The following is a 72,089-nucleotide window of genomic DNA, read 5'->3' as shown; positions in this document are numbered from 1 at the left end:
TATGCAAATCAGCCTTCACCCTGTTCCTCATGGGAACAGTCCAGCCCGAACTGCTAGGCCAGGTTCTCCCTGGACCGGAAACAAGCATCCTGGGACCGGTTTCGTGGTTTCACCCCTCATCAGCCAGGCTAGCTTGAATCCAGTGGCACAGTGAGCCCGGGACCCACGTCTGGGCATACCCGGCGCACTTAGGGCAGCAAAAGCAAAGCAAAACACAAACGCTGTGGGATAGCGTAACTGGATGGACAAAATGCGCAACCAATCAAACATTCACCCCCAGTCACAGATCTGGGTTTAATCCATCCATTATTTTGCTCACCATGCCACCCCAGTTTGAACCCAGCCATATGCAAATCAGTCTTGACCCTGTTCCTCATGGGAACAGTCCAGCCCGAACTGCTAGGCCAGGTTCTCCCTGGACCGGAAACAAGCATCCTGGGACCGGTTTCAGGGTTTCACCCCTCATCAGCCAGGCTAGCTTGAATCCAGTGGCACAGTGAGCCCGGGACCCACGTCTGGGCATACCCGGTGCACTTAGGGCGGCAAAAGCAAAGCAAAACACAAACGCTGTGGGATAGCGTAACTGGATGGACGGAATGCAGAACCAATCAAACATTCACCCCAGTCACAGATCTGTGCTTAATCCATCCATTATTTTGCTCACCATGCCACCCCAGTTTGAACCCAGCCATATGCAAATCAGTCTTGACCCTGTTCCTCATGGGAACAGTCCAGCCCGAACTGCTAGGCCAGGTTCTCCCTGTACCGGAAACCAGCATCCTGGGACCGGTTTCGGGGTCTCACCCCTCATCAGCCAGGCTAGCTTGAATCCAGTGGCACAGTGAGCCCGGTACCTACGTCTGGGCATACCCGGCGCACTTAGGGCGGCAAAAGCAAAGCAAAACACAAACGCTGTGGAATAGCGTAACTGGATGGACGGAATGCGGAACCAATCAAACATTCACCCCCATTCACAGATCTGGGTTTAATCCATCCATTATTTTGCTCACCATGCCACCCCAGTTTGAACCCAGCCATATGCAAATCAGCCCTCACCCTGTTCCTCATGGGAACAGTCCAGCCCGAATTGCTAGGCCAGGTTCTCCCTGGACCGGAATAAGCATCCTGGGCCCGGTTTCGGGGTTTCACCCCTCATCAGCCAGGCTAGCTTGAATCCAGTGGCACAGTGAGCCCGTGACCCACGTCTGGGCATACCCGGCGCACTTAGGGCGTCAAAAGCAAAGCAAAACACAAACTCTGTGGGATAGCGTTCATGCCTGGCACTAACTAGTAGCTGGAAATGATTTCTGGGCATGTGCTAACCAATAGGGGAAACATTCCGAGGGCCAATTCTAGCCACTTTGGCCGCTTTCAAGATAGCAAATGTTTTTGTCTCTGCCAAAACAACCTAGGAGCAGTGAGTGTTAACAGGCAGGATAGGCTTAAAGAAGGCTAGACAAGCGGAAGTTCAAATGATCTAGACAGAAGTGGTTGTCTAACATAAATACTATGCACTAATTATCGTTTACAAAAACATCATCTGCCTAAGTATAGAATTTCTATTAATAACTCCAATAGGGTTTTAGTTTTGTAACCCATATTAATGGCACAACGTTTTGGTAAGACTAAGTATTTATTTCTACAGCACAAGACCAGGGTTCATTGGGGCTCAGTGCTTGGCTTATGGGAATACAGTCTTCCATTGGAAAGATGGATTTGTGACCAGTTATGTTTAGCTCTGCGGAAAAAGCAGATTGTGGATTCTTAAATAACACGTCTGGTTGTATAAGTTGTTGTGACATCAAGGTAGATGCTGATAGTACTACTCTGGATGCTGGAGTCAGAGAGAGCTGTGGAAAGAAAGCAGTAGGGTCTATGAAGAGATAAAAGTGAAATACTAGTGCAGAACAGGAGCAAACTGTGAAACAAAGGATATCCCTGCGCGGAGCCGGTTACAGATTAAAACGCTGTGTTAAAAGAAGTGCTTCATGGGCTATCATACAGATTTCCCCACAGGGACCTTATTTCTTTCCATAGCTGCCAGTCCTCCTAATTAAGTGAGAACAAACAAAGAAACAGGGGGTATAAATTTCACTGGACTGTTTAACCTATTTTCACAGCATCCATCCTCCAAGGAGTAGATCTTTCAATACATCCTGATAAAGATTGGACAGGACTTCAACTTTGCACCTGATTACCCTCACGGGACTCTGAACCTCAATGATTCATAAAAATGTAGTCACAAGTCACACCTTTGATCATCAGACATGAGGCCTTGATAAAGTCTGAGAGCTAGGGTAATGTAATCTTTACAGAATCAACGCTATGGTTGTAACCTTGTAGAAATGTGCTGTTTTCCCCTCAACTCACACAAAAGGTTTTCACACTAAAAAAGGCAATTTTTGCCTACTTATTCTCTGCTATCATGCATCACTCTGTAGAGCAACCAAGCCTTCTGCCAGCCTCCTGCACTCGCATCCCACCCACTCCTTGTGTAATAAATGAGCTACCCTTGCATTGCCATGCTTTATAGGTCTGAAGTTACCCAAGACCTTTTGATTTGACTAAGATTAGGTTGATAATATACTTACATGGGCTTTCCACCACCACTCTCCATTCATTGGTTTGTTGTTGTATCATTCACATTTTACTTCCGCCCACCACAGCATGGGACAAAGTGTCAGCCTACATCAGCCACTGGCTAATTTCACTTTGAGTGATGATGGCTTTCCGCTCTTTCACAAGGAGATCACCCAGAAGATCCCTTCAGTAACCCGAGACAACTCTTCCATTTTTTGGCCCTAAAAATATTTCTGCTTTTACCTACTATTTTTTTTAATATTTGTGACAGTGCATCAACTCCCCCAACAATAAAGTTTTATATGAACCAAAACTATGACAAAAGAAACCATGCCCTGATTAAGTAGAAAGATGGAAATCAATGCCAGACATTATGGCTTTGCTGATGCTTGTTTGTATTGAGATGAACTAAGAGAACAGTCGTACTGTGATGAATTCCACTTCATCGCCCCAAGGACCATTTGCTAGAACCAGCAACAGTGTTGTGTTTGTGTTTGACAGCAATCTACAGTCTATTATCATACGTTAACACAATATTTGTATTGCTGGCTCGGTTGATTCATGCTGGCTGTCTCCTTTCAGATGTGCGTTCCTCGATAAGGCTTTTTCATCAAATAGTGTTTGAGGGAGTTTTCCTTTCGATTTGTTAGTTGAGCATCTTAAGCTACATTCCGGACAACTAACTGAAGCATGAAATTATGCTTGCAGGTGTTTCTTTATGAAATAAAGGAGAGTTTAATGTCCCTATAATGCCCAGTTAATCATTGTTGTGTTGCAAGTGTGTTGTGATGAATTGAAGGTGAGTTTAAAAACACATATGAGGAACAATTCTTCTGAATTGATGGTTTTAGTAGGAAAGCCAAGCACACAAAAAACTCACCTTTTGGTGGAAGATTACAATCAACAAATGTTTTGCGAGACAGTTTCTTCTCGAAATGTTGTCATTTGGTGGTGCAGAATTTAGGCAAAGATACGTGGCAAAGAAAACTTTTCAAACTGTATGAAGTACTTGCCAGCCTCTGCCAACTGGAGTCACAATGCACCAGAAAACATTATTTCACTAGACAACTGTAATGATACGTTACAAGTGAGTAGTACAGAAGAAGTTCAATTGGCATCCACCTGTGCTGCTGCACAAAGAGACCAGCAGTCCCAGGGAGAAAACTTAATATGGGGCCTGTGTTGGGTCGTCTTGCTGTTTCTTTCATTTTTGCCAGATGCAAAAAGCACCTGTACCCAATTATTATAGTAAATGTAGTCCAAAGAAAGAGGGAGCATGGCATCTGGCACCATCTAGTCAAGAGAGACCCTATAAAGCACAGGTTGTGGGGCACAACTCCCTCTGCCTTCCATCTCGTCTTCTGTTGTCCCTGGCTGAAGATCGCTGACACTAGTGAGGTGGACTTCCCTCTGTGGAAGCTGATGAAACGAAACTGTTTTTATTTTTGGTAGTTTCAGCCCAGCTTGTGATAGATATTGCAAACTTTAGTAGTTCTTAACAGGGGAATATCTATCATTAGTGCTGCAGGAGAAGTGGTACTGGTGTCTGGGGGTGTAGGAGGCCCTCTATAGCATATGTACAAGTGTTTTATTGTTAAATGCATGGGCAGAGGGGCCCAATTTCTTGCATTACAGTCCATGACACACTTTGTAAGCAGGAGTGTAGATTCAGAGGTAGTATTTGGGGCGCGAAACACCCTCCCCTCAAATAAGTACATTCTTGGTGGCTTGATAGGTGGGTCTTTGGGCCCTGAGTTGGGTCTGCTATGCCTGTGTCTGTGTTTCTTGCCATTCTGATTTCACTATAAGGTTTGAAATTGTTCATTTTTTGATCAGGAACTTAAATATATTTATAGGCCGGAGTTACAAAGATTTTGCAATGGGTTTGCATTCTTTTTTTGATGTAGTCTGAAGCAAAATATATATTTTTTTGGTGCATAATTATTGTATTGAAATCACAAATGCCAAGGGGAACAATGCCATGCACAGCCATCTGGGGCGCAGAAGAGGGTATACATCTGTCAATAGTAATACATGTATATTCAATGGGGGGGTGCAACCAATGCTATCATGAACGTCGTGAATCAATGACAGGGGGAGGGATAGTGGAGGGAAACGAGAATGCAAAGGCAAGTGAAAGAGAAGGAAAGACAGAAAAAGAAGAAAGAAGAGAGGGTAGGAGAAGAGGAGGAGGCAGGAACCAGAGGATGGAGGCGTAGCGTAGGTGGGCGGTGCATATGCACAATGTAGTAGAAAAGGGAGGGCTGGCGGGAAAAAATGGTGGAGGGCTGAAGGGAGAAGACACTTCAGTGTGAAAGGAAAAGGGTCAGTTGTCCCACAGAAAAGGGGACCAAATAAGAAGAAACACTTCAGCTTCATCCAGCAAATTATAAATCACCTTCTCGTAGGAGCCAGTCTTGTACATGGCCGTGAGCCATTCTCGTGCATTGGAACCTGTGGCAGGCGGCAATGGCGTAGAATACAAATCTTGGGGCAAAATTATTTTTGCTATTTGCAAACCCTAGAAAAAGAAACAAAGCCAATTGTGCTGCCTTTGCTTTCAGGCAAGTAGCTATTGCATGGGTAATGTATAGTTATTTTCTGAATCTACCCATTGACTTTAACACAAAACCATTTTAAAAACAGTTGTAGACATGCATTTGCACCAGAATGGTGTGCCTGCCAGAGGCTGATAGAATGAGGAGAAATATCTTTATTTCTCCTTGTTATTTTCTCTTTTCAAGTGTACTGCATTCTGCAGCACACAAGCAAAGAGGAAAAAGTCTCCAAGGATAGTTTTTGTGCAGGACGGTACTCCTTCCTGCCAAACATAATCCTGACCATAATGCAGACATCCTTGCATGGATACAAAGGGAACACAATCCTATGATAAACCTGGCACCCAGTCTTTCGCACCATACACATTAACTAAGCGTGCAAATAACCAATGACCTCTTCCTACACAAAGGCGTACTTAGAGAAGAGAGAAGATGGCCATGCTTGTAGGTGCAATAGAATTGTGTTCTGTGGTTGTGAAGGGGTAACTGCAGTCAAATGATGGATATTTTTACCATTCACCTGGTCACAGTTAAGGCATTTTGGGCCATATGTACGAACACTTTTTCCCATAGACACAGAATGGGTAAAACCCTTTGCTACATCTGGCCCTTTCTCTTTTTGCTTCAGCCCCATTCTTTATCTGCTATGACAATGAGAAAAGGTAAGTGCATAGCTGGAATTTAAAGTGACCGTAGGATTAGAGTTGGGTCCAGTTGCATCTGAGCCACAGGTAGAAGGATCTCACAGGCTGGAGACCTACAGATCAGCCTCTGCCCCTCACATAAAGGGGCCACAGCAGCACTGATATCAGTGAAACAAGATAATAGGTCATAATCAAAATTAAAAGACTATCAAATCTTAATATATTACACGGTATCATCAGTTCCCTAGTATGATGTCACGCTGTCAGCACCCCACTTCTAGTTAGTCATTCATTGGCCTGCTAAACAATGATCCCCACACTCACCTTCCTAATTAAGCAAGAAAATCCTTCCTCGTAATGCAAAGTCAAGCATGATTGCAATGACATTCCTCCCAGAATTAATACGTGCAATGACATTCAGTGCAGGTCACAGCATATGTGTGTTTCAAAAATAGCTTCTTATTAATTCAAAAGACATGACATTAGCTTTATAAACGTATTTATACAATCAACAATTGCATTTAATACATGTATATTCAGCCTCCCAGGGGATCTCGAGTGATGCTGTAATCACTTGTCTAGAGGTTATTTGCAACTTTAGAGGTGATTTGTTTAGAAAGTGTTGCTCATATACCTGCTCCTTGGTAAAAGCGCACTGGGTCTTTTTCACACAAGTAACCTGGGAGGGGAACCCAAGGTTCTTGACTAATAATGAAGTGTTGGATTTCTAAAGCCTGCAGATCTTTAGTCCACTCTGCATTGGTGTCAGTGGAGACTGGTCTTAGAAAGTGGCAGGGCATAATAATTGCCAGGAGTTCACCCAATTTTTTCTCAAACTTTGCCCCATATGTAAAAAATTACCTTCATTGTGCCAGCATTTTGTTATCGGACCCTCCTTAAGTCTAAAAGTACATACTATGTCCAGTACCAGGCTTTTGCCATTGATAGTGCCCACATACCACAGGTGGTCTGTATGTAAAAAGATTACCTTCACTATATCAGTGCCAGCATTTTGTCATGGTTTGCTTCACCCAACCCACCCTCAAAGCCCTAATATGACATGGTTGTCCTCTATGGGGCCAATAACCACCTCCAGTGTGCCAGCATCTAGCATTTTGACTTGGGGACCATCCCCTATGCCCGAATTACCTCTAATGTCCCAGTGCCAGCATTTTGACATGGGTGCCACCATGCCAAGAGTTTCCTCCAGTATGCAAGTACCAGCATTTTTTCACTGGGACCACCATGCCAATAATTACTTCTAGTGCGTTTGGGCCTGCATTTTGCCACGGGTGCACTTATGCAAAGAATTATTTGAAATATGCCAGTGGCAGCATGTTACCTTGTGTGCTGCCATAAACCCAGAATTATTGTGAATTTTGTATGGACAGCAGCAGACTCACAATCATAAAACATCAAACAATCATTCACTTACTCACTCACAATTTCTCAGTCTCAGTTATACCCACTCCCCCTCACATTCACTCTCATCCACCTCACTCACTCTAAGTCACACTCTCAGTTAATCTTTCTCACTCATACACACTCCCCTCACTGTTACTCACACACAAGCATACTCAGTCTCCTGTTCTCATAAGCACACTTACACAAACACATTCTTTCACCCTCACTGACACTGGGTGCAGGTGCCACTGCTCTGTACGCACACTCCTGACCCATTTCCATTCCTTCTCACAATAATCACACACTTAGGCCCATATTTATACTTTTTTAGCGCCGCATTTGCGTAATATTTTTACGCAATAGCGCCACAAACCTACAAAATACATTTATTTTTTGTACATTTGTGCCGCCTTTGCGTCAAAAAATGCTGCAAATGTGGCGCTAAAAAAATCAAAAATATGGGCCTTATTATGTCATACTCATATCTCTTCACACTCACTTTCACTTATTCAAACACACTTTCAAACTCAGATTCTCACACCCTTTCACTGTAATTGACACTCACAAGCACACTCACAAACCTTCTCCTACTCAGTCTCATTCATTCACTCTCATCCACCTCACTCACTGTCACACTCTCAGTTAATCTTTCTCACTCATACACACTCCACTCACTGTTACTCACACACAAGCATACTCAGTCTCCTGTTATCACAAGCACACTTACACAAACACATTCTTTCACCCTCACTGACACTGGGTGCAGGTGCCACTGCTTTGTACGCTCACTCGTGACCCATTTCGATTCCTTCTCACAACAGACAATCAAACACTTATTCTATCATACGCATATCTCTTCACACTTACTTTCACTTATTCAAACACCCTCTCAAACTCAGATTCTCAGACCCTTTCACTGTAATTGACACTCACAAGCACACTCACAAACCTTCTCTTACTCAGTCTCATTCATTCACTCTCAATCACTGACAAACACACACATGTACAGAGAAGCAACACTCTTTTCTTTACTCCCCAAGCTTCCTTTTTTTTCAGCTCACAGGTTCCATGGCAGCGGCCAGGCAGGAATCTGATTCAAGGGCTTGGAACCAGAAAGACATGATTCTCAACGAGGAGTCAGGCAGAGTAGCAAGGTCTGGTTTGAAGAGGGGAACCCCGCCTCAATCCCTTTCCTGACTTCTTGCTAGGAGCCCCATAGGAAGCTGAGGCAGTGCAGGGGCCCCAGCCTCTGCTCCTCTGTGTGGCTTCTCTTTGGACTCAAGGATGCAATGATGTGCTCCCTGACAGCCACATCTTAGCAGGTGTAATGTGCTGTCTGAGGCATGCAGAGTATGCCTGCTAAATAAAATGGATTGTGTCTGTGTAAAGGGACCACAGTTGAACAACTACCATCAGCCATACACAATCTAGACATCCACTTATAGTGCTGTGTTTTTTAAAATGCTTTGTAGTGGGATAATTACTCAACTCCCTCAGCCATCAGGAGCCTGGAGACGAGGCAGAGTGGGGGGACCTGTGCACTGGCAGTGTTCAGTTCAACAATTAGCAGCTGTGATGACTCACAGGTTGCAGGGCCACACCCTGAGGCCCCCTATAAGGGGCCACCACTGCTTGCTCCTTCCGATGCTCAGAGCACTGTTAGCAAATAGTTTGTCTTTGCTTCTACTGTACAAGTGGATATAACATGCAAATGCTGTTTGAGGCTGTATGCTTGATTTGCAGTTAACACAAACAAAGTGTTTTGGACTATGCATTTAGGTTTGTTCAGTTTTTAAACTAGAGCACTACAGTAGTCTGGGACTGTGTCCAGTCTCCTGTCTTTTGTATGCAATACTAGAAGCAAATCTTGTTGTGAATCCTGCATATTGCAGGGATCTTCTTAAGCCTACAATGTGCTCAACAGGAAGCATACTGAAGGAAGTAATTTAATAATGGTCCACAAACCACTGCAAAATTACCAACCTGTGTGTTGTTGTTAGTGGCTGCCAAGACCCAATCAGAATACTTCTAACACATTACTCTATTCTGATTGGTCGAAAGAGAGCTCCTCATTTTAACCCTCAATAATTTCAGCATTCCACATCACAGAAGACCTCCATTTTGTGTTCCAGAGATGCACAATAGCTCAAACACAGACATTTTCTGATTTCAGGAACGTTTGCTAGTTATTTATTGAGTTCACCTGAGGGATAGATTTTAGTATTTTTTGCTATGCCAGCTTCACTTTGGAGGCAGACTAAAAAAATAGCAAGCACTGGCAGAGCAAAAAAGATTTGGCGTACAAAACAAGGTTCACCGAATTGTGAGTTTCCTTATGTGTGGCATTAGAATGCCAAGCAAGTGAATGTAAGAATATATCAATGGGTTGGTTAATGGATGCACGAGTACAAGATGCACAACAGAGAGCATGCATGAAGAGTTATATGTGCCAAAAGCACCAATCAATGAAAAGACACACTCAGTTATAAATCGAAACAGATTGGTTTTGTCAATGCTTGTTGCTACTTGTGAGCATGAGTGTGTGGCGCATTTGCAATTTCATCCATGGTTTGAGTCACGCAATGTGCATTTATGTCACCCTTTATACTGGGAGATGAACAGCAGAACTTGATGAGCATTTTATAGGTTTAAATGCAAAGATTTATTCTCATTTTTATATTTAATCCCTTTAGTGGATACAAATTACTGAAAAACTCTAGGAAATGTGTATTAAATTGTAAAACCTATTGGAACACATATGAAAAAGATATTGGGATGCCCAGTTCCAGTTACTCCAGAATTTATTCTATTAGATCTCCGCTTGGACACTCCTAAATATCCAGGGGCGGCTGTTGTCAGGGCAAAGCAGTGGGGCGGGGGGCACAAAACAAAGAAAACAAAAACGGAAATAAAAAAAAAAGAACTTACCTGACGCCTGCCACATCGCGCTATTCTGGCTCCACTCACTGCAGACACAGGCTCCCAGCCTCATGCGCTCCAAGGCAGACTGGGAGCCCGTGCCAGCTGTCTCCAACCCGGCACACAGCTCGGGTTGGAGAGAGCTCAGTGCGCTGTGGGTTTGCCCATCCTCAGACGGCCAGCCAAACACACATGCGCACTGAGGGGACTGCACACCACTCCCTCCCCCATGGCCTTCCCCCTTGAAAAATAAAACAATAATAAACATGGTTTCATTTTTAAGTCGAGTGAGCGCTTTTACCCGTTCTTAGTATTGTAGGCTTTTAACCACGCCCACCACAAGCCCATCACTATCAGGTGTTCATGGGCTTGCCTTTCCAAAATCCTTTGTTATCATTGGCAAATGCTTTACATGTGTACCTCCTTGGAGCGGTTTTGATTCCGCCTTGGACAACCACCTTTTTACATGGATAATTGCACGGTTGCCAACACGTTTGACTGCGAGCAAACTTCTTTTTCCTTTTGTGTCTCTCCTTCGTGCTCACCCTTATGGCGGCCATGACGCTTTACATCAGCTCACATATGTCAACTGTTTTACCTTTCATTTTCAATTTATGTGGCAAAAAAGTCCAGTTAGGAATTTACAACACTAATAGCTCTAACTTAAGAAAACGTGAGACCTATTGCATTGCAAATGCTTGTTCAAGTTTTGCAGCTGCTGCCGACGGGGTCTATGCTCTTCCGCCGCCACAGAGGAGCCTCCGCTGTATATATCGAACACGCTTGTCTGGTTTGTGAGAGGCTAAGATCACGCTTGCAACACTCTTGAGGAAAGGTGAGATTCCTCCAAAGTGTTTATGATTCTACAGACTGAAATACGCTGGCAATGCAGAGGCTCTCCTGTGTAATGGCTGACAAAAGGAAGGGTTCAAACCGAGTTAGATTCGATTGAAACAATACCCTCTCGAAAGTTGCCACTTTACTGACCTGCACCTATGAGCACTGGATCTATTCAGGTTTTAATAGTAAAATAGTTTGCTCTGATCCAATGTAATGATGTATTACATACAAAATGTGTACGTGACTCTTCACATTCAGGAACGGACTCATTGTATGGTGTGTAGTGTATACAATTTATTTCTCCTTATGAGCAGACTGGTTTGGTATTTTATTTTGGGGGGGCACATTTTCCACTTTCTAATGCATATATTGTGAACTGAAAGTCAATGTATACAATACTGCTAGCAACAATTGTACATCTCGTGTACTACAGCTGTGCTATTTTATCGTGTTTTTCAAACATATCAATAAAATGACTTAATACAAAAAAAATCGGGAAATGTAAAAAAAAAAAGATAGGAGTTACTATAACGTGCTCCTAATCCACAAAGATGCAAATAAACCCACAAATTAAATTTAAAGCAGTGGCCTTCAACATGTGCCCTTGGAAAGCCGTTTCTATGGATCTGTTGTGTTTTTTGTTGATGACATTTGCCCAGGAACACACGGTTGAAGCGGTCTGTCGGAAGGCCAAACGAGAGAGATTTTGCCCAATTGGCTGTTTTCTAATTTCTTCATCTACCCCTAATTGTAAGCAACTAGGCACCAAAAGATCTGGCCCTGCTCACTGCAATTATGGTGTGAAAGACATTAAATAAACTAGATAGATTCCTCCCATCTCATGACTCAACATTTTCCAGAATATTTACAGATTTAACAATAATCTGAGTTAGTTCCAAAGTTCTCACTAATTGTAATATTATTTACCGCAAAAACGGTACTAAGAAAATAAAAAGTAACATGATGGTTGTTGTGTGCAGAAATTGGGCAAGAAAGACCTTATGAATATAGAGTGTTGACGTAGGTGCTAAGTAGTTTATGTTTGGGTATATTTTGGGTATCACAAGTCATGCCTGCACAAAGAATCATCATGCTTTAATAGAAAATCTAATCTGGGAGCTCCCTGTAGAGGGGTTTAATTGATGAGTTCAGAGGTAAAGTAGTTTTCTTTTTTGGTTCCAACAGAAAATATAATCCAGACACATAAGGGCAGATTTACATGCCCCTAGCGCCTCCTGGTGCCCCATTAGCATTTTTTTTTTACACTAATGTGACATTAGGAAAGCGTTTTTGCCACGCCGGATTTACAAAGTGGCGCAATGCATGCATTGAGACACTTTGCACCCCCATGTCCCACATTATTCCTGCACAAGGCATAAAGTATGCAAGGAGGGCGTTCCGGCGTCAGGAGGCCCGCAAAAATGGCGCAGTGAAATCTACAAGATTTCACTGCACCATTTTTTGAGGCATTTTTAACACCTCCTCAGACCAGGCGTTAAAATAACACACCCATATTAACCTATGGGCCTTTTTACACTTTTCTCCACTTGGGTCAACATTTTTGATGTTAGTGGAGCAAAGGGCCACAATAGTGTCAAATTTTTTTACACTGTTGGCCTGAGGTGCTCCATGGGGCACGGTATTACACATACGGCGCACCCATGGTGTTCTTAGGTGGGGCAAGTGCGAAACGAGAAAACCGATGCATAAGTGCAGATGCGCCAGTTTCTTGTAAATCTGTCCCATAGTGTGTTTTAGGGATCAAATTTTCCATGGTCCTGCATGAAAAGCTTATGTAATCCTTCTCAGAGAGGGTTAATAAATAACTACACATTTAGAAAGATATGTATATTAATGTACGATGATCATATCTTGACATTTGTATCGGCACCACTCACCACATATTTACACATATCACCTCCAGAAATCTGACAATTTATGATGATAACAGTTTTTCGATAAATTTGTGATGTAAAGTCCAAATGGTTTAGGCAAAATATAGTCAAGTACAAGGAAAAATATGTTTAGCCTTGGATGTAAAAAAAATTGTGCATTATTTTTTTTTATATGCTCCCCCCAAAAAGTGTTCACCATTCAGTACAAGGATAAGCTCTAATCGTTGCAGCATTAACTGCATTTGGTTTAGGTTTTTTATTATGTCCCTGGCGGTCGTAAGACCGCCAGGGCCGTGGTGGCAGGTGAACTGCTGCCAATGTGGCAGTCTGACCACCACATTATGACCATGGCGGTTGCGCCACAGTCAGACCGCCAACACTGCCAGTTTTCCTCCACAGGAGGGGCTGGTGGCGCTGGCGGTCCTAATCTGCCACGTTAGCTCTGCTTGCAGCGCTGTCCTGGGGATTGCGAGTCCCTTCTCCACCGGCGATTACAGGGCGGTAGCCCCAGCATGTAAAGGCTGGCAGAGACGGGGTGCCAGGCCTCCCGGGGGGGCCCTGCACTGCCATGCACTTGGCATGGGCAGTGCGGGGTCCCCCCTTGCCAGCTCTGTTGTGACGTTCACTGTCTGCTTTGCAGACAGTGAACTTTGCGACGTGTGCTGGTGCACCCTACGCACAACAGCATTGCCGCCGGCTCTATTATGAGCCGGAGACAATGCTGTTGTGCATTTCCCACTGGGACAGCAGGCAGAAACATGGTTTCCGCCCGCTGTACCAGCGGTAATCTCTTAATGGGGTCGTGGGAAGGGGGCCTCACTGCCAGCAACCTGCCCGTCGGGATTTCGGCAGATGGGTTTTTCTATCCACCAAAGTCATATTGACCCCGATGGTCTGTTTGCAAGCTCTAAGGTGTCCTTTCTTTGTTTCCTTTTAAGTTAGAGGACTCTTAGATCATAAACAGCAGGCAGTGGCAATGGGGGAAAAGGATAGTGAAGTAATTGGATTATTTTCTGGAATGTCTATGAGATCATTGGGAAAAAAAAACAAAGTATATCTTTAGGTAGTTTCTGGATGCTGCAAACAACATGGAATTTGATCCACTGGAGCTTTACTTTTAAAAATTTTATTTTTGGTAGTCTCCCATGATACATGATGCATTGTGCTCTTACCTGACTAGGGCCACTTTTTATGAGTACCCAGCATGTAAGAATGCACGGGGATCTGAGGAAAAGGAATGCCACACCACCGACAGCTAAAATTGGTCACCTCCTGTGGCTGTTTTTCTAGCAGAGATTTAATCATATGAGTAGCATACTGCAATCCATGACAAGCTAGAAAAGTGACAGTCTTTTGCCTTTTTCCAACAAAGTCTTCAAACATAGGAATAGCTCTTGCCATCCAACCCGAACTGAAAAATTACAAAAGCCATTTACTACTCCAAGCACAGTATTACAGACTTGGATTGGTAAAATACCACCAAGCCATCCTGAGTAACCATAACTTATGCCCTGGCTATGCACAGTCTTGACATCAATTATGTCATTTCTGATACTGCAGTTGTGTTATCAATAAAGTCATAGATCATTTTATGTGCACTGTAATATTTGGGGGAACTAGCAGTGCATGGCGAGGGCACAAGTTATAGTTACTTCAGGGCATGAGTTATAGTTACTTGAGATAACTATAACAGGGGATTCCAGTGTTTTTGTTAGTTTAAAATGTTATGTTTTTAACTGACATTTTCACCTAAATATGTGTTAACATTAAGCTTTTTTTCAGTGAATTTCTAAGTTTCTTTAATGTAATGTAAGTTATAGCTACAGCTCCTAACTATGAGGAAATGGAGTGTATTATATGGTGTGGTAGTACAACCTCACAGTGTAATACACTTACCCACCCCCTATATGACCTTTGGGTTTCGCCAGTCAAACGCTCAGCTTAATGCTACAAAGCTGTGGCACTGAGCAGCAACGCTTACACAGAGGAACAGGTTTTAAGCATTAAAATGGCACCAAAACAATTGAAGAAGAAATCAACACAACACTCAAGAAATCTGACACAATTTACAAAAAATAGGTTGCGTTTCTATAAGAATTTAGACACTAGAACAAAAAAGATTCACCACGGGTTCTGGAGAATTAGATTTTACAAGAAATAATAAATCACTGCAAATTCATTCAACCACGAACAACCCTTGACATAGTCAACAAATTGTACACCTAGAAACTTTTTCAAACAAACCTTAGGAAAGTGTCTATGTGATGAGTAAGAAGTATTTGGGGTGACCAATTCCAGCAGGAAATTAGTCAGGGGGTCTAGCAGGGACCTCAAGAACAGTAACCTTCACATGAGAAGCAGTCCTTCAACAGTTCCAGGCACTTTATCAGTATTGCAATGGTTTCCTATGGAGTGGCTCAGATGTAAGGGATGAAGGATGGTGAAGATGCTCTAGGGCTTTGTGGATGCAATGCGGTTGGCAGGGGTCATCCTGCAGGGGTTTTTTGGTCCACAAAGATTGCAAGGGGGTCCTGGCTGCAGGGATGATGTCCCATGAAGTCTCCGGTCTGCCAAATTCCAGTCATCACTGGACTACCAGTTGCCCATTGTTGCTGTCACAGGTCAATCCTTCCTGAGTTGATAAATTGCCTTCTGAGGGTCCCAGCAACTCTCTGACAGCACCCCTGAACTCAGTCAACATGGACAACTCTTTTCATCAGGTCTTTGTCCTCTGTACTGCACAAAGGTGGTGGTAGCTGCTTGAAGTTTTTGGGCTACCCACTTCCTCCAGCAGACTTCTTCAACTGTTGTGTCCCTGTGCTGCGAAGAGTAGGCCTCTCACCTGGCCCCGGCAGTTCTTTTGGCTTGACTGGGCCCTTCTTCTGAGTCGGTCGAGATCCGAGGTCTGGGCACCTGGGGTGCCCCCTTTATGCTCAGAAGATGCCCTCTGGGCAGGATGTGGTAAGTGGCCAATGGACTATGAGGCTTCTTCACACCACTTGGAGTGTAGCATCTGGCAATCCCAGGAGGCACCATACTGCCCACTCCCAAGATGGTGAAAATTTTGTCCTGGTGTACAGACCTTCCTAGCCCCCCCCCTTGAGTGTGGCTACCTCAGGGCTACAGGCCCCTGTGGAAACCAGTTTGGCAACTGGTCTCCCCTCTCTGCTCCCTGTGCCTGTCTGTCTACCTCAATAATGGGGCAGCCTTCTCCCCTGGTGCCCCACATCTGCGCTTCAAAGGCAGCTTTGCCTTTGAAGTCTGTATTTTGGGGATAACAACTGAGTGGCTTCCTGCAGGATCTCCTTGGCCTGCAATCCCTCATTGTTCTCCCTCCTGAAAGTCATTAGCGTGTCTCTCCAGGACGGCAGAAGGTTGTCTCATGGGGCAGACTCCATGTGGGCCCTGGAAGCACAGGAATTTTAAAAGCAACAAAGTGGCGGCTCCGCTAAAGCTGCACAATGCAACACGTTACATTCATTTCAGCTTGAGATACAAGTCGGGTCTAATGTACCAAATTGTTTGATACCTTGGTGTGCCCACTTTGGTCGCACAGTGCAGAGGATAGCCCAGCTGATAAGTTCAGTGTGAAACCCTGTACTCGCCAATTGGGAAACCAAGGGCCAGATGTATCAAAGAATTTTGCATTCGCAAATGGTGCGAATTGCAAAATTCGTCCGTTTGCGAATGCAAAATCACCTTTCTGAATGTAAGAAAGGCATTCGCAGTGCAATTTTAAGGAATCGCAAAAATATTGATTCCTTAAAATTGCGACCCCCATTTAGAGAATCGCAATTTGCGATCCTCTAAATGCGGCATCGCAAATAAGGAATCCTTATTTGCGATTTTTTAAGCACATGTATGAAGCAATTTCTTAATGCGAATTGGGCATTAGGAAACGCTATTACCACCAAGTTGAACTTGGTGGTAACCATGTGCAAATTTTAAAAATGCATTAAAAATGCATTTTTAAAATTGACATGTAACGCACACATGCCCTTTTGGCATGTGTGCACCTTACATGTCTTCCAAAATTGTTTTGGGGTGCAGCAGAGGGGGCCTTAGGCCCCCAGCACCCTGGAGTTTGCATTTCCCAAATCGCAAATTCGAGTTAGGAATTCTCAATTTGGGAAATGCAGAAAATTCGCAAATAAAAGGCCCATAGATGCGAATGGGGGCTGTATCGCAATTTGCGATTCGGTAATAGCATTTACGATTTTTAAGAAATCGCTGTTACCAAATCGCAAATATGATACATAGCATTTTGCGACTCAGAAATAGCGATTTCTTAAAAATGTCTATTTCCGAATTGCAAAAGGCTTTTTTGATACACAAGTCTTTCCACAGTAAAATGGTTGTTTTGCGTGTTTTACTGTCAGGACATGCTAAGTACATGTCCTGCCTGTGTCATATGTTGCACCCTATCTTTAAGGGCTCAGTAGGCCTGCCAGAGTGGTGACTTGCACACATGCCCTGGTAAGTGGTGGCTTTGCCATTGTTCACAATGGCAAAGTCTGGCTAGCAGTGTTCGACTGCTCTACCAGTCTTCAGTGGCGAGCCGGGGAACTTTCTTTACTCTAGCTTAATGCTGTGGGTACCACGGTACCAGGTAACAGTTACTAGGGTCTTACAGGCAAGTTAGCCATTTGCAATTGGGTATATCCAATTCAACATACTCTTTACGGTCATGGCACAGGTACTGAGGTCTTATTAGCAGGACTCAGTGCACTCTAAGAGTCGAAAAACCAGCAGCATCAATTGAAAAACTTGGGAGTGACCATAAACAGGCATTTTCTTACACGAACTATAGCGTCAATTTAACCTTTGTTTTTTCAGTGAACTACTATAGGTTTGTTTAACGCAAATAAATATTTTATTACCATATGTAAAGCTAACTTCCTATGAGAAGTCAATACCCCACCACGCAAGGCCATTGGCCCTGCATGGTGTTGATTTGCCCAAAGGGACTGGCCACAGGCCAGTCCCTGTATCTGATCCCACGAGGGCAGCCAACCACGCTGCACATGGCATAGTATTGGTCCAGCAAGTTCTGGCCACAATCAGGCAGACTTACTGACTTTCTCAAAGAGTCACAACACCAAAACATAAAAGGTAGGCTTAATGGCTTTATTGAGGGGTGATCGTGTCAATATATAAATAAGCAGATCTGTCATCTTTCTCCAAAATTCATCATTTTTAATCAGATGTGTTTTTCAGTAATTCACACAATGCAATGCTTAATAATAGTGATTAGTATAAAAATCTTTAATAACATTTTAATTAACTATGTCAATTAAAAATTGCTTTTTATGATTGCATTTTGTGGGCTGAAAAATGTAAAAGTAAAAACTCAAACATGTTTCTTTTAAATAAAATCAACATGTCTCTGAGTCGTTTGTTTGACAATTTGCAGACCCCAACGTGCAATTATAAAAAATAAAAAAAACACAAGAAGACCTTGCATTCCAGCTGAGGAGCATAGAGCTCCAGTTCGGACTGCTTAAAAAAAATGGTATGTTCTTCTAGGTTGATGGATTTAATGAGAGAGGATACTTTTATGTTGTTGGGGGGCTGTTGCACTTCCTGCAGAACTCCACAACCTTAAACAAAAAGCTGGGATGTCCACCTATCTTTTCACAAGCTTTAGAAAATTATATTTTAAAATGCCCTAGAGCATTATGGGGCACTCATTTTTAGAATCAGGGAATAATGAATGAGGGACTCCAGTAGCTCATTCATAATTCATATTTTTTAAATGTAAATTTATTTTGGGTCCCCCTGTGCCTACCTGATACACCTAGACCTTTTTTACTGGTGGACACCCCCACTCCCCCACCCTCCTGGGGCAACACTAGCTCGCCTTCCTGCACCCATCATGGGTGACAGCAGGAGTCAGCAATTCTTTAAAAAAATATATATATATTAGAGATGGATGGATCACAACAACCCTCCCTGAGCCATCCCACAGGGCTGTTTTATTTAATTAGGGCATGGGGCATGCAGCCCCTACCTAAGCCTTTCCAGACCCAGTGGACCCCATCTCCCAAGGCCATTTTTTTTAAGGGAAAGGGGGGCAAACTGCTCCCCTCCCTTAGCCAATAATAGCTCCAGGGACGGGACCCCATCTCCTGGGTCCAAAACATATCTTTAAAAGGGAGGGGCACACCGCCCCCCCTCCCCGAGTGTATAGTGGCACTGGTGACCCTATCCCCATTGGACTTGCATAATAGGGTCCGTGCAGGAGGTCTGCCAGGGAACCTCTGCTGGCACTCTTGTGGCTAGGAAAACTACTCGGTTCCAGAGGTGGGCTCCTGCGACACAGTTGAAATGCTCTGAGCACTTCAAGAACCGGGCGAAGGGAGCTCTGTGCCCCTCCCCTTTTAAACTGAATTGCCCCAGAGGGATTGAGTCTCTGCTACATTCCTAGGAGCAGCCAGGGAGACAGTGCACTACCTCTCCTTTCTTTTAATGTTGGCCTTAGAGGATAAGGTCCTCAGAGACTTTTCAGGCTTGAAGAAGAGGGCCATGTGCCTCATCCCCTTTTTTAATGTTCGTCCCCAGGGGATGGGGTCCCTGGGCCTTTTTAGGCTCAGGAAGAGGGGGGCACAGGTCCCCTCCCTTTTCTAATTATTTTGGCCCTGGCAGATGGGGTCCCTGAGGCCTCTCAGAGACTAGGGGGTGAAGCACGTGCCCTTGAAGACAGCCAACCCCATGCCATGTAGGGTAAGAGGCTGTGTGTGCAGTGGGGTTAGCTGCAGAGCCAGGCTTGTGATCAGGCCCTGCGTCCAACCCCTCGCAGGCAGGCAAGCCCACACCATGCATGACCTTCAGCCATGCACAGCGTGGGGTTGGGCCCAGGCCAGACTGTGTGCCCAGGCCAGATCGTGTGCCCAACACCCTCCTGCTTCCCAACAACCCCCTCTGCACCTGAGCCATGGGCAGATGAGTTGAGTGCAGGCGATGGCTGTCATTTTAAGTATAGCAGACCTACTGATTTTGTGAAAGGATCAGAACACCAAAATATAAAAAGTGGCCCTATTGACGTTATGAAGGGGTAAGGATATCCAGATATATAAACCAAATTTATTATGTATGTTAAAAAATTACCAATAATTACAATCAGATGTATATTTCAACAACTCTCACAGTGAAATATTTGGGGACGTTAATTGCCATAGTTAATTAAATAAAGTTTATTTACAAATAAAACACCAACATGTCTTAGTGTCTTTTTGTAACATTTTGAAGCTGCAAAGTGCAGCCAGTCATAAAACCCACTACAAGGTGGCTCTGCATTTCAGCTGAGGAGCAAAGAGCATACAGCTCCCGGTCGGAGTACTTTAAAAAAATATAGTAAGCTCCTCTGGTGTCATGAATTTAATGACTCAAGGAACTTACAGTTCTTTTTTTCTTTGAATGTTGCTGTGGGACTACAGGACTCCCTGCAGCCTCATACAACATTAAAACAATCCTTTGTTATGTGTCTGCCCCTTGTAGGGACATCAACAAACTAAAAAGAAATGTTTATAGAGCCTTGCTTCTTAATTAATTTATTTTGTATTAATATTTTGGATGTCGCAGTGCCCACCAGCGACCCCTAGATTCTTTTTTTTTATTTTACTGGGAGACAGAGGAGAGCCCTACGGCCCCTATGCCCCACTTGCTCCCCTGCCAGCACTCATCATCGGTGCCAATAGAATCTGCTTTTTTTTTTTTTTTATTCTTTGGGAGGAGGCCATGTTGTCCTTGTCCCGGAGCCTTTGAAGGCCCTCCACGAGTGCCTACGGTTCCTGAGGAACCTATTACTTGGGGCCACTTTCTATTTTATGGGGAGGAGCTGGACAGCTCATTTTTAATTTATTTTTTATTAACTGGAGGTGGATGTTCAGTCCCCCTTCCCAAGCCACCACACACCCTCAGGCCTCATCATCCAAGGCCTTCTGTCATATTAAGGGTGTTGGGGTACACTGCTCCTCACCCGAAACCCACCCAGGACAAACAACATTGGGGGCTGTGAGGCGATTTCAAATGCCACTGCAGCCTGCGGCTCTCTGCATACACTCATCCTGAATGCACTGGGAGTCGACATTGCTCTTGTCTGGCAAGTCCAAGTATGTTCCACAGGTCACGCCGAGTGGGAGCAATCTGAGATTCCCTGCCTGCAAGAGCACGGGCAGAGAAACAAATGTCTGCTTCCATCTGCTGGTAGCATTTTTGAAGCTCCCACTGGGTGGGAGTAGACAAGTTTTCCTGTCTGCACTCTTGCCAGGAGGGAAACAGTGTCCTTGGGCAGGCTCCAACAGACACCACAGTGGAGCTGGCCCCTGAGGATTTGGAGCAGGGGCGTTTCAAAGTTTAGGGGGGCATGCACCACTCTCCCCTTTAAATGTATGCATCAACCCTGGAGGCCTTTCAAGGCTGGAGGACGAAGGCCATGCACCCCTTCCTCATTAAATATACGAGTTGATCTAGTGAGAATGAGCTCCTTGGGGCCGAGCAGGATCAGGAAGGGTGGCTGCATGCTCTTCAATCCTTTTAATATTTAATGGGTCCCCATGGCCTCAGTGTGGCTCAAGGAGGGGGTTGTGCACCTCCTCCCCTTTAATTTATGCACGGTCCCAAGGTTGGTGGTCCCTGGGACCTCTTAGAGCCTAGTGGATGATGACTGTATGACCCCCCTCATTTTAAAAAAAGTTTGCACTGCTTGCCCCAGGCCTGGCCCACACAGAGGCAGTATTTTTAAAATATGGGAGTCTGCACTTTTTTTTTGCCATGAATTTGCAGAATGAGGGAGAAATTGATGATGGCGAGAGAGCATCTCCGGAGAAAGGTTTGAAGAGCAGCAAGGTAAGATATAATTTTCAAAACAAGTAACTCTGAGAGTGATGAGGATGTCAGCGAGGTTTGCAAGCAACAGGTGTTTAAAAGATGCTCATGCTATTGTGCAGTGCAGAGGGATAGGTATCAGAAAACAATCAGCCTCGCTGATGTCAGGTCTTCTGCATGTTTTCATCGAAGAGGGCATTGCACTTCTCTGCAAAGTGTAAGACTTAAGGGCCAAGCAGGTGGCTGATACAGTCCTGAAATTGTCTTTAACAGTGTTTTGCTTCTCTTGGCAGCATAATTGATGCTGTTGGTATAGTACTGGGCTTTGGCTGATATTTTTTCTCAGACTCCAGACTCTTACTGCTATTTCCAAATATACCATCCCTCCAGCAGATTTTTATGGTCTGTCTAGACAGCATAGCTGCTGCCAGACAGTTATGCGAGAACCAATGGGAGAGGGGCTTTGGCTCCATCCAAATGTTTGGAATCCAGGATTACATGTTTTGATTGGGAAGATGTTGTGTGCTTCCACAAAAAAAGTGCGTTCACTACAGATAAATGTCATCATTTTGTTTATGTATCCAGCTGCCTGAGCTTGAAGTTTTTTATTTTTTATTTTTTTTATTGATTTTATCATATTGAACATACAAAAAAACAACAACAGTCCCTTCACAGCATCATAACGAAAGAAAAATAGCCATTATCCGCAGCATCAGCGTACATTTCGTATAGGAAAAAACAGATAGGTACACATTAATCACTACAATCCAAATTACCCTTTTAGATTTCCCATCCATTATTGGTGACAAAATCCGTACCAAATTACCACAGGGCAACTTTCTGGCAATGATGCATTGGCAATAGCGTACAGCAGAAGAAGGGGACATCAACAGATATAAACAAAAGAGGCAGGTGGTGCATACAGCCAGGCATCAGCAGCCATCAACATTTCCTGGCGTAGATGCCAACGGACAAAGGGGGGCAGCACCACAGTCCAGGCTTCTTTAGTTATATCACTCACTCGTCTTGGGCCGCTAAGAAGTTATTCAGCGGGCCCAAATATCTTTGGGTCTAGACCAGAGGTCTACAAACTGGGGGGCGGGCCACCCTAGGGGGGCCTGAAGTGATCCCAGGGGGGGCCCCCAGACTCTGGCCAAAATAAATATTATACAGATAACAGGCCTTTGTTTTAAGCAGAAGCATGTTATTGCAGTTTTAAAAAGGTAACAGTACTTAACTGCAATGTTTAAATATGTTTAAACATATTTAAACATTGCCATGTTTATAAAATAATTGTGAAAAATTCTGAGGGGGGGCCCAATGATTTTTATTTTTCAACTGGGGGGGCGCGGCATAAAAAAGTTTGGAGACCACTGGTCTAGACCCTTCAGGCATCAAGCTCCAGAAAACCATGAGCTAATCATGACAAAAAGCAGCATCGCTTAACCATTCAGAACAGCGCAGCACTCTCGTCCTACCCCAGCACATGGCAACTCTACGCTTGGCCAACAGCAATAGCAGGCCCACCAAGCGCCTATGCGTTGCCGGGATATCCTCCACGCACCCAAGCAGCGCAGTTCTAGGAGAGGCAGGTATCTCTATTTCGACCATTTCAGAGATTGCTTTAAAAACTGCCACCCAGAAAGCATATACATCTGCATTCTCCCATGCCAGATGTAAAAAACCTGCCCCCGGCGCCCGACAGCGTACACAGCATGCATCTTCACGCAACCCCAATGAGTGCAGCCACACTGGGGTATAATATAGTCTGTGCAGAAATTTAAAATGCAACAATCTAAACCTGTAATTTGGTGTCAACGCTCTCATATGCACACAGCAAGCACACCACAGGACCTCCGAGATGGGCTCTCCCAGGTCCGCCTCCCATGAAAGCCTAGACGATTCCTGGAGATTATTCCTCTGCTCCTGCATACAGTTATATAATTTGGTGACCAGCCTATTAGGCGACTGTGCACAGCAAAGAACCTCCAGTGCACGGAACTCCACAGGGGTCTCCGCCGAGCCACGCAGGCGGTTCCGCAAAAAAGAACGGACTCGGATAACATACATACGCTGAAGCGCTGTGCCCTCGCGACCAGCCAGTACCTCAGATACATCAAGCAAGCGGCCATCCACCATCCAATCTCTCATCTCGGTCAGACCAGCTTCTCAGAGAAACCCACGTACTCCACCGTCACGATACAACTGTCCATCGGCTATCGCCATGACTGGCAGAGAAGGAGCGCACGGGACCGTGACCCCGGACCGCCGCATCAACATACCCCACGCCTGCATCGTACATGCCACCGTATCAATCCCCTGCACTCGGGACGGAACATGTCTACCAAATGCCCGCGCCAGGTCATCTGGCCACACAGAGGTGGTCATTCTGACCTCGGCGGTAAAAGGCGCCTACCGCCGGTCAGAAATCCTCCATAATCCCGCCGAGGTCGCGGAAACCCGCCACGGTCATTCTGACCCGTAGAAGGCAAACCTCCGAAAATCCGACCGCCACAACAGACCGCCAGACCAGCGGTCGGCGGAAAGGTGGAGGTGACCAAACCTCCACCGCCACGCCAACAGAAATACGCCCATCCCATTACGACCCACGAATCCACGCGGCGGTCATTCAAACGCGGTATTCCATTGGCGGGACACACCGCCGCGGTCAGAATACACACAAACGAACAAAACTCAGCCACATTGGACGATTTGAATCCCACACACCTGATACACATACACACACCACTCCCACACACACAATACAATATAAAACACACACCCACATCACCCACAAACCCCTACGCTAAAAAATTCGTCAAGAAGGCAAGAGCGAGACACCAGCATCCAAAAAATAACAGCCACAGCCACTCAACACCATCACCCACACACTATCCACACACAAAACAACACACACCACCACACTCAACTCACTTAAATACACATACTCCACCCCACACATCATACACACCACCCCATGGCACCCCAAAGACAACCCCGCTTCACAGACGAAGAACTCAGGGTCATGGTGGAGGAAATCGTTCGGGTAGAGCCCCAGCTGTTCGGCACACAGATACAATACACCAGCATTGCCCGGAGGACGGAGCTATGGCAGAGGATTGTCGACAGGGTGAACGCAGTGGGACAGCACCCCAGAAATCGGGAAGACATCAGGAAGCGATGGAACGACCTACGGGGGAAGGTGCGTTCCATGGTATCCAGGCACAACATCGCCGTGCAGAAGACTGGCGGAGGACCCCCACCTCAACCCCCACAATTCACATCATTGGAGGAGGAAGTCTTGAACATCCTGCATCCTGACGGCCTCGCAGGAGTCGGCGGAGGAATGGATACTGGTAAGTTGAAGCTTCAATACTGCTTCCCCCCCACCTGCATGCCAAATCAGACCCCAACCCTCACCCCCATCCTCGAACCCCACCCTCACCCCCACCCCCATCCTCACCCCCACCCTCACCCCCACCACCATCCTCACCCCCACCACCATCCTCACCCCCACCACCAACCTCACCCCCACCCCCAGCACACCTATTCCCCGCCAATGTCTCACCATCACAACCCACACATCCCAAAACCTAGGCCTGCATGCGTCCACTAAGCATGGACACCCATCACCAAAGCATGCCCAATGCATATACACATCCCCCCCACAAGCCACCCTCACCAAAGCCCCCACACACGAATGCCAGCACTTGGGGACACGAGAACCCACAGATACACCCATATGCCACACATTGAAACTATAACCATACCTCTATACCCCTGCAGGACCCGACCGTCAACACACCGCGGCGGAGGGGCCAGAATTCTCCACACCCCCCACCCAAGAGGCCGTCAGCGATGACAGCAGCTCTGTCGACCTGGACACCGATGACCAGCCCGGACCATCGGGGACCTCTGGACAGTCGGTTCCCCTCACACAGGCCCAGGCCACTACAGACCCAAACCCCTCTGGGAACACCAGCACAGCTCCCACCCAGCGGGCCCATGCCTCTGTCTCCAGGGCGCGTCAATCTGCGGTGTGTCTACCACTACAGGGCACCCAGGATAACCCACCACCCCAACAACAACAGGGACCTGGGGGCAGTGGTAGTGGGCACACCGGCCAGGGGGCAGAGGCCCAGGGAAACAGGGGAACTCGGCGGGCAGCTGTGCGACAGGGGGGGGAGGAGAGGCCCAGGGAACCCACTCTCCACGAGGTCCTCACCACCATCATGGGAGCATACAACCGCTCCCAGGAGACGATGGCGACGGTACTGGCCCGGTTCCAGGAGATCCAGGTGCTGCAGGAGGAACACTATCGGGGGTACAGGGAGGACATCAGAGCCATCAACACCACCCTGGTTACCATGGTAGGGCTGCTGCAGGACCTCGTAAACAGCAGGGCGGACACTGAACAACACCCAAGGGCCCCTGCCACTAGCCTGGACCAAGAACAGCCAACCACCTCCGCCGGCGCTAGTGGACAGGAGGCCCCCGCACAGCAGCAGCCCACCAGACCCCCACCTCCTGCAGGAGAAGAACCACCCCGCAAGAGGGCCCTGAGATCTCGCAAGAAGACAGAGTAGGATGTCAAGACCCCCGCCAGCAAAGGATACCACCTGATGTCATCCCACTGTCCCACATTGTCACCCTGTCCATCCTTGAACTGCCCATGCTCCATCTCTCCACAGGCCTCTGGGCAATGCACCTGTGTGACTGTTACTCTGCACTCTGCCATGGACATTCCTTCACCATAGCCCCCACCCACTTGAAACCACCCATCCCATTTTGAGCACTTAAATAAACACCTATTTTGCACCAAAATATCAGGAGTCTGGCTGTGATTTCAATAGATTGTAATTGACATGACAGTGCAAATATGTCCTTGTACATGGTGAAGTCAACAAACAGCTGCCACAAAGCTGTAGTCCATGGGGAAACGAAGCACAGGACTCGTAGTGGGGACCCCAGATCTGAAATAGGGAGGGAAAAGCCAAAACTCAGTCATCACACACTGGGGCAAATAGACAGGCAGCAGAGATGCTGGAGAGTAGTTAACATTTACTAAATTATCTTTGAAATGTTACCTGTGTCCTATTGGAAGTACTGTTCAATGATTCTGTCCCTGTTGTCTGTTTCAGCCCCGTCGTCTTCCTCCTCGTCACTCTCCTCAGGTTCCACCGCTGCCACAACACCACCGTCTCGACCATCCTCCTGCAGGAAAGGCACCTGGCGGCGCAAAGCCAGGTTGTGAAGCATGCAGCAGGCCACGATGATGTGACACACCTTCTTAGGTGAGTACATTAGGGATCCACCTGTCATATGCAGGCAGCGAAACCTGGCCTTTAGGAGGCCAAAGGTGCGTTCGATCACCCTCCTAGTACGCCCATGGGCCTCATTGTACCGTTCCTCTGCCCTGGTCCGGGGATTCCTTACTGGGGTCAGTAGCCACGACAGCTTGGGGTACCCAGAGTCCCCCACTAGCCATACACGGTGTCTCTGTAGCTGTTCCATCACGTAAGGGATGCTGCTATTCCTCAGGATGTAGGCGTCATGCACTGACCCTGGGAATTTGGCATTTACATGCGAGATGTACTGGTCAGCCAAACACACCACCTGGATGTTCATTGAATGGTAATTTTTTCTGTTCCTGTACACCTGCTCCCTGTCTCTTGGGGGAACCAAAGCCACATGGGTCCCATCAATGGCACCAATTACGTTGGGAATATGTCCAAGGGCGTAGAAATCACCCTTCACTGTAGCCAATTCGCCCACCTCAGGGAAAATGATGTAGTTCCTCACGGATTTCATCAGGGCAGACAACACTCTGGATAACACCTTCGAAAACATGGGCTGAGACATCCCGGAAGCAATTCCCACGGTTGTCTGAAATGAGCCACTTGCCAAGAAATGTAGTACTGACATGACCTGCACCAGAGGGGGAATCCCTGTGGGTTGGCGGATGGGGGACATCAGGTCGGGCTCCAGCTGGGCACACAGTTCATGGATAGTGGCACGGTTAAGATGGTAGGTCAGGATAATGTGGCGTTCTTCCATTGTCGACAGGTCCACCAGCGGTCGGTACACGGGAGGATTCATCCGTCTCCTCGCCCAACCCAGCGGACGGTGCCTAGGAAGGACAACATGGAGCACACAGTCAAGCAACCCACAGGTACGTACTCACAGCTAGCACAGTATACGTTTCTCTATGCAGTGAATGGCGTGTCTGAGTGGCTATGCAAGGCCTAGGCCTGTGTGACGCAGTTGAAATTGAGCCATGTGGGCCCTGGAAATGGCGGCTGCCTGACCTGTGAAGTGTGACAATGGGATGTGAGGTCAATGCGCTGGCGTGGCACACCGCGGCGGGCGAAGACCGCGGCGCGAAGCCGCATTGGTTAACATTGAAGCCTATGGGTTTCAGGAGCCAATGGCGAAGGGCGCCGGCGGTGGCGGGACGCACCGCCGCGGTACGCACCGCCGCGGACGTGACCGCCATTTTCTATCTACTTATCCACTTGCGACTTGAACTTTCACAGGAGAGGACCTATACTGCAAGTGTTGCTGTGACCTCGGTCTGGAAGGGACAATGGCTGCTGCGACTGGGGAAAGGGCCCCTGCCTTCACTGGAGAGGAGTTGGAGAAACTTGTGGATGGGGTCCTCCCCCAGTATGCGCTACTCTACGGTCCTCCAGACCAACAAGTGAGTTTAATTCAATATGGATTTGGGGCCACTGGCTGGCTTGGGGGCCTGGCGGGGATGGGGGGCATGTTGGGGCTGGCGGGGGGCCTGGCGGGGGGCCTGGCGGGGATGGGGGGCATGTTGGGCCTGGCGGGGGGCCTGGCGGGGATGGGGGGCGTTGGGCCACTGGAAAGGAAAATGCTGAGAAACTTGAACGTGGTATTTCTCCCTCCCTGTACGTGTCACATAGGTCCGCGCCCATGAGAAGATCGGGATTTGGCGTGCCATCGCCAAGGAAGTCCGGGCCCTGGGGGTCCACCATCGACGGGGCACCCACTGCCGCAAGAGGTGGGAGGACATCCGCCGCGGGACCAAGAAGACCGCCGAGTCTCTGCTGGGGATGGCCTCCCAACGTAGGCGGGGTGCCTGCCGTCAACTGAGCCCCCTGATGTTCCGGATCCTGGCGGTGGCCTACCCTGAATTGGATGGGCGCGTGAGGGCAGCACAGCAGACACAAGGGGGTGAGTACAAGCATTATCTACTCTGTTGTCGCGCAGTGGAGGTGTCTGGGTGGGGGAGGAGGGCTGGGGGTCCCCCTAGGCCAGGGCGATATCTGTAGGCTGGGCACCCCCGTAAGCCCCTGTGTCCCCAGCCACCACCCTCAGTAGTTTGTCAGTACAGCCATCCCTGGGCCGTGTCATCCATGGGTGCAGTTGTCAACTCTAGGCGTGTAGGGCATGTTCCACGGAATGCGTAGCGGACCCCAAGTGCGCAACTTAGTGCAGGGGGCATCTGTGTCTGTCATGTCCGCTAACTGTACCGGAGATCCATGTACTCAATATCCCTTTATTTCTCTCTCCCCCCCCCCCTTTTTGTTTGTCTTTCTGTGCTTGTGTGCATCAGCATCATCAGGCGGAGGAGAAGTGGCATCGGGGCAGGAGGGAGCTGCATCTCACATGGCCCAGGAGGGCCATGCCACAGAGTCAGACTGGACCAGTGAGACGGAGGGCGAGGGGAGTTCCACGACGGGGACGACTGGACCCTGCAGCGACACGGACACGTCCTCGGAAGGGGGCTCCCTTGCGGGGGTGGCACCATCCGTGCCCCCCGCCATTACAGGTACAGCCGCCACCCAGCGCACCATCTCCGCCCTCCCAGCAGCCCCTCAGCGTTCGCCCCGTGCCCGCTCTGCCAGGAAGCCGGGCATCTCCTTCGCCCCAGGCACCTCAGGCCCTGCCCCTGTTACCCCCGCTGCCCTCAGTGAGGAGGTCATTGACCTCCTCCGAACGCTCATTGTTGGGCAGACTACCCTTTTGAATGCCATCCAGGGGGTGGAGAGGGAGGTTCATCGCAGCAATGCGTACCTGGAGGGCATTCATTCGGGTCAGGCTGCCCATCAGCGATCGTTCCAGGCTCTGGCCTCAGCACTGACGGAAGCCATTGTCCCTGTCTCCTGCCTGCCTCTACTAACTCCCTCCTCCCAGTCTCCTGTTCCTCTGCCTGTCCCACCCACACCATCAGACCAGCCTGCACACACCTCAACACCCAAGAGAAGCTCATCCAAACATAAGCACCACAGATCACGCAGACATTCACACACGCAACATTCCGATGCAGACATGCCAACAGTCACTACCACCTCTGTGACCCCCACCTCCTCGTCTCCCTCCTCCCTCCCTGTGACGTCTACACTCACACCTCCATTCACCTCACCATCAGCCAGTGTTTCCATCACCAGCACACCCTCCACTCCAGTCCGCACACGTGCAGTCACCACCCCCACTGCCATTTACACGTCCCCTGTGTCCTCTCCCACTGTGTCTGTCACCCCCTCTTCCACACCACACAAACGCAGCCACCCACCCACCCAACAGCCATCCACCTCACGACAGCCTATCCCTCCTGCACCTGCACCCAAAGACAGCAAACGTGACTCACCTACAACCACATCCTCTCCCTCCACTCCCATTCCCACTGTACCTACCACTCTCCATTGTCCCAAGAAGCTCTTCCTCGCCACTACTAACTTCTTTCCTGACCCTGAGCCCCCCCCTCCTTCTCGTCGGGGTAAGAAGAGCACCTCAGCCACCACCAGCCCTGCAGCCCCCTTGACAAGGGTGCAGGGGTATTGGAGCCCGCCAGCCCGCATGTCTGGATCTTCGCCCAGCAGCAAGGGGACAGCCAGCCCACCCCCTGGGAAGAGGAGCAGAAGGCGGAAGGGTCGCCGCAGGAGCCCGCCTTCTACATCCCCCCCGGACACCACCCAGAGACAGTCACCAGCCACAGCTCCAAAGGGAGGAAAGGGCCACAGGCCCACGACTAAGGAGGGCAAGGGCAGCAAGTCAGAGAGGTCAGGCAGCAGGCCTGCTGCCCAGGAGGAGCCCACAACCCCCATAGCCGCTGCCCCGGGAGGAACCGGCACAGCTGCCCCGGGAGAGCCCACCACCCCCATAGCCGCTGCCCAGGGAGGACCCAGCCCAGCTGGCCAGGAGGGCCCCACCACCCACAGCCCAGGTGGGCAGTGAAGGAGCACCATCCCCGCTGCCCAGGAGGGCACCACCAGGCAATTAGCAGTTGGCCATAGACCGGCCGCCGTCTCAAGAACCGCTGAACTGGGCCCCGCCGTCTCAAGAACCGCTGAACTGGGCCCTTCAGGGCAAGAACCGCTGAACTGGGCCCCGCCGTCTCAAGAACCCCTGAACTGGGCCCTTCAGGGCAAGAACCGCTGAACTGGGCCCTTCAAGGCAAGGACCGCTGAACTGGGCCCCGCCGTCTCAAGCACCGCTCCGCTGGGCCCCGCCGTCTCAAGAACCGCTGAACTGGGCCCTTCAAGGCAAGGAGCGCTGAACTGGGCCCCGCCGTCTCAAGAACCGCTGAACTGGGCCCTTCAGGGCAAGAACCGCTGAACTGGGCCCTTCAAGGCAAGGAGCGCTGAACTGGGCCCCGCCGTCTCAAGAACCGCTGAACTGGGCCCTTCAGGGCAAGAACCGCTGGCCCTTTGGCAGACGTGGCAGGGCAGGATCTATCTCGGGAAGGGCTGCAGGATGTCCTCTGGCCAACTTGCCTCCTCCAGTGGCAGTGGGGTCTGTTATGGACTGTATGGACTGTGGCTTTGCTCTCCCCAGGATGGCCCAGTGGGCAGGCCACCCACTGTATGGACTGTATGGACTGTGGCTTTGCTCTCCCCAGGATGGCCCAGTGGGCAGGCCACCCACTGTATGGACTGTATGGACTGTGGCTTTGCTCTCCCCAGGATGGCCCAGTGGGCAGGCCACCCACTGTATGGACTGTATGGACTGTGGCTTTGCTCTCCCCAGGATGGCCCAGTGGGCAGGCCACCCACTGTATGGACTGTATGGACTGTGGCTTTGCTCTCCCCAGGATGGCCCAGTGGGCAGGCCACCCACTGTATGGACTGTTTGGACTGTGGCTTTGCTCTCCCCAGGATGGGCCAGTGGTCATGGAGTCCCCTCGTGGATCTGGCGTCGTGTACTCAAGTGGCTGAGGTGCCCCCCCTTCCCTTCCCCCTGAGGTGCCTGTCCTATTTTCTTTCTGATGCCCCTGCAGTGTTCTCTCCGTGGAGTTCTTGTCGTGGGACTGGGCCTTGCCCCTTTGCACAGGAGCCCTGTGATCCACGGACAGTGGTTGGACTACATTTAGTAGCTGTATATATTTTGTACATAGTTTATTTATTTATTGGGATTACTGGTGTACATATTTCAATATATCTGCCCGTTTATGATCTCTTCTTTTGGTCTTTGCATTATTTCGGAGGGGGGTGGTTTGTGGGTTGTGACAGTGATCTGTGGGAATGCATTGATGTGTGTGTTGTAGTGGGTGTGGGTGGGTGGGTGTGTGCCGGTAATCTTTTCCCTCCCCTGTGTCGTAGGTGCCGTACTCACCGATGTCTTCAGCGCCGCCGGGCGTGCTCCTGGTATATGAGCAGGAATAGGAGTGCGGGGATGACCTGCAACTCTGGCTCCATACTGCCGGAATCTCGCGTGGAGTGCGTAGAGGTGAGCGTTTTCCCGTTCGTAGTCTGTTTCCGCCGTGTTCTTATCGGCGGTGCTCCCGCCCCGGAAAAGGTGGCAGATTGGTGGGTCGTAATAGGGTGGGCGGTACTTTGTCTGCCGCCGGGCTGTTGGCGGGAACCGCCGCGCTGTTTGTTTGTACCGCTGTGGCGGTCGGAGTGTTAAGTTGGCGGGCTGTGTTGGCGGTTCCCGCCAGGGTCAGAATTGCATATTTTAGACCGCCGGCCTGTTGGCGGCTTGGCCGCCGCTTTATCACCGACCGCCAGGGTCAGAATGAGGGCCAGAGTCACTCTCAGGCGCCATGTGCGGCAGATAACGGATAGGATTCAGCCAGTAATACGCAAAATGCGCCTGAGCACAAAGATAGTACAGCTCCATATCTGGTGCAGCGAGCCCACCTAATTCGAACGGCAGCGTCAACCTTTCTCAAGAAATACGCGCACGTCGGCCCGCCCATACCAGACAGATCAGCGCTGAGCACAAACGTTTAAAGAAGCTTTTCGGGAGCGGGAGAGGAAGATTCACAAAAAAGTACAAAAACTTTGGTAGGACCACCATCTTTGCAATAGCAATACGCCCTATCAATGATAACGGGAGGGTTCGCCAGGCCTCAACCTTCCTCTCCAGCCACGCCAGAGCAGCGCCATAGTTAGCCAGCCACAACTCCTCCACGTCGCAACTCAGCTGTATACCCAAGTACCTCACCGGCCCATCCGCCCACACCAAAGGGTATCGAGAGTCATACCGCGACGCCTTAGGGGTCAAGGGCAGTACCACAGATTTAGACCAATTAATAGTAATACTTGAAAAAGTACCAAAGCGCACGATCTCATCTAATAGCGTATCCAGGTTCTGGTCGGGGCTCTGTACATATAATGCAATATCAAAAGGGTACAGAAATATCAAAATAGGGCGCTGCCGGAATTGCAATTCTTTATCGCTATATTTCTGCCGAAGCCGAGCCGCCAAGGACTCCATTGCCGCAGCAAAAAGGAGAGGGGACAACGGGCATCCCTGGCGCGTGCCGTGCGCAACCGGAAACGGAGCAGACACGTTCCCATTAAGGCGCAATCTAGCAGTGGGCAATGTATACAACAGCTTAATCCAGCGAAGAAAGCGCGAGCTGAGTCCCACTCGACCCAAAAGAGCGAACATATAGTTCCATGTCAAGGAATCAAACGCTTTAGCCGCGTCCAGGAAAACAGCTGCTGCATTATCATCTTCCACCAGTGTACCGGCCACCGCGAAAAAGGTTCGCAAGTTGTGGCTTGTAGACCTTCCCGGGACAAAACCCGACTGGTCCGGTAGCACTAACCTAGGGAGGAGAGGCTGCAATCTCGCCGCGATCATTTTTGCTAGTATTTTGTCATCAATATTTATCATGGAAAGCAGACGATATGAATCGCATCGAGTCGGGTCCTTTCCAGGTTTCAGGATCGTCACTATCAAAGCCTCCCGGAGCGAGGCCGGTAGCGACCCAGTCTCCAGGGCTTCTGCATAGACCTCCAATGGCCGGGGAGCTAAGATGTCCACATACTCTTTATAGAACGCGGGGGACAGGCCGTCCACACCAGGAGACTTCTCTCCGGACAGGCCACGTATGGCCGCAGCCACCTCTTCTACTGAGAATGGTTCGTCTAAGTATTTCCTGTGCACCTCATCAAACCGTACTAGCGCAATATCCTCGAAGAGCACCTGTGCATCAGTCTCACTAGCGCCCGCAGGAGCCGCATAAAGCCTCGCATAAAACTCGGTAAACACCTGCATAACTCCACCCGACTCCGACACACTCCCGCCCTCACCATCCATGACCTCAGGGACATAGTCGCTGGCCAAAGGTTTGCGAAGCAAAGCTGCCAGCGTACGTCCAGCCCTTTCGCCCTCCCCATACTGGCGAGCGCGAGCCTCCCTCCCAAGAAAGCAAATTTCCCTAAGGGATACCTCCTCATACAGCGACACCTCTCGACGGATCTCCACAAGAACATCCCTGGACCAGTGGGAGGCCAGTCGCCTTTCCAACTCAGCAAGCCGTGACTCAATTTCAGCCATCAGAGTTTTAACTATACATGTTGTTTCGAGAGACAGACCCCTCTAATAACAACTTTAAATGCCTCCCAAAGAGTACCTGGGGACCTCACCGACCCCTGATTCTCGGCAAAATACAATCTAATCGCCTCACGCAATTCCTCTCGGAAGGCCGCATCCCGAAGCACCCCCCTAGGTAGTCGCCACATAGCTGATCGACCAAATTCAGTCGGTATCTCCAATTCCAGACATACCGGCGAGTGATCTGACAACGTACGGGGGAGATGGTCAACTGCTCTAGTCCAAGCCAACTTATCCCTGGTACCCAGCCAGCAATCAATTCGAGACCAGCTACCATGCACATAATTCAAACATGTACCCTCCCTCGCCTCTCTATGCCGCTGCCGCCACAAGTCCATCAGCGCACCATCTCGCATCACGCCCTCCAAGGCTTTAGCCGCCGCAACATGCTGCATCCTGGCCAAGCTCTCCCTATCCATCTTGGCATCTAGTACAACATTAAAATCTCCCCCCCAGAGCACCGCACCCGGCCCCAGCGACTCCACCAGGCACCACAGCTCCAAGAAGAAACCTGGATCATCAACATTCGGCCCATACACGGCAACTAGACGGCACGCTTTGTCTAGTAGCACACCGCTCATCAGTACATATCTGACATTTGGATCTACCAGGACCTCTTTTGTGTGCCACTGCAGACCCTTACGAAGAAGGATTGCAACTCCACGGGAGTAACCCGAGTACGAGGAGCAGTGCATCTCTTCTACCCACCCAGTTTTTAGTCTGCATACTGTGGACCTCACCAAGTGCGTCTCCTGAAGCATACAGACATCAATTGCATGTCTCTTAACATATGCAGCCACAAGTCGAGCTTTCCTTCTATCGTTAAGCCCTCGCACGTTCCAAGTCAAACATCTGACCACAGACACTTCCTCACCCCTCGGCCCCATCAGCAAATCAGCCAGCATTGCACGCAAAGACCTACCACCACCTGCCAAAAATTCAGCAAAGGATCAATTAAAACTTCCATAAAAAGAAAAAAGGAACAATACCCCACGAACATGTGAGATCCCCCCCAACCCCCACCCACACAGGCCCCCCAATCGGACCCAACCAGTGACCCACCCATCTCGGCCCCAAAACCCTCCCCGAGAACGAAAACAGTGAATGACAGGACTCATCCCAGGGGCTGTAACCAGCCTGGTGCCTCTCCACCCAGCCAACACCGGGAGAGAGGGGCCCATGGGCCAACTACAAGTCACTAAGCAGACGGGTCCAGGCAAGAAGCAAGCCAACGCACGTAAGCAGCTCCAACAATGAGTATCAGGTCGATCGGAGCATATTAGTCATTGTCACTCAGGGCGACATCGTCATCACCACGGCTCTGCTGTCTCCCGCCTCTTAGGTAGCTGCCGAGCAAATTTGGCCGCCTGTTTCAGATCCGTAAAGTAGAGCGTCTTACCCTCATGACGCACCCTCAGCTTAGCCGGGTATAGCAGGGCAAAGCTTACTCCCGCTTGATTCAACAGTCGCTTAACCGGCAGAAAAACACGTCTCTGGGACTGCACACCAAGAGTATAGTCTGGGAAAAAAAATATTTCGGAGTTCTTATAAAGCAACGAACGTCTCTCCCTAGCTAGGCGGAGTACAGTGTCACGGTCACAATAGTTCAGTAGACTCACGATAATTGGGCGTGGGGGAGTCCCCAGTGAGGGTCGAGGTCCCAAAGATCTGTGAGCTCTCTCAACTACTAACATCCGGGAGAGCTCACCAGCGAACAGATCTGATAACATCTGCTCTATAAAGTCTTCCATTCGACCCATATCGGTCGCCTCCTGCAGCCCCACAATGCGAATGTTATTACGGCGGGATCTTGCCTCCAAGTCCTCGTTCTTGTTGCGTATGACTTCAAAAATTCGCTCCATTCGTGCAATCTGATCCCTGTCACCCTGGCGTGCGTCCTCTATCTCAGATGTGCGTGACTCCAGGACTTCAAATCTGGAGTCATGATCGTCTACACGTGCCCTGATGCGGTCGAGCTGTTTAGTTACATGGTCTAGCATCAATGCCAGCCAGGCTGGTCTTAAGGTCCAAGAACATGGACTTCACCGATGCCTCAGAGCTATCCTCTCCGTTCGTCTCCTCACAGGGCTGAGAGCCGGCAGCAGCGTTCTTTTCCCCCCCCACTTCAAAGGTAAGTTTGGCCTGGCGCTGATCAGCCTTACCCATCGTTCTACCCTGCACCAACACTTCCAACTGGGCCCAAGCAATTAGTACCAATCAAAGGGAGGCCCAAAATCCAGGTACTCCTCCAGTTAGCGCAGAACTCACCGTGGGACCCCACACCAGCTGCAGAGGTGATCAAATTGCGGGGCCCCAGAGCACCAGCCAGTCCTCACAGGCCCGCTCGGCCCACACTGCCCAACCGGATGATCGCCGCTCTTTCACCCTCCTCAGGCCACGACGACCACAGCCTTCACCGCCCTCAACTGGACACTGCCTCGTATCCTCAGTTAACGGCTTGGGGGGCCCGCCTGAATTTTCCGGGCGGTTCCTCCCCAGAAACCAGGGGTGAGCGACTACGAACCTCAAAGTTCCCCTTAGAGGCTTCACCACGACGGCTTGTCTCCTTCCAGGCCTCTTCCTCGCCCATCTAAGCCGCCAGGCCCCAGAGAAGTCGCGGGCCCAGCAGTGCCTCCTCTGCGGTAGCGCCGCAGGAACCAAGGTCGTTGCAGGGCCGCACGCCCGACCGCGCAGCCGAGTAGCCCCCAGGTGCAGCTCCGTACCGGGCCACACACCTCCGGGATCAGCCGCGGGCCTCCACGTCCGCCCGCCCGCTCTGCACCCTGCACCCTGCACACGCGGGTGAGGCCATCAGCAGGCCCACCCGCTTCTCTCCGCGTCCGCTCCGATCGCTCCACCGCTCCCGAGCCGCCAGAAGCAGCCCAGGGGCTCTTCTTAGCAGAGCGCGCTAGGCTCGCACCCGCCAGCACCGTCAGATGGGGCAATAAACGGATAAACGGCCCCAGGCCAGGCAAAGCCTCACGTAGTGACGGTCATCTTGCCCGCCGTTCAGGCCATGCTCTGAGCTTGAAGTTTAAAGCATCTTAGATAAGAGGATTAATGGTGTTTTTTCTCTGGCAGTATCACAGATGGAAGGCGACAGTCATTAAAGTACATGGCTGGCAGTACACTCATATACCAGACCTATCCGCATTGTCAATGCTTATTAAGCTTGTTTGTCTGCATCTGTGGCATAGGAATGGTACCATGGGCCTTAATGTCTGCAAGTAAAATCCATCCCTTGTTCTGTGGTTGCGTAGTATAAGTCGACATGACTAGCAATTAGCATAATTAGCATAGGCTCTTTTCATCCCTGACCCCAGTGTTCTGCTGGACCATTGAAAGCTGCACCCTTGATTCCCAATGTGTCCAGATACAATTTCAGAAGTTGTTGCATGGATGGCTGCTAAACGAACACAATGAAAGGGCCCCAGGTTTTGTTAAACTTTACACGTGTTTTGTATTTGTAACTATTTATGTATAACAGCACCTGCAATGCCAGACTAATCAAGCTTCAAGGCGCTACAGACAATCATACAACATCAATAAACAATGACTCTAAGTCACCAGGACACCATTTTTCTAGTCCAGGACATTCCTTTTGCAAATTGTTATTGGCAGGGTTATTGGACTAATTATGGAAATTAACTATGACTACAAATCCCAGAATGCAGGGCTTTGGTAACTTAAGTGCAGTAAAAGAACCAAAGATGCCAATTTATTTAAACACATCAGCTCTCATTGCATGGAGGAGAATGATGAGTTTGAAATAATCTCACCTCCAACTGATGTTACATCGACAGCGGTATTAGTTACCATTTTGAGTCGAAATACTGATTTTACAGGTGAATTACAGATGTGGAGTGAGGGAGAGAGTGGGGGTGGGAGGGGAGAGAGAGAATGAGAATGGTGAAGGGGTGATGAAAGGAAGTTCATGCAGAAAGAGTGAAAGGAGAGTTGTAATGAAGGAGATGTTGAGTGAGATATAGACAGAGAATTTCAAAGAGAAGATCTGTGTCAATGAGGGACTGCAGATGTCAAGTGGAGAATAGGAGTGATTGAGGCACAGGGATATTAATATTCAGTTCACAATATAATTATCTCAGAATTGATCTGATCCTGCTAACGAGTGCTAACAACACCAATAGGACTGGTTTGTTTTAAGTGTATGTTATTTGTTGTATGCTATGTAGGGCCACTGGAATTATGTGATTCTGTAGCCATTAAGTTTTCTGCATAATTATGGATTTGCCGCATTTGTCACTTAATCTATGATTTGCTGCATAATCTGTAGATTTTAATTTAAAAAATGTTTGTAGCTCAATCTGATCAAAAGTTACTAAAAACATGGTGATGTGTTCCTGTGCAGTGCAAGGCTCATTACAAAGGTTGACTGGTCATCTTTCAGTTGTTTATTGCTCATATTGTTTGTTAAACTGGTACTACTCGGGGGAAATCTTTGGGCAGTTTTACCACATGGAAAAAACAAAATACTTAGGCCCATATTTATACTTTTTTAGCGCTGCATTTGCGTCTTTTTTTTACGCAAAATCGGCGCAAACTTACAAAATTCAATTGTATTTTTGAAGTTTGGGCTGCTTTTGCGTCAAAACATAACGCAAATGCGGCCCTAAAAAAGTATAAATATGGGCCCTAGGCCCATATTTATACTTTTTTTGCGCCACTTTTGTGCCATTTTTTGATGCCAAAGTGGCGCAAACCTACAAAATATAAATGTATTTTGTAAGTTTGTGCCGCTTTTGCGTCAAAAAATGGCACAAATGCGGCACAGAAAAAGTATAAATACGGGCCTTAGGGCCTAATTTTGATCTTTGTGAAGAGGAATAGTCTGCCACAAATATGACGGATATCCCGTCCGCCGTATTACGATCCCATTAAATCCTATGGGAATCACAATACGGCGGATTGGGCATCCGTCACGTTGGTGACGGAGAATTCGATCCAACGAGATCTAAATCAGGCCCAACATAATCAGTGGTGCCATAAAACATGCTGCATTACGCCACATATTTGCTTTTTTTACCGCATAATATGGTCCTCCCTTGATGTATAATTCCACTGACCCTGTTGATATGGATGGATGCAGTAACAGAAAACTCACTCAAATACTGGTCAGTGGTTTGATTTACTGATGAAAAGAGTCACTTGAAGTGTCACACATTCGACAGTAGAATGTCACTCTTGCGCCAGCTGTCAGGACAGAAGTGCTATATTTAGGACATTTAAAAACTTGGCAGCTATAAGGTCAAGTTCTATAACTATTGTGCACCCTCGAATCTGAGCAAGCGTTCGGATGTCTCGCTCATGGACTCCGCGACGTGCAAAGGATTCTCCGCCATCTCACGTTTCCTACGAATCTGGTTTCCCTGCTCTCCGCCGCGCGCGTCTCAGGTGTCACTCCCAATCAGCAGGCCTCACGCCAGAAGAAGTGCAGGAGCCGGCGGGGCCATACCTGGCTGCCTGCATTCACACACGGGACGCTCCCGCCTCTCGGCGCTGCGGGAAGGTTAATCAGGGGCTCCTGAGAAACGCTTACTCCAGTCAGGGCCCATCAGCGAGAGAAGACCCAGACCCCCCGGCGCTGAGCGCTTTCAGGTGCGCCTCGCGTGGATTCAAACCAGAGGCCTTCCCGCCCATTGATGTTGTGGTCCTTAAATTGGGTCCATCCACGGGTGCGTTCACATAGGCGGCTGCAGTAATTCTCCGTCAGTGGGGATGTGGAGAGAAATGATTAGATTAAAAGATGAAATGAAACAAACGCCCCAGGAAACATTCAAAACCGCGTCTCAGTTGCATCTCCTACGTGTGCTAGTGTTCGGTTCTGCCAAACAAACCTTCCTGCCTGGCAGCTGCGTCTCCAGAGTCGGTCCTTGCTCGCATGAGTGGCATCCTCCATCCGTTCTTGTTTTAATGCTCAGCCTTCTCCATCCCGCCAGTGACGTTCAATGTCGCGTGCACCAGATGCTTTAAAGGACCGGTCCCCTGCGCCTCTCCCCGAGTGGAAGCTCCATCTGGCCACATCCATTCTTGCTTTAAAGTGAAATCTAGCAGAACTCATCCCTCTTTAAAAACAAACTTCACCGTAATCATGCGTGACCACCCGTCCGTAAATTTCACGGACTGTCCGTAATTTCGCCCTGCTGTCCGTTGTCCGTGATGAAAGCTTTAACGGACGGCATTTGTCCGTAATTTTAGCTTTCATCTAAAGGGCAATGGAGGCAGGGCGAAATTACTGGCAGAGGAGTTTCCCCAGCTGGGGTGGAAGGCAGGGGGTCTCCTGCGCTCTGAGGGAGGGAGGGGCAGACAGATAAGAATAGGCCTTCTTGCCAGGGGGTCTCCTTCCCTAAAGACATGCAAATGTGGGCAACTGGTAAATCTGCAAATACAAAGGGGCTTGAAAACCTGCATTGACTTTACTAAAAGGAGTCACTTGAAGTTTTCTGGTGGCAAATATATTTCTTTCAGAGAGGTGTTGTAATGGTGTTCCAAGGTGAGCTGTGGAGTGTGTGGTTTTAATGGAGTGTTACAATTTTTTTTATCACTAGGTATAAACTGTATATTATTCAAATCTGTATTTGAGAAGCACTTTTTTTTATTTAACCGAAATGTATTTGCGCATTTTGTAGCAGCTTTTATTATGATGTAATTGTATTTTTCACAGTTCTTTCAGGTACCTCGGTACCTCATAGTACTAACAAACATTGGCAAAGCCAATAGGTCTCATCTACGAAAGAGTTAATGGCTTTTCTAATGTGTTTTAGCCATGTTATACACCAGGGTAGCTGCTGTTCAGCATGGCTTAAAGCTAGTGGCATAGTGGTGTGGAGTGGAGTAGACTAGCATAAGAGCAGTGGCGTAGAGCCCAGTGGTGCAAAGTACAGTGCAGTGGGGTACAGTGCAGTTGTTTAGAGTGCGTTAGTGTAGAGTGCAGTGGTTTAGAGTGCAGTGGCAGGGAGTGGCAATGGACAGAGTAGAGTGGCATAGAGTGCAGTGGAGTAGAGTGGCATACAATAGAGTAGCAGAGAGAGCAGTAGTGTAGAGTGGTGCAGTGGCATAGATTGCAGAGTAGACTCACATTGCAGGGAGTGCAGTGGTGTACTGTAGAGTGGTGCAGAGTAGGGCAAAGTGCTGTAGAGTGGAGTGATGCAGAGTAGAATGGCATAGAGTGCAGTGGCATAGAATGCAGTAGTACATAGTACATTGGTGTATAGTATGGTGGTGGAGAGTGCAACACTGCAGAGTAGAGTGTCAGTGCAGTGATGTAGAGTGGAATAGAGTGACACAGAGCAGTGGCGTAGAGTACAGTGGTACAGAGTAGAGGGCAGTGGCGTACAGTGCAGTTGTTTAGAGTGCATTGGCGCAGAGTGCAGTGGCATAGAGTGGCATGGGGTAGAGTTACATAGAGTGCAGTGGAGTAGAGTGGCATACAACAGAGTAGCAGAGAGCGCAGTAATGTAGAGTGGTGTCATAGAGTGCAGAGTAGACTCATGTGGCATAGAGTGTAGTGGTGTAGAGTGGTGCAGAGTAGAGTGGTGTAGAGTATAGTGCCTAGAGTGCAGTGGCATAGAGTAGAGTGGTGTAGAGTGCAGAGTTGCAGAGTAGAGTGTCAGTGCAGTGGTGTAGAGTGGTACAGAGAACAGTGGCATAGAGTACAGTGGTGCAGAGTAAAGGGCAGTGCAGTTGTTTAGAGAGCACTGATGTAGAGTGTAGTTGCATTAAGTGGCATTGGGCAGAGTAGAGTGGCATAGAATGCAGTGGAATAGAGTATATTGGTGCAAAATGCAGTAGTACAGGGCAGAGTGGTGTAGAGTATAGTGGCGGCCAGAGCAGTGTTGCAGAGTGTCAGCTTGCAGTGGTGTAGAGTGCATTGAACTAGAGTGCAGTGGTCAGAGTGGTATAGAGTACAGTGGCGTAGAATAGATTGTTTCAGAGTAGAGTGCAGTTGCATACAGTGGAGAGGTGCAGGGTAGAGTGCAGTGGCATAGAATGCAGTGGCACAGAGTGCAGTGGCATAAAGTAGATTATTTCACAGTAGAGTGAGGTGGCTTAGAGTGGAGAAGTGCAGGTTAGAGTGGAGTTGTATAAAGTGGCATAGAGTGTGATGGCATAGAGTAAAGTAGTGTAAATTGCCGTGGCATAGGGTGCAGAGGTGCAGAGTAGATTAGAATGATGTACAGTGTATTGATGTAGAGTGCAGGGGCATAGAGTTGAGTGTTACAGAGTAAAGTGTATTAGCTTAGAGTGCAGTGGCGTACAGTGCAGCGTTGCAGAGTGGCAGAGAGTGGAGTTGTGCAGATTCGATTGGTGTTGCCTAGACTGGAGTGGTATGGCGTGCAGACGAGCAGAGCGCAGTGGTGTAGAGAGGCGCAAAGTGTGGTGGCTTAGAGCAGAGTAGTACAGAGTAGAGTAGAGAGGCATAGTGTGAAGTAGCATAAAGAGCAGTGGCATAATGTGTAGTGGTTCCGAATGGAGAAGAGAACAGTGGCATGGAGTGGCATAAAGTGGAGTGATACAGAGTACGGTGCAATTCTGATATATTCTGAAGTCTATTTAAATGTAGTCATGTGATAGAAAAAACTCTTTCCTAACCCCAGTATCCAACAAGATTGTTGCATAAATCCTCTCACTTTGAAGTCAGAGAAAGGAAAATAAACACTAAGCTCCCACCGAAGACAGAGCCTGACATTTGACTTTGTTCTTTGAATGCACAGCAAATATGATAAGATAAGAACAAGATTTGCAGGCCTGTTTACAGAAAGGGAGCACTTGGCAGGATACTGTAAATAAGGTTTTGGCAAGGGAAGGGACGAATTCAAGCTGCATGGCCTAAAACAAATAAAGCCAGCAAATTGAAAGCAACAAATTGTGAGTTACAAACCACAAGGCCAATGCAAGCAACAGGCAGAATGCATTCACAAGGAAGACCTATGAATTTACTTAAAGTGACAGCTGTGGGATACTTTGTGGGGAAAGTCCAGTATTTTAGTCCATATCTTGCAGAGGTTTGGCTACATCAATCACCCAGGTAGTATGACAAGAAGACCTGGAGTGGTTTCCATGTTGCAGGATAGGTCTGTTCACCCATTCTATCAGTTTGCCACCATTGCCTATGGTACAGAGCTTCTGGCACACCTCTTGTAGGGTTAGTGCTAGGTAGCAGACATGAAATAGGGCATTTAATGATTATTTAAGGTGGTTGTAAGTAAGGAGTTGACCGGGGTGAAGATGGTAGTCTGCCACAAGGGTTTGGAAATTTAGTAGCTCACTGTTCAGGAACAAAGTCCCCAATTTTAAGACACCTGCAACATGCCACTGATGGAGTTGCTCTGAGCACAGCCATCCTGTGCGAGTGGGAAGGCTTAGCAAAGATAGTGCAGGAGCTTAGGGTTTCTTCGTGTCAGTGAGTTTACAGGTTCTGGCAAGGCAAGAGAAAGCCATGCATGATAACCCCGGATGGAGGTCCATTGAATGGTCAGTAGGAAACGATGAGCAGTGCATTAAGCCTTCCTTAAAAGTCTTTCCTGGTAAACCCCATTTCATGCAGGGAGGTGGGCAGAAAGCCAGTGAGCCACCCATTGGACATCTGCAGCTGAATAAAAGCATTCTAAGTCCAGAAGACCTAATCCACCGGCAGTCACGGGTAGCTTTACAGTGGAAAGAGCTCCCGATGGCGCCGCAGCGACCAAATCAGATGTGTGGCCTGTCTGAAGAAGGAATGAAGGCAGAGCAGGGGAAGGTTTGCAAAATAATACTATCAATGGGGTAGCACGCCATCTTCGCTAGTGCCACATGGCCTCTACAGAAAGCAGAAGAGAAGACCAAAAAGCAAACTGGGCTTGGAGGGACCGTTCGCTCTGCCGAGATTTTCATCCTGGAAATCAGTGTAAGAATGGTAGATATTAATCACTAGGTATCAAAAGGTAACTGGTTCCCAGTTCAATCTGAGATCTAATTGTGTATGAAGGCGAAAACAGTGCCATATGTTAATGAAACACTAATTACATTTTAAAATTAGTAAATTTTGTTTGTGCAATTTACATCCCAAATATTTTGAAGATTCTATGTGTACTTGACACTTAGGGATAACCCAGATCTCAAGTTTTGCTTTTGCTCAATTTCAAAACCATATAAAGACATGGACTAAGTGGGCAATTGCCTTGCACAACCTTGCAAGGGGTCTTGCCCCTGCTTACCCTTCACAAGCACTAACAGCGAACCATTGCACCAGAAGAGTTTGCCAAGGTGGATGGGTGTTGATTGTTCAACCACTTGACAGTGCCCCTTCTGTTTCGCTCCTGTGTGCAGACAACTCCCCAGGTACCCAATACCTTCAAATAGTCTTGGTGGACCCATCTTGTCTGATTTTGGGAATTGTCCCACCTTGTTCTTCTCTTCTTTATTTATCCAGTTGTTAGCAACAACCCTTTGAATTACTTGCCGTGGATCTCCCATTTGATCTCGATTCCATCCTACTCTTTTATTATCTTTGTTTGGTAGTCCAGGCTCCCATTTCTGAGATAAATGTGGAGTCCCAAACATACACTCTAGTGCAGTGAGACTACAGACAAGTTATGGGTACATCACATCCTGTCATTAGGTGTGAGACTGTCACCCACACCATCTGCCCTGCCTCTTTAAAAAAAAATAAGTTGAAAGTCCATGGGAGGTTGGGGTAAGCCAGATGTTTTTGTTCAATTTGTTTAAACTAGCATGTTAATTACCTTAATGTTTCCCAAACTGTTTGCCATGGGTTTTGAAATGTTCAGAAACATAATCAAAATGTTGCTGTTACTTTCTCTTCAGGAAAGATCGGGTAGATTTGGGTAGGGGTATCATGGGCGAAGGTCGAGCTTTCCTAGGGAAGTGATAACATTTTGCCCTTTGCAAAGGCGCCAAACCCATCCTGATTGTTTGCGAGCTAACCTTGCCGAGCCATCGAAAGTTGATTTGCAATAGGAAATTTCCTGTAGCTGGATGTCCCGCTCACAGCCCTATCGACTTTAGGATAATTTGCACAGTTTTTTTCTGTGTGATGGATCACAGGGGGCGTGACCTTGACAAGGGTATAGGGAGATTGTGACTGGGGCTTTGTCCCGTTCCGTTACCAAAGCAGCCCACATGTGCCCCTCTTCCAACAACCAGAAACTCCACCGAAGCCACCTCCCATGACCTCCTGAGCCAGTGCAGATCACTGACACCCGTGGTGGAGACCTCTATTGTAAAAGCAGTGCTGGAATTGGGAACTTTATTCTGGAAACCCATAGATTGGGGAGGGGGGGTTAAGATGGGCCACAAAAAGGGGGTGGAGACACAAGGGACAGGGTTATACAAACGATGTAACAGTCAACTTATGCATTTATTTTAAAAAAAGAACTCTGTCACGAAGAACTTGGCACCAAGAAGAAATGTAACAGTAAATCTCTTCTGGCTGCAAAGGTTTCATTTTAAAATATCTATTGGGTTCTAGCTCCTGCGCATAGAGCTTTGTCTACCCAGTAAATCTCATGGAATTATAATAATGGTAAGATAACTCTGGTGGTTAAAGCACCTGCTGGAGAGATCTGTGTTTTGTTTACTTACAGTTTTGACTTATAAAGTAGCATACAGGGTTTATTTATGTGTCTCCTGCAAAGCACACTGTGCAACATGCAGATGATAGATTATTATGTTATGTAGATGCTGTAAGTGGGTCACTGTGTTTGGCACAAAGCTCCTGTTGTTATTTGCAGTTTATAAATTGCAGTCCTTCTAATATAGCACAGTGAGCTATGAACAAGGACCTGCATGCAAACTGCAAGGCATGGAGTAAAAACCTAATTCATTTTTCTGAAAGTGTTATTATAAGGCTGGTAAAAAAAAAAAAAAAAAGGTTTCTTAGGAGAGTAAAAAAGGAAAACACCAAAGAAAAGGCCCTTCGTGTAGGCCCCCTGCTGGAAGAGAAAATAAAAAGCCCCTTTACCTCCTGCGCACTTTTTCTCCAAGCAGACGCGTGGGTTCATGTGAGTATAATTTTGTGTGATTCCAAATTATCCCATTGTCTGTCTTCCTGCTCCAGTTCTAACTACATGAGCAGTTTTCTTGCGGGGACAGAACTTGTTGCCTAATCTGGCAGAAAAGTTCCTCCAATATAGCAGATTCCTACCTCCACTCTTCCCTAATATGTCAGAAAAGTTCCTTCAGTATGGCAGATTCCTACCCATAATGCACAAAAGGAGGAACTTGCAATGACTACGTCCTGTAATATCAAGCTTCAAACATATCAAAATAACAAAACACACAATCAACTCACCCAATGCGATGGGAGGATGAGGACTAGGACTATGACAGGAAGACCTGGACTTGGAGTAATGAAGATTTTCAGTAAGTGACCAGGTTCATTTTGCCCTGAGGCTATCACACTTTTGCAAATACTTCTTGTCCAAGGAGACTGGTTCAAGCAGAACATGTCTTGGGGGAAACATAAACCTGATCTGTGTGCTGGACCTGGACCTTTTCTGCTCAAGACCTGTCCACATCTCAGGTATCTTTGGACACAAGGTATAATCTCACACACAACTTTCAAGCAAACAAGCATTGAAACACATTATGAAGATTACATATCCTGTATCAGTGGCGTAACATAAGTCCCAACAGTGCCTGTGGTGCAGAGGAGTCCCTGAGCTCCAGGGGGCACCCTTAGCAAAGTGGTAGGCCTCCATGTACTTTGCAGGGGGTCCACCAAGTTTCGTTACGCCACTACCCTATGTCAAAACAATCTTGCAATTCCACCACCCGTAATGCTGAAATGCAGTGGTTTACCCACTTTATCTTGTGGCCCAGTATGTTTTCCCTCTAAAACACAGCCCCTTTTTCTCTGCTTCTGTTTTCCTTAACTTTGCAATCTTAGCGCTTTGTGATGCTGTCAAAAACTGAAATGCTGTGAGAAGCACTTCAATGCAACATCACGTGTCCTACACATGACCCTCTCTCTACTTAGAAGTTCTACCGCCAGTAAATTTGCTGCTCTGCAGCTCAGCTTTATGTTCTTCAGCCTCCAGCTTCTTTTACTGTTTTAAAATTTAATTTGCTGCATGGTTGCCCCTAGGATTAAAAGACAAAGGGGGTCATTCCGACCCTGGCGGTCCATGACCGCCAGGGCCGGGGACCGTGGAAGCACCGCCAACAGGCTGGCGGTGCTTCCTGGGCCATTCTGACCGCAGCGGTAAAGCCGCGGTCAGAAAAGGGCAACCGGCGCCCAAGGAATCCGCCATGGCGGCGCTGCTTGCAGCACCGCCATGGGGATTCCAACCCCCTTCCCGTCATCCTGGTCCTGGCGGTAAATACCGCCAGGAACAGGATGGCGGGAACGGGTGTCGTGGGGCATAGGCAGTGCAGGGGTCCCCTCACAGGGCCCCATAATGATTTTCAGTGTCTGCAAAGCAGACACTGAAAATCGCGACGGGTGCCACTGCACCCGTCGCACCCCTTCAACTCCGCCGGCTCCATTCAGAGCCGGCTTCATTGTTGAAGGGGCTTTCCCGCTGGGCCGGCGGGCGGCCTTCTGGCGGTCGCCCGCCGGCCCAGCGGGAAAGTCAGAATGACCGCCGCGGTCATTTGACCGCGGTACGGTCTTTTGGCGGTTCCCGCCAAGCGGGCGGCTTCCGCCGCCCGCCAGAGTCGGAATGACCCCCAAAGTCTTGTCACAGGAACACAACTATTGCAGGACTGGGCTTTCCTTTTAAAAACCTGTTTTCAAATATGTTAGTCATTTGAACTGATCGAGACTACAACTCCCAGAACTCTCTACATTTTAAATTTAAAGCAGATTACCGCAAACAAGGTTTTTCCAATAACTTGGATTAACATCCGACTTGCCTCATATCTATATTGCACCTTAATTCAGTGCTTAATTTGTAAATAAAAAGGTGCCGGTACCCAAAGCCCTCCTCTTAAACGTGCGGCTGCTGCAATTAAATGTGTGAGCACGGAATACTGTGGCGACCTAATCCTAAAGCCATCTCCGGCCTCTTCAATCCATATAAAGCCACTCCCTGCCACTTCAATTCATTTTTTCAGCTTTCTTATTTCTCCCTTTGTGACGCTTTTTTGTTTTCCCTTACTCCGTCTTTCCCATATGTGTCTTTTGCTCGCAGCAAATGTGTGAAACAGAAGGATAAGCCCCGGCCCTCAAAAATAAGTGGCGATGCTCAGCACCGGAAACAAAAAGCACAAATTAAGGACTGCCTTAATTTATCTCATCTTTCTTGTACTTCACATTATCCTCCTCCACCTTTTTCTACTTTAAAGCCAGAAAACCACTATGCCTGGTTGATATCACACAAGAGTAAGTAATTTCGTGAATTTCACATAATGCTTGCTACACAAAGTTCATGAAATTACCTCGCCACCCTATTTTGCATAATTATGCACCATTTACAGTAAACACACAGGCGCAACAGAACAAGAGTGGCAGTTGTTTGTTGTGCTTTAGTTTAAAAATGTACCCTCACGCCAAAAATTAACATGAGGGCACATTTCTAAAATTTAGTGTGGAATGACAGATTTGTTTTTCAGAAAATAAAGGTACATTTTTCCCTAATTTCAAGTACCTGTGCAAAAGTATATGACACAATTTTGTGCACCCCTATAAAACACTTTGCACCTCTTCCTGTTCTACATCTCAGATCAGGGAAGGCTTTATTTGGCTCAGTACAAAAGCCAAATAAGCCCACATATACATTCATACGCAAAATATACAGCATAGCTTAAACAGATCATAAAAATCATCAGACAATCATTAAAATCAAAAGTGCATAAAATCACTCAGTACATAAAAATTACAGTATAATCTGTAGTCTGCCCAAGCTTGTGCTGTGCGCAGTTTGACTGCCTATCTAAAACCCACCAACCAGGCTAAACATGCACATGTACAAGATAACAGAAAATGCACTCATGCTCATACTCATGATGTTCTTGCACAGCTATACCTTCACCTACCAACAATTCTCCTGCTTCTAACTACAGAAGCGAGAAAGCTATATACTGTGTGGCACACTATATATTCTACATCTCAATTTTCTGTACCCTCCCGACGCTGTAGTGCACTATCGGGAGCCAACTTGTGTTCTGCACTCTCAACTCTCATTTGCCTCATGCAACTATTCCTAAACTGAAGCTTAACTCCTTAGTTGAATGCCCTACACCAGCGGTTCCCAACCTGTGGTCCAGGGACCCCCCCGGGTCTGCAAAGCCTCCTTAGTGGGTCCGTGACTGCTTAGAAAATGAAATAATATTAACAGATTACTAAAGTGCATATAAATAAAGTGGCGGAATGTACAATTGGACATTTTAAAATGTATGGTAAATGTCAAGGAATTTGAAATTGGAGGCTAGAAATTAAATTAGTACCTCAAATTGATTTGTGAGAGGAGTACACATGCATCAAGCATAATATATTATAGATGATGCATGGCTTCAAGTGAATTTAGAAAAGCTTCAACATTCCTATTCTTTTTTAAAAATGTATTTATATTTGTTTACAAATTATTAAAATGTGTTATTTGTGTATGTGTTTGATGGAATGCTTGTTTCTGCATTTTGTATGTATTACTTTGAGGTCCAATTAATTGACAATGTTTAGGCTGGGGTCCTCGGCTTCTCCAATAATGATAAAGTGGGGCCAACAGAAGTAAAAAGGTTGAGAACCACTGCCCTACACCATCTCCTTCAATGCTCTATCTCACGGGCATCTTCCTGAAGGAAGCTCAATACACGTCTCTTCATGAATTAAAATTATCTTCTGCAACTGTTCCCCATTTAAAGCTCTCTTCGTCCCCTCCTTCAATACAAACTCCTCCTTATTACTGCACAAGCACCTGCACCTCTTCCCAGTACATGTTCAGCTATATGCACCTTTTTTAGAAGAAATACTCACTTTTCAAAGTAATAATGAACATTTTTTCATGTGTTACTCCTGTCCCTGCAGCTTTGTTTTTTATTTAGAGATCACATGCAATTATTAATTGTAAAGGTCTGTCTTCTTTACCTCCTTCTGCAGTAAGCTCCACCTTTTTGAATCTCTTTTTGTTAATTAGCGAATATCCTATAATTTTGCTTATTTAGTGCCAAAACTAGTAGTGACTTTTAGCCATGTTTTCATGGTAAATCGGAGTTGGCACCGCACGAGCATTCAGATATTTGAATTCACCATCAGCAGTCAGATACCATAGAGACAGTAGCTCAGTAGTAGGTATCTGAGATGATATCACTCATTCAGCAGTTGAGATTATACCTCTCCACCAACATTCAAAGGGAGTACCTCATCATCAACCAGAGATTAAGATATATCGTACAGTTTGCTTTCACCTCCTTCAATTTATTTTTTAGGATTTTCCGACAAAGTACGAAATTAGGATTACATATGTCCTAAATGTCTCTATCAGCTGCCTAAAATTAACAGTCACTGACACTTACCAGGGAAAAGCAATCTCTCACATCTGTCTGATAATACCAATCTCTGTTACCTGTCTATTTTTAAATATCCATGACACCCATATAGAATTAACACTCTTTCAAGTGCCTAGGATATGTTAGAAACCCTGACACTTGACCTGCATTAAAAATCTCGGTACCTGCTGAGAAATAAGTGTCGGCCAACATTTTTGGATTGACAGTCCACCAATCACACCTGCCTGGGATTAGAAACCTGACAGCTATCTGACAGCAGCCTTCAATTGTCAATATCTGCTGTTAGATGGTTGAGGGTGGTAAATATTGGCGTTCTATACAGCATCTTGTTCCTCTCTGGTTATTAGGGCAGTGACAGCTAATACTGAAGCCAGAAGCAAAAGGTGTGTGCGTGGGGGGGGGGGGTCGCTTGTGCATGGGTGTGTTTGTGTGTGTGTGTGTGTGTGTCGGTTTGTGTGGATGTGTTTGTGTGTGTGTGTGTGTTTGTGTGTGGGTGTGTCAGTTTGTGTGTGTGTGTGTGTGTGTGTGTGTGTCAGTTTGTGTGTGTTTTGTGTGTGTTGGTTTGTGTGTATGTGTTTGTGTGCCCACGCGCGCCCACGTGCCTGGAATGCACGGGTCCTCATAGTCTTGATACAGACTAACCAATTCAAGTGAACACCATCTGTAAGAGGGCCACCGCCCTATGAAGAATGGTCCATGTTTTTTGTTTATTTGTTTAAGTACTTCAGAGTAACTAAGTTAAAAAAAGGGTAAAATGCAGAAACAGTTAGTTTGGTCCTCTGCATAATTTACCACAGTATCTAGTTGTGTGTGGAGTAAATGCACGCTTCATGTTGTTCAATGGTAAGTCCACTTACACAGGGGCATGGCCATCGCAATGAGATTATAGGTATCCGGGTCTTGGCCAGCACTCCCACTTAATGGCGGGAATAGAATAATGTTTTAATTGAGAAATCTAAAGAGGCACAAAATTGCACCTCTCTGCACAGAAGGCCCTTGTGTGCATTTGAAAGTTCCTGAAAGATTGCGGCTGCGACAGCTCACACAATCGTGATTTCCATGGGAAGCATTTCACAGTCAGGGGAATGGGTGGAATTGCATGTGACAGCGGAACTGAAAGGCAACCAGCAGAACCAGGTTCTCCATGTCACTCAGAACAGCGGTTACGCGCAAGGACAGTGCAAACGATTGCATGTAATCGCATGAGTGCCGCTGTGACATGGTGCAGACCCAATCCAAAGGGGACCAGTAGCAGTTGTGTGGTGAGCAGAGTGTGGAGAGTCATTCACCAGTGCATGGGAGCTGAGTAACATCACATTTCACCACTAGGCTCTCTCAATTCAATGGAGCTTGTTTGACTGCATTAGAAGGAACAGGGAGTCCAAACCACTGATCAACCCTGGTTTCCATTAGGCAGAATAGAGGTGACGACTTATAAACATTTTGAATTGATTGTGCGGTGTCTAAAAGACGTGTAACCACTGACCTATTTATTTATTGATTTGCAGTGTTATTTTGCGCGGACAGAACCACTGGGGGTCAAGGCGCTTAATCTAACAACGATTAAGGACATAACATCAGATATATTTAATTACCTAAGAAAATTAGGTAAGGATTTGCATATATGATAAGTTACAGTATCGATATGAGCAAGTCTCCGTATAGTTTGAAAATGGGTTGAGAACTGGAGAACTACTCATTAAGGGATGACTCAGGAAAACTGGGAGGTGTCAAGACATGTAGATTCTCTTTGCTGTGCAGAGAAATTCATCTTCGAATGGATCCAGCCTGTAGAATCCATAGCCCAGAGAAGCAGTCTCCTGTGTTGAGGACTGCCTCGAAACATCATGACCCCTCGCTGTTGGTGCACCATTACCAATGATATCTCGAAAAAACTCTGTGGTCCTGGATAGTCTCAGGTGAGCCTCTTCGGCTTACCTGAAGCCACTGCCAGATTGTTGGTGTTGTGTTCTCTGTTTCCAGAACTTCATCTCTGGGGCCAGAGCACTTGGCACTAGCTGTGTAAGATACTAATTTGATTATACAGTGGAAGCTGCCGGAGGGAAAAGTTTTAGGGCTGATCAGCATTGGTTCCTGAAGTTTAGGCAACACATTCAGTTGAATATCCGAAGTGTCCTCACCCAATATGGACACTTCATAATACTTCAAGAGAGAACTGATGTGGAGTTAGGCACTTCCATCAGCGGTCTAGTTGTCTAATTCTGGATGTCTAGTTTTGGCAAAAGTGGCTGCAGACATGCTGCAGTATGACATGGTGCATGGCTGATGTCCATCAATTGGAGGCCAAGACATCTGGGCATCGTACAAAGACCGGCAGAGGTCCCTGTGATACCTCTGCAGCATGCTGCCCCCGCTTCATTTACATGAAGAGTAGCAGCGACTGCACAGTCAGAATGCCCCTTACCTCTGTGCTGATGACCCCCTCCAGATCTCATGAGTCATCACACCAGCCTCTGGAAGCAGGATTGCATTTTCTCTTCCTCTGCCATCTATCAGCCCTCGAGCTCACCCTCTTGGTGGTGTCAAGGCAACAGGATCCAGGGGTACCAGCCGCCATCCAGCATCCTGGGCCCTCTGTTAAGGCGGCAATTGCAGCCATTTCCTAACTGAAAGTAATAGGAGGGACTGGTAAGTGTCTGTGGGATGCATTGCAAATCAGAGAGGCAGACTGCACTGTGCCCCCACTATGTGCTGAGAAGAAGAACCGTAGAAGGATTATTTGTTAAATGAATATACCAGCTGAAACCAAAATGCACCATGTGACACACATAACCATTAACAAGAGGCTTCTGAAATCAACTGGATTTTTCACTGCTGTTCACATGGAAGACAATTGGGGATCATCAAAAATACCTGCTACCCCTGGCATCCTCTCTGGTACCCTTGACATTGACCTTGCCACCAGAGCTCTATGAAGGCAGCAACAAACACTGAGTGAGCAGGGCTTTCCTATCCCTATTAATCATCTATAATTTCCTGTAGCTGCATACTGTTAGCACCTTGTAGGTACACTGTGGACATCTCAGGGATCAGGGGTGGACGATAAGATCAACTGTGATGTCATCAGAGGTAAAAGCGTGTGTGATGTTTGGCTACATCTGCCATTATGAGGAAATGATGTCCGCCATATGAACCTACAGGCACGGGTGGTGCTTGTTTTGGGAAGAGCTGTTGCTCCTGTCGGTGCTACTCCGGACAAATTATATACCAAAAGTAGTTAGTCCAGCTCTGAAGAGATCGGTCTGTTCATCTTGGGAAAATACATTTTGCTCATGTGAAGGTTTGCCAGGATGCTTTGTAGACTTCTCAATGGTTGTCTAAAGAAAACCCTGAAAAGCTTTTCTATCAATAAGAATTTGCTTATTCCTACATATTAATTGATTGTCCCTGTTTCATTGTGATTACCACCTTCCTCCAGCTCAATATGGAGATTGTTTCCAGTCTTGGACTTTTCTTTGTACATCTAATGCATTGTGGTGGTTGCAGTCTTGTTTTGCTTCCATTGAATTACCTAACACATCTGTAAACAGTGATTTGTGGGTGAAAAGCTGATGACCGGAGCAGTGTCAGGAATGACCTGAAGTCAGGTGGTCACCTCCTGCTTCTTGTGTGAGTCTACCATTACATTTGGGAATAGATATCTTGGCCTTTCTTAGTTCACAGACTCCGGCGTGAGATGGCAACCCTGGAACCATGCCAATGGCGCTATGAGGCCTTTCCATTGGCAGACTATGTGCTATGTAAATGGTCCTGACATAAGTAGTGCACTCCACTTCCACAGTTCCAAATGTCACAGCCAGGAGTTGATAGAACTTTTACTCCTGTCTGGTTTGCAGGAATAGAGACGTTGTGCAGGGATCAAAGATTTGGTTGCATTGAGCATTTTGGATGTCTGTCATGAGTAGACGTACGTATGAGTGTAGGCATGTTTTGTATTTATATGCTATTTTTATTGTGCAAACATATCAGACAGCGAAGTACTGTACAGGCTCAAAGGCAACACTACAGTCAATCTGATATTGCAGGGGTGGCTGGTTTCTAAGCGCAAAAGTGTACACTTTCTGAACTCCTAACTACCACTTTTTCATTAAAGTCACGAGACCGCTGTCATTAAGGGGAACGTCAAACTATTATTTGCACAACAGACTGAGGAAGGGGCTCAAAATTATATTTGTGTTTTTTTTTCCAATGAAGAATCGCGTGCCACCCCCAACACCCCACCGACCAACTCCAGAATACAACAGATTGTTTTCTGATGTTCCCATGCTTCAGCCCACCTGGGAAAGGTTGACCTGATTCCCAGGGCTTCAAACATGCTGTTTCCTAACACCGTCTGCTAATGGCCCCCAAGTATTGACGAAGACCCGCTTGAGGGTTCAAGTGCTATTGGAAAAACACTTTGCATTTTCAGTCTTGTGCTCCCCCTTGAATTATTTCTTTGTGTTGTTGGATTATTTATGAAGCACTTTGCAAGTCTGTTCCGCCTGTTACCTGCTGTAATAACACTACTGACAGTCACTCCTCATGGACCTAACTGGGAGAGATCCTCACCCAAGTGGAGCGGGAACTCATTGGACTGTGCTCATGGGAACAGCGTTGAAATTGCTCCTCATTGGACAAACAAAAAGTGTGTAAGAAAAGACAGGGTATAAGAGAAACAAAAAATTAAGAAATAAAAGACTAGAAGCGGCAGAAGTATGAGGGAAAAGGGAACGGCCAAAAACCGGTGGTGGTGGAGTGAGGGAAACAGGACACAGATCCACGTGGAGAGGAAAAAAATAACAACACATGCAAAAATAGTTATTTTTTATTATTCAATTTAATAATAGGAATAGGCATTTTTTGCAAGGTTTGTAAAAATCTGGCAATAGTTTTGCTTTGCCGCATCTATTTGGAACTTGAGATTTGCCACATATTGGGGCTCATTCTGAGCCGGGCGGGCGGCGGGAGCCGCCCGCCTGGAGGGAGCCGCCAAATGACCGCACCGCAGTCAAAAGACCGCGGCGGCCATTCAGACATTTCCTCTGGGCCGCCGGGCGCTCTCCAAAAGAGCGCCCGCCGGCCCAGAGGAAATGCCCCTGCAACGAGGACGCCGGCTCAGAATTGAGCCGGCGTAGTTGCAGGGGTGCGATGGGTGCAGTTTGCACCCGTCGCGTATTTCAGTGTCTGCATTGCAGACACTGAAATACACAGTGGGGCCCTCTTACGGGGGCCCCTGCAGTGCCCATGCCATTGGCATGGGCACTGCAGGGGCCCCCAGGGGCCCCGCGGCACCCCCTACCGCCATCCTGTTCCTGGCGGGCGAACCGCCAGGAACAGGATGGCGGTAAGGGGTGTCAGAATCCCCCATGGCGGCGCAACAAGCTGCGCCGCCATGGGGGATTCCAAGGGCAGCGGAAAACCGGCGGGAGACCGCCGGTTTTCCTTGTCTGACCACGGCCGAACCGCCGCGGTCAGAATGCCCTGCGGGGCACCGCCGGTCTGTCGGCGGTGCTCCCGCCGACCCTGGCCCCGGCGGTCTGAGACCGCCGGGGTCAGAATGACCCCCATTATGTGGCATTAGGACGTGGCCTTGTTTAACACCAACAAAATAGTTCGGCATAGGATATGCTTCACAGAATCAATTATTGTTCATCTCCACCTCAATGTCATAGTGTACGAATATCTCTGCAAAAGGTAAACTTAAAGAGAAAAACTCTGCTTATATTTGCCATTAGGTTGTGCAAAAGGGGCCCTCAGAGAAAATAAAATCAGCATACTTTTTACGGCCTGGGTGGATTTTATTAGAGTGAAGGGTGAACATACCTCAGGAAACCAGGTAACTTTGCAGGGGACAAAAATTAGGAACTTGGCATAACAAAACACAGTACATCCCTACTCAATAACACTTATAAAATCGACCATGGAAGGATGAAACGGTCAATTTGGTCTTGCTAGGATTCAAACCTGTGACCGCTATGTCTTCAGCCAGACAGAAGAAGTAGAAAAAACAGGAAGGAGAATAAAGAACAGAAACAAAAAGAGACAAGTATTGGCAATGAAAAAAGTTCTGATGTTGGCTTTCAGCCTTCTGGCTCTAGCAATACTTGCTTTGACATATTTTTTTAAAAACATCATTGTTGGGGGGAACCTGATGGGTCATGGCAAATATGAAACAAGCATTTGTAATGCGAGGGTCTCGCCTTTACTCAAGTTAGAGCTAGTAGCGTTGTAAATTCCTAACTGGACTTTTCTTGCCACATAAATTGAAAATGAAAAGTAAAACAGTTAAGATAAGCAAGACGATTCAAAGCACCACGGCAGCCATGAGCGTGAAGCAACGACACAAAAGGAAGTTCGCTCGCAGTCAAATGTATCGACTATCATGCAATTATCCATGTAATGGGGGGATTCTGCAAGGCGGTAACAAAACTGCCCCAAGGAGGGACAAACTTAAAGCATTTAACAATGATGATGAAGGATTTTTGAAAGACAAGCCCACCAACAAGTGAAAGTGATGGGTGTGATTGAAAGCCCACAATACTTACAACAGGTCAAAGCGCTTGAGCGCCCGACCTAAAGACGGCTATGGCAAAACAGTTTGTCTAAAAAAGCACAGATTGCCATAGTAGTCCCTGGCACTGAAGATAATTACTTTGTGTGCGGATGTGCACATTGTGAAGCAGCAGACTGAAATCAACCAGTGGCTCTTGTGGCCCCACCCACTTCCCCATGCTGTTTACTGTAGTGGGCAGAAGAAAAAATTGAATGACGCAACAAGAGACCAATGGGTGAAGTGGTCGGGCTGAAAGCCCATGAAATAAATAAATATGTAAGAAATTTTAGTAAAACCCAAAGGTCTCATCTAACACCAGACCTAAAAATGAGTAATAAAGAAGCCAAGACAGAAAGAGAACAGTGTAGAATGAAAGCAAAGCAGTGATTAAAACATTAATGGTTTGACAAGCAAGACAGATGCATTATGCAAAAGAATGCATTTAAGAGGTTAAAGACTCCTTATGCTTTAGAGAAAGTGACGGGAAGATGAAAACACATAAGGGCATATTTAAAAGCTCCTAGCGCCACCTTAGGTCCGCCGAGTTAGCATAACTTTTTTTTACACTAAAACTGCGCTAAAGTGTCTTTTTCCTCGTGACATATTTACAAAGTGGTGAAATGCATGCATTGCGCCACTTTGTAATCCCTTGTGTCACATTATGCCTGCTCCAAGCATAATGTACGTAAGAGGGGTGTTCCGGCACTAGGAGGCCAACAAAAATTGCAATTTCACAGTGCCATTTTTGGTGTAATTTTTAATGCCTGCTAAGAGCAAGTGTTAAAATGACGCCCCCATAGAAACCTATGTGCCTCAATTTTTGACGCTAGTGTAGCAAAGCACCACAATAGCGTCAAATTCTGACGCTATTGCGCTAACGACCGCCATGGTGCGCCGAATTATAAATACGGCGCACCCATGGTGTCGTTAGGTGCATCTAAGGGGGGGGTCACAGAAAAAGTAGCTCATCAGCTCTGATGTGCCAGTTTTTCCTAAATATGCCTTACAATGAGGGACAATGAAGGAGAGAAAGTGACAGAAAGATAGTGGGCAGAAAGCGAAAAAAATGCACTGTGAAGGGGAAGATACATTAAAAAGTGAGCAGAGAGAACAAGAGAAATAAAGGAGCGAAAAGACAAAAAGGAGACAGAGACGGGGAACGAGTGAAAGACGGGGGAAGACAAAAGAGGAAACCAGAAAAAGAGACGAGAGAAAGACAGAAAGAGAGGGGGGTTGAGGTGAACACATCACTCAGCAGAGGAATAACTTAGCACCCTCGGGCTGGGAGCATTTATGCTTCATTATCCGCATGCCTTCCTGGGCTCGGTGGGTGTTTTCAGTTAAAAGCAGACGGAGTTCTCCAAGTGCACCGCTGACAGATCCCCCCTTATGAAACCAGAGACCCTCCGCTCCTCGGCTCGGTGTGTTTGGAGATCTTAAGAAGCTGCGCCTAATGAGTTTAGGGATGGGACCGGAAGGCCAGAATATTATTAGGAGGAAGTGGGGAGCTCTGGGACTTTAGTCATGGTGCTTGCGTGTCAAAACCGCCTGACGGAAGGGTCTGCCTTCAGGGGTTGAGCTGACGAGGTGCATGTTTAAGAACACACCCTCTTAATTTATTTCAAGATGTTAATATTCACATTTCAGCCCGCTGACATGTCAATAACATGCTGGATTCAATGGCGCAGACCCCTAAATGCATAATGTACTGCCCCTCGTGTATGTATTTACATATATTTACAGGCAGGCATCACTTTTGCATCAGAGATTAACCCTCGCCCCCCGCCCCACACTATTGAAGGGGAGGGGCGAGGGGTTGAATGGGTCCTCTCCGATAACATTTTAAGAAAAATGTGAGCTACCGGTCCTTTTCACAGCACGATTACAATAAAAAAGTGGCTGAAAGATGTATCCTTTACTGACAGATCTGAAATGAAACTCATTTAAAATTCCAAGTAATCGTGGCTATGGGGCCGACCTTTTCTCCTCTCCAGAAAATGTATAAATTTGGTGTCAAGCGGTGCAATTTACGGAATAGTTTCCCTGAGAAAATGACTAAAAAGCCATAGATTTTACAGTCATTTAAATAATCTTTCTGTAAATTGATGTGATCTCCTATATCTTCCAAAATGGGTGAACTATTTCCCTTCACGTCCTCTTTCCACCGCCTTTCCATTTCTGATCCTGCCCTTCCCAGGAGATTGTCATCTATATAGGGTGACTGTGAACGAGTAATACTACGGAAGCCCTTCAGGGTCAGATAGCAGAGACCTTAACACCCTGTAATCAGAGGTTTGCACATTAAGAGTTTGGCGGGCGGCCCTAATACGACTTCACTACAGGGCTGGCGGGAGGAAGTAGTGTTTCCGCCCGACGACCCTGCGGTGAACAGGGTCCTAATGGAGCTGGTGGCAATGTGGCAGTGCAGCGGGTGCAGCAGCACCCATCTCACATTCCACTGCCCATAATTCGGGCAGTGGAATGTGTGATGGGGCTGTGCATGGGGGCACCCCAAGTCCACATTCCGCCAGCCTTTCCATGGTGGTGTGAGCCACCATGGAAGGGCTGGCGGATGGGACTCCTAATCCCCAAGCCGGCGCTGCAAGCAGCGCTGGCCTGGAGATTGAGAAACCACCAGGGCTACCAGGCTACCGGCTAGCGGCAGCCTGGCGGTGTTGGTGGTCTGACCATGGCAGCTCCGCCACGGTCATAATGTGGCGGTCCCACCTCCAACCTGTTGGCGGTAGGGTGCCACAGTGAGTCTGGCGCTCAAGCGACCGCCAGACTCGTAATGACCACCTAAGACTAGATTCACAAAAAAAAGACAACAATAGACCACCAACGTAATCTGATTTTGTGAACCAACGTACGTACTAAATCACATTGCAAAATAGGGAATCACAGGGGGGTCACAGAATTTCCTGCCTAATTAATATTCATTAGCCAAGTCAAAATTTTCAACCTCCTGCTATTGTCAACAGTCACAAGAAAGGTGATCAGCAAAGAACAGCAGACCGCCATCCTTGTAATTGCATTTCAAATGGTAATCTTTTTTTAAAGCACCTAGATTTCCTTAAAGGAACAACTCTCATCAGTGACAGTTGTCAGTTGAGTCCAGGACCATGTCTACTGCCCCTAAAGTTACCACTTGGATTCCCAGAAGCTAAAGAGCCCAAAGGGGACCTCTCTCCTTTGCAAATCTGTTTCCACCACAACTTTGGAACCAGTAATACATAAAGCACAACCCTTCTAAATTGCAAATCGGCATTAATTTCTAAACCAACTTTGTGATTTGGAAAATGCTCCCAATTGCAAATCGCATCATACAATTAAAAAACCTTTCTGAATTGCAAAATGGGGTTGGAACATAAGAAAAAGTGATTTAGCAGTCGCAAAACATAATTTAGCGATTCACATGGATTGTGTCTGCCTAATCATGTAGCGTATTCGGCTCTAAGTTCGGTTTGTTGCAATTTTACATAAATTGCTCTTACACGCCTACTTGCAGTCATATAAAACTATTAGAACAATTACATCATGAAATCACTAACATTTAACATATTTTTTAAAAACAGTTTCAAATAATATTTCCACAGCTATTCTTGAACTCGAGATTGTTCTTCACAGTTCTATTCGTTGCACACTAATAGTTGGATCTATTAAAATGCCCATATCTGCAATACAAACTTCACAAAACAATAAAACAACCATCACTGTCTGTCCTTCCTGATTGCACAGCATTCATGCAGTATCCTTATTCAGCCATTTTTCCCAAGTACTAAAAACTAGTCAGAATGGGAGATGCCTGAATTTTAGCATAAATTTCCAGGTGAAGTGTGTGATGTTTGGATAGGCACCTCGGTGATGCTTGCAATGCAACCGGAATACTTTACAACAAACATTAGCACCAATCTCTAGCTACATTAAAATTTAAAATGTTAGGGGTGATTTAGAGTTTGGCACAACAAGTGTTCTAAATTTGCCAGATGCGGATATGGTGAAAAGCATGGCAGAGGGCATCTCGCGGATTGCATGTGTTCTGGGTGACTGGTTGACATGGTCCATATCTGCCTGCCTGGATATAAATGCTACTGGGCTACTATGGATTTATTTGGAGTTCAGCCCACAGGCTTCTGCCCCTCATGCTGATTACTTGCCTCAGACCATCATGCTTCAACCATCCTTGTTGTTTCCTCTGTAGTATTTTGCTGGGGGGTGAAGAGGAAGGCCCCCTTATGGTGGTGCTTGAAGTCTTTTATGGTGGACCTCACAGCTTTAAACCGTCCGGCATCTCTTGTGGTAATATTTTATATCTAGCACCCGTTGTTGCTGAAATTGAATGTTTGGTTGGCCTGTTACCTTGGTTGGATTTATGACATCTGACCTGTAGAATTTCCATCCAATTTCATGTACTGTGAACGTGTTGGGTGTTTCAGGACCGTTGGTTTTCCCCTCTCTAGTTGGGAGAGAGTGTAGAGTTTTAGATTTAAGTTTATGCCATTCATTTATATACCTTTTGCATGTCCCATCCTTCAGACATATATTTTTTTATTTTTTTCACCTTTGCTGTTCTACTTGTCTGTTATGGATTAACTTCCTTTTGGCAGCATACCACTTTTTTTTATATCAATTCATTGTGTAAAGAGCGTTGGATAAAAGTGCTATAGAAATCATAAAAATGAATGACAAATAGATGACAGATATGGACATAAAAAAGTACAAAAGCCCATTTTATGGCTGAATGTACTTCCCATGCCAGGGATGTCCAAAGTATGATGGGGATACCAGATGAAGTCACCAACTGTGAGGACATTCCGTTGTATGCCAGTTAGGGACACCACAGACCAGGAATGCCAACCATAATCATACATACCATCAAAAATCTTCTCTTGCTGTTTCACACAAACACATTCTCTATCACACATAGCGGGATAGAGAGTACAGAAAACTGAGGTGGGGGGCCATAGCTTCACTAACTCTGTTTTTCTATGGTAGAAGCATGTCCTCCCTAAGTGTCTGGTATGGCCTTGTTTGTGATAAATTTGGTTGCTGAAAAGGAGGATCGTCACTTTCTTAGGTGATAAAGCTGCAAGGGCAGTTTTTTGATTAAGTTGTTCATTCAATTCAGGAATGAGCATATGAGACATAACCCCTTTGCTCGTCCCTTCTTCTGCTTGCAGAATATCCACTTGAAAACTTATTTTTGTACCACTCAGTGTTGTCTTATTAATTATTCATATGTATAGATTATTTTAATTCTAGATGAGCATGTTTTGAGGCAGTGGCTATTGCACTTCATAACCACACTCTATTGATCTGGGCTGCATGGTCGGGAATAAGTCCCTATTGCTGCTAGAGAAAGACCAGGATCATTTTGTCTCGTAGATTCTCATTATCCTAATAAGACTACTGGATTTGGGCAGCAGAATCACTTGCACTATGGGGGACTAAGTCTGAACCAACTACAGGTGACACCTGTCGGCCTAATCCGGGTTTTGTTCGGGCTAACTAGCAGTGCCTCATCTTCACCCAAGAGCAGGGATGATTGGGCAACCGAGCGAATGACACAATTGACTCTTCAGTGAAATCGTGGTCACTCAGATCTCAACCGTTTCTCTAAGTTACATTAGTCTCACATATATAAGGACAATCAGAGGCAGAATGTAGTTTAATAAGGTTTTATTGAAGCAACTGCATCGTAGATAATAAAGCGTGTACTGCAATAACTAGGCCGATGAAGCATGACAGGATTAAAATTGTGACAAGGAGAGTGAAACATAAAAATAATGCTACCGTATTGTCACTAGAGTCATTAAAATAGCTCCTACCTAGGCTATGTTAGACCACGGCATGTTAAGCTCTAATTCTGCCCTTCAGGTTCCCCTGGGAAGACATCATCCCTCATACCTAAGCAAGAGGCCTGTAGTCTACATAAGCAGCTGCAGCGATGCACTCAGCAATCAGAGTACAGTCGTGGTCATCTGGCTGGAATCTCCCTCTAATGTACATGGGTCAAAGTAGTGCTTTTATAAGAAAACAACTGATGTTCCATGAAGGGATCCCCAAGAGTGTGTTTGTTTATATGAATACTAGAGGCAAAGTGTACCCCGTTTGCCGGCAACCTATCTTTACTGCAGCCTTGAGAAAAGCACAGAGTGAAAGAAATGTCTTGTTTAAGAATGCAGTGCTGGCCTAGGCAAAGAGCAGCTAGATAGAAAAAATAAAACAAGACCGCAATATGTGACTATTGTTAAAATAATAAAACAAAGCTGAATAAAATATGTCTAGGTTAAAGTACACAGCGGCAGGCCTAGTTCGCTAAAATAATGTGTATGAAGCTGTAACTAAAATGGCTACACAACAATTGCAAGTTCTGTTGGTGAACATGAACATCTGCTCTGCCCACTAATGCTTGTGTGAGGTGCAGAGCTATTGAGCCTTAGTGTTACCCTCATAACCCAGGTGAACAAATTACCGAAATGTAGTACTTAGGTTGTCCAGGATCTACTGTGCAAGGCTTCGTCGCTGCTTTCCCTTAAGTACAGCTTTCAAATGTAGCAGACCAATACTCTGTTAATTGGGAGTTACTGGACTTCGCTGTGGGCAGGACTATTCAATGGGATTAAAACTATTAGGATCACTCTATGGTACATCAGGCTCTCCCGGCCTGCAGACATGAACATGCATCACACAAGCACTTATGCAGAGTCCACTAACACATACAACCCTAATGGCTACATCAGATACCCCTGCAGGTCAGTAGGATCGGGAAACCACCTGAACATCCATTAATATTTGTCTTACAAATGCCCTAGGCCATCTGTCACCTCATTCCTATGACATCCCAACCTCTGGGTGCACATACAGACAGGAATATAAGGAGCTGCCTTATGAGCAAGCCAGTGCAAGACTGTGGGCCTTGATGATGGAAAATGATCCCTCCTGTCCTTTCTCAACATGATCAACACTGGGAATGTGCTACCTGGAGTGTCTGCCTATTTGATGAGTCCAACTTGGGAAACAACTTTCAGTAGGTGGTTGATCCAGTCCACAACACACCCAATGAAGTGATCACTCAAATGGTGGCCTGCATGTTCCAATTACTTAAAGCTCTGGTTTTGTGTTGGATTTATGGTTAATTTGATCTTTGGAATGGTGAAAGGAACCATGTAATCCAAAGACATGAAGGAATATTTGCCTACAGCTCTTAGCATCCTATTTAAAATCAGTCCCATCCTGCCTTTCAGACAAAACTTTATTAATTTCTCTCTTCCCATCACCCCTGCTCTGTCTCTCTTGTTTTCCCCATGTCATGCTTTCTCTCTCTGTTGCCCTCCCTCTCTCTTTCACTTACTACCTCCCTCCCATCCACAGAACATTCTGGCCCAGCAGCAGACTTCAGCAGTACCCGTCCATCTAAATGGCACTGCTTCTCACATTGCCAGCCAGGTCCTCTCACTTTAAACACTGGGACTAATTTTCTATCTGTGGGTGATGTGTGCAAGTTATCCCACCTCCACTTGTCCTATACAGTATGGTCATTAAAGCTGCTCTACAGTACATTGTATCCTATTCATTTTTATTGTAAAATTGGCATTGACTCAAGTGATGTAACCACTCTATTTATGTATTCACTTTTAGACACATGCAATGCAATTCCAAATTCTTATTTTCCCCATGATGACTTTGGGCCTGATTTAGAGTTTGGCAGACTGGGAATACTAAACGTTGGGTCCACCTGCCTCATTCGAAGACTGGTGGACCATAAGGTTTCCAACAATGGAGACCCTGTTTACTCCGATGGCCCATTGGAGTAGAGACTTTCGGAGAAAGAGCACTGCACGCCTGCCCTATTTAGAGTAGTTGGTGTAATATCATGTTTGTACCTTTTAAAGGCACCAGTTCGTTTCAAGGTACAAAGATGACTGCTGGGCTGGTGGTCATTTATATGTTTGGTGGACATTAGTCTGTCAGGGTGGTGCTCCGCCACGGTGGTGGACAGCGTACCATCCATGGGACCCTTTCCCCTTTGTGAATGTCGCTGAAAATATTTTTTCAGAGCAGGCAGTGGTCCAATCGACCACTGCCTACTCTGAAAAAATTAAACCAAATGGTTTCATTATTTTTTTGAATTGCAACTCGTTTTCCGTTAAGGAAAACGGGCTGCAAAAAAAAAAAAAAACTGCTTTATTAAAAAAAGCAGTCACAGAAATGGAGGTCTGCTGTCTCCAGCAGGCCACCATCCCTGTGAGTGCAGGGACTCGCTATGGGGTCGCAATTTGCGACCCACCTCATAAATATTCATGAGGTGGGTCTTTGCGACCCCATAGCGAGTCGCAGAAGGTGTCTGAGACACCTTTCTGCATGCACTTTTGCGAGTTGCAATTTGCAAGTCGCAAACATTTTTCTTGCTACATCTGGCCCTTAATCTTCTTTTTTTCAGGTATGCTGCTACAAAATACTGTCAGCTAATCTGTGGTAATACTCAACTCTCTCAGGGTTTATTAGTTTCTAGAATCTTACAAGGGATCCAAAGCCAAGTCTCTGTTTTGCGAGTAGCATCTCCAGAGACAAAATTAGCTTTTTGGATTTAATAAAGAGAGGGGATCCTACAGCTGGATATACAGAGACCATAGGTTTTTTTTTAGATGCATGTGCTCTTTGCAGGTGCTTTAATTGCACGTTTTAATTGTTTTTGTCCTTTCACCTTTTTCACTTAGGAGTAGGCTGTGTTATTCGAGATTTTCTGCCCAGCAGAAGACTGGCAATCCTCTTCATACCAACGCCTTTCTTTAATCATTACCCGTAGCATCAGTGGTCTAGGTGACCTCGGTGAAAGCGCAATTGCTCGGCGCTTGGTGATTGCATTAGTCTGTAGCATCCTTCTTTCTTGTTCTATAACTTCTTCCTTAGGTCCAAAGTCTGCTTCAAATGAGGTGAACCGAAGTAGAATGTAGGTCACTGCATTATCCAGCTTCAATATACATTTGTGGTAGGTTGGCTTGGTTCTCTGGGCATTTTCTTCTTGTATTTCCTTTGTTTCTGTACTCTTAGAGGTCCAGGCGAAAGACAGCAATGTTTCTTTAGGCCTCGCTTATCACTATGAGAATAGCTCTTGCACAGTTAGGCGGTTCTCCTCCATTAATTTCAGACACAACTTCTCTTTAACTCTGAATGCTTTGCTCGGATTGGGCCAAGTTTCCCACCAGTTGCCATGTATTTTAATTTTTAGACACTTAGGCGCCGCCCTTGCTCACTTGCCAACCTTTTCTCAGCAGTGGGCTGTTTGCTGGCATCTCTGCTTAGCCTGTACAGCTGCAGTGTTATTGTTGTTGTAAAAGTTTCTCTATATTTTATAATAGGATTACAGAACGTCTACAGGGGAGAGGTGCTTTTTGGCCAAATATTAATTCTGTGTCTAGAAGAAAACTGGTTGGAGCGCTATGGACTGGCAGAATCCTGGCAAAAGACCTCATCAGAAGTGGCCTGGTTGCTTGGGATATGTGTGCCAACAACTATCAGTTGGTGACAAATATCAGAAGGTCAAGCCTGAGATATTTAGCAGGCAAAATATCTCTAGCATTTACAGAGCATGTGGATTCTTGGAACAAGAACCACCAAGATCCACATTTTATTCTACAAAACTCAAATTTGAGGGGCGTTTATCACGCGCAATAAATTCCGACTGAGCGGAACCAGATTTCATCAGGTAGGATAAATATCACACCTACTTCCGGGCCTCCTATAATGATGGACTAGAGAGCACATAAATGGGGAACACAGCTCATAATTCGTTGTTATCCTCATCAATGGGAAAAACAGACCCTGATCTCTGGAATGAGATTTCCCTGGAGAGGTGGGATTGCTGTAAGGGTGTTCAATTCTTGATGAACATTGCTTCACATTCAACATAGTACATAATCAATGCATTTCCCTCTGTTTCAGAAAAAAAAGACTATGGGCCTTATTACAACTATGGTGGTCTAATGACGTCAGGGTCGCGGTGGTGGTTGGACTGCCGCCAATGTGGCGGTCTGACCGTCACATTACGACCGCAGCAGTAACCCTGCGGTTGGACCACCAGCACTGCCAGTTTTCGTCCACATGATGGTCTGGCAATCATTATCCGCCAGGGCAGCACTGCAAGCAGTGCAGCCCTGGGGATTATGACCCCCCTCTCTGCCAGAGGTTTCATGGCAGTAACTCTGCAATGAAAAGGCTGGCAGAGACAGGGTGCAGAGTGCCCCAGGGGGGCCCCTGAACTGCCAATGCACTTGGCATGGACAGTGCAGGGCCCCCCCTTGCCAGCCCCATTGCAAAGTTCACTGTCTGCTATGCAACAGTGAACTTTGTGACAGGTGCTGGTGCACCCTACGTACCACAGCATTGCTTCTGGCTCTATTACGAGCCGGAGACAATGCTGTAGGACACTTCCTGCTGGAAAACTCTGTCTCCGCATGCTGACCCAGCTGGAAACTCATGCTGGGGCTGGTGTGGAGGTGGCCGCACTGGCAGCAACCTACCTGTCGGGACTTCGGCGGACAGGCTTTTCTGTCCGCCGAAGTTGTAATGACCACCCAAGTGTTTAAGAAAATGGTAGAATCTGTTTGTGTCACCTGGTTAGACCTTTTAGCCAGGAAACAACTAACTCCTAAACCCACCCTTTTGACTTGTCATCTGCCTTGCAATTTGGGATGAGCTGCCCACATTGGATAAAGACGCAAGACTAGCTGTTATATGGTTGGTTCTTGTCTGTAGTGGCGCTGTGTCAAAGAAAAATGAACTGGAATGTGCTTTTAAATAAGTACTCATTGGTGAGATTACTTCAGGCATTCAACAGATGCTCTTGTTCTCAGTGGAAAACCCTAGGTGTGGCAGGTAGGCCCAGTCATGTGGCCAGACATTAAATGAGGCATATGAATTAAGGTGTATATCAGTCAAAATGCATAACAGAGTCAAAATGGTCTGGATTAGTTGTACTCAAGTTCAGAGGGGTTGTTGCCCACAAGTCGTGCTGCATTGTTCCTAGTGAAACAAGGCCAATGTTCTATGTTTGGTCTCTGCCTAGAGTGGCACAGTGCACAAAAAAGATGAACTGCACCCCAAAGTAATTATCGGTTGCTGACATTAATTCAAGCATTCTACCAATTACATTGTTTTTACCGCTTTCAAATGTAACTATTTAGCATTCTTCCTATAAGTACCATTATTATTTTCCACCTTTGAAAAACAGCTGCAGCCTTTTTTTGTAGGCCAGCAAAATGCTGGTAATTTTTTGTTACTCAATTGAAGCAAAATTCCCAAATTTAACCAACTACACCAAATTACATAATAATAAGTACGTTAGCACAAAAGTCCTACCTCAGGAGCAAAGGAACAAAGAAACATAGCTATTTTCTTAGCTCAAACTGAATCCCTTGGTCCATTCCTGACGCAGGGTGCATTTGGTGATAACAAAATATCACCAAGTGTTGGATTATGCTCCTCGCATAATTTTGCTTTTATTTGTGTAATTTGGTTGTAATTACTTGTAATTATGCTACAGAAAATTACGTGAGTTACATTCATCCCTACTATTTTATGAGGATAAATCTAAGACTGCACAAAAGGGACATGCACTCAAATTTGCTCATGTTCTTGTGGAGTTATGGTTTGCTTTCATGCAATGACCAACGTACAAGGTATGTAACTGAACACGTGAGGTTTCCGCTCTACATAATGGTTTCCACCTCACTCATTCTGTGAATACACTGAGAGTTTAAGGGATGTTTAGTTGTTACCCCTTATTGGACCAGCTTGCAAATGAACCCTCTCTTCATAAATTGTAGCCCAAGGTAAGTACGCCTTCTGTGCTATATGTTTTTGTGGCACCATCAAAGACCAGATTAAAGGATGATTAATGGCTGAAGAGATCTCACCTGCTGAGGCATGGCATGTTTACCAAAGAACATACATTTGAAAACAACAAACAACAAGGAGACAGTCTCCAACCCTGCACTCCACTGGTGAGCAAGTAAGGCAGTCAGCTGCTCTTTTGATTATGTGGAATTATTATACAATAATAGCAAGGTGCGGATGAGAAGGAGAAGACATAATATCGAAGGAGGGAAAGATGAGGCACAACCTCTAGTATTCCACTGAGAGAGAAATGAAGAGGCAGGGAAGAGGAAGTCTGCCTTCTGTAGAGGGAACAGGAAAGGACACTGACTGCTGTGGCAATTGAGGCTTGGAGCAGTAGCTGAGCCATCTTAAAGATGAAAGGATAGGTAGAGGATGTGTGCCTTTTATAGTGCAGAGACAAGGAAGATGACCACACTGAGGACTGAAAAAAGAAGCATATACACAATTCACAGATATCACATACATGTTTATTTGGCATAAGATCGCAAACATCTACGGATTGTGCCCGAATCTGGGAAGCACACTGCTTTCAAATTACTTTCTGTAGAACAGAATTTATAACAAACCAAGAAGCAAAGGCATTTACAAATCCTATGCTTTCCAAACACTGGTTATCATAACAATACAATATTACCTGTGGGCCATCCATGTGTGATGGGATTGGCTGTTGGTGTTCTGTTGGTGTTCTGGTATCCTCAGACAAAACCAGTATAATCAATGACATCCATCACATTGAGCCCTTTAATATTTTTTATTTACCAGATAGTGCAAGCAGAGTTACAAAAGCCCTTACTGGGAGATACAGCCCATCATTTGTTTACCAACATCCTATCCACTGCTTACTTTATGGGAACTACTTTTTTCTTTTTGCTTCAGCACTCAGGGCCTGATTTATACTTTTTTAGCACCGCATTTGCATTCTTTTTTTACGAAAAAGCGGTGCAACCTTACAAAATTCAAATATATTTTGTAAGCTAGCGCCGCTATTGTATAAAAAAATGATGCAAACGCGGCGCTAAAAAAGTAAAGTATAAATCAGGCCCTCAGATCGAGTGCTTGTCTTTTCCAGTTCTCTCCCAAGTGTGGTTCTTTCCGCCAACCAAATACTTACCTGCATGCTCCATTATGCTGGCTCCATCGTGTTGCAAGTACTGTCATGTGCTTCCTCCCTGCCAAACTCCCTGTACCCTGCGCTTTGTTTTGCATTCTTGCTCGTGTGCTTCTCCCCTTTTCACCACTGTTACTCGCCCTCATGTGTTTTCTTTTCCTTGCATCGCCCACTCCCAGTTGCTTCCATCCATCGCATTCCACGTCTACAATAGCTTCCTAAAATATTATTTATTTTTTGATGTTGTGAAACAGGCATTGCAGTCATCCACTCTGCCTTAAAAAGTGTATCTGCACTCCAGCTTTTTAATTTATTTTATTTACGATACTTGGCAAGTCAATAAATAAAAAAAATGGGCCCTTTTGATAGAGTCCATGTTTAATGACGCCATCATGTATACATGTGCTGACAAAAAGAGGCGGACACAGTGGCCGCACCATTGCACCTTTTTTTATTTTTCTCTTTTGGCCCGGTTGCACAGCACCTTGCTGTATTGCATCACCAAAAAGGCACTGGCAAAGCCATTAGGTTCGAAAGACAATGCCTTTTGGGGTTGGCAATTTTTTTCTGGTGGAAAAATGCGAAACAAATGCTTTGGAAAATGGGAATTGTTGTTTTTATGTGCTACTTACTTAATGGCTATGCTGGAGATGGAAGTGATCAGGCATATTGGAATAGGATATGCGTTCCTTATTATTAAAGGATGGGACGGGTTTAATCCCTCATTTCTTTCATCGAGGTAATGAGCTTTCCTTGTATTCAGAGGATTGTAATTGTATAAACCAAACACTCAATACATTTTTCCATCCAACAATTTGTCTTTGCTTGGTTATTCAAGATTTCTGTTTATTTCTCCTATTTGAAGGAACATGTTTTATAGATTTTTAAAAATGCCAAAGGTTTCACTATGAGGTTCTTGAATGGTGAAATTGTTTTTAGCATTTGATAATATTTGCACCAGTTGTAATGCTCTGAACTCGCTTCTGTTTTGTATCAAAGCTGTAAAAACCTCAATTATGTCAAATAAACCTTGGTTTTAGATTAAAATATAAAATATATGGCCTTATGGACAGATCCTCATTTTTCTCCTGAAGCTACCTTCATCATCTTGTGTTAATGAGCAGCTTACCACCCTGATATTCCTTCAAGAACCTTAAAACGCAATACGAATTTTCTTGAGGTCTCTTGTTGTGCACCACTTTAGACACACTAAGGGGCATATTTATGCATCAGCAATGATGTGCCACTTCTCTTACACCCCCTGCGCCCCTAACGTCGCCATGGTAGCGCCGTATTTACAATAAAGTGCACCATGGCACACATTGGCACAATATCGTCAAAATTGTTTACGTTATTGTGGTGCATTGGTCAACTAGCACCAAAAAGTCCAGCAATGCATGGGGAGGCCCATTGGAAACAATGGGAGGATCACTTTAACGCCTGCCTTGGGCAGGCCTTAAAAATGATGGGAAATGGTAGTCAAACCTCATACATTTCACAGCGCCATTTTTCTGGGCCTCCTAACGGGTGGTAGGCCCCATGCATACATTATACCTGGCGCCGGCATAATGTGGT

The sequence above is a fragment of the Pleurodeles waltl genome, chromosome 11 (genome assembly GCF_031143425.1).
Source record: "Pleurodeles waltl isolate 20211129_DDA chromosome 11, aPleWal1.hap1.20221129, whole genome shotgun sequence".
Lineage (NCBI taxonomy): Eukaryota > Metazoa > Chordata > Amphibia > Caudata > Salamandridae > Pleurodeles > Pleurodeles waltl.
The sequence above is the reverse complement of the archived record's forward strand: the minus strand, read 5'-3'. Positions refer to the sequence as shown.